The sequence below is a fragment of the Ascidiella aspersa genome, chromosome 2 (assembly GCF_963924565.1).
Source record: "Ascidiella aspersa chromosome 2, kaAscAspe10.2, whole genome shotgun sequence".
NCBI lineage: Eukaryota > Metazoa > Chordata > Ascidiacea > Phlebobranchia > Ascidiidae > Ascidiella > Ascidiella aspersa.
In genome coordinates this window covers 38,168,362-38,240,450 of record NC_139448.1, presented here as the reverse complement: position 1 = coordinate 38,240,450, position 72,089 = coordinate 38,168,362, and the positions used below count along the sequence as shown (strand labels likewise).

Sequence of the window (72,089 nt, the reverse complement as noted above, 5' to 3'; positions counted from 1 at the left end):
GTGGATGATAAGATATAAAAATGTCTCAAGCAAGGTGGATCCAGGATTTAGTTTGTGAGGAGGGAAGGGTCGTAAAAACGTGGCGTATTTTCAGATTATAACGAAAAAAACTCGTTTAACTCGATCATATGTTCAGTACGATAAAACGCAATAATGTTTTGCGTTTACTTGGTTAAAATAGGCAAAAAAAATGCAGTTTGGAAGAGTCCTTGACCGCGTGTCAAACCCTTTAGATCCGCCCTTAGTGTTAGGTCATAAAAAAATAAATAATAAAACGCGATAAATATTAGCGCTTAACTAGTAGGAGAGGACAAAAGTCAAATATTTTAAAACGGTCTTGTTCATATCGTATATCCGCAAGGGTGCAATAGTACATTTTCTAGATACATTTAGCGCTATGTTATGGAGTGCGATAGCATCCACGCTACTTCGGCCACAGAAAAAAGGGCTAAAATGTTTCTCTAAGGGGACTAAACGTAATATAAAGATGTAATTTTGCATAGGGCTCGTATTTGTGCAAAAGTTGTCGAAAGTGGTTCGACATGTCGCTATGTCTAACATTAAAATAGGCGGCACCTACAATACAATATTATATAAAATGACAAAAGCACTACCTTAAAATAGCATTTTTTTTTCAATATATTGCGCATTTTTAAGACCTTGTCTTCAACTAAGTTTGCAAAGTACTTGTTAAAGGCAACGTTTGAAAAAACTTGTTTAAGCGTTAAAACCTAATTAGCTTAAATTTAAGCAATGTATTTATACATCAACATGTAAATATCACCTTTCAATGGTCTCATTATCCGCTGAATTGTGGCCATCACAGTAGGATCAAACCCATAAATGGCAATTTCTCGCAGATTCCGAGGTTGGCTTTTCTCAAATCTGTCAATAGCCGTTCTAATGCATCCAGCCACCTCTTGTACTTGTAAGCCAATGTTGCCTGTTTAAAGCACTGTTCAGTTAGCAATATCTGGTTTCGGCATATTTTAGTTATACGATGATTTTAATTAGTCCAAAAACATCTACGTTGTGTATTTTTCCTTCGTAACTTACGGAACAATATTCTGTGCCTTTTTCCTTTCTGTCTTGTGTGCTATGCGTTAGTTTATATCGTCGGACTAGAATAGACGGGCGGCCTATGAGTGGTAATAAACCGGGACTGGTAAATTAGTGTTGGGTCAATGCAACCTCTAATAAGAATCAGATATTAAGGAGTCTCAAGGACCTTATCCCCCCTAACATTAGGATCATCCTAAACCCACTACACCTCCTCTAATCATTTATATTCTCACCTGTTCCAACTGGAGGCATTGCAAGCGACCTAACTCCAATTTGACCAGCTTTATGAAACAACTCCAACAACGCATTTTCAATTAAATTTACATCTTTGGGCACGTTTAGATGAAAGATGTACTTGTACGGCAAAGTACCAGCTTTGGTGATACGAAGATTTTTTGAGCTGTACAGTGGGTTGTTGTCACAATCATTTGCAATAGTTTGACCACCTTGAGCCACAAGCAGGCTGCCCACTTCACCTGACAAAGTTGGAAAACGTATTATTCGTTAAATAATACTATAGGTTAACACAAGTATTTAAACTCTTTTATTCACCTGTTTACCTAAAAAAGTTGTAAATTAAAGTTATAGTATCGGTATCGGATAAAAATATACTTGTGATATAACTATCCTGTAGTTTTTTAGAAGTCTGTTGATTTGCCAAATACCTACAGTCACACATACGGCACCGGCAACGGACATTTCCTCCGCGGCAACCCAGCCAAGCCCTATGACTGAAACTGTAAGTTTAAAACGCTAACCAAATTAAATATGTGATAAAGCACTGTATTTAAGTACTGTTCTGCTACACCTACAGATGGAGGCTGACATTCTGTTCACATTGAGACAGGATTTGGGGCATCGCAACGAAAAAGCAGCAAAATTTATAAGTTTGAACATATGCAGACTAAAATAGTTAGCTTTGTTGTTGTGTGATAACTTGACTGTTGTGTTTTTGTCGCAGACATAACGGATCACAGACTATTGCCAAAAATACACAGACAGGGGAGGATTCAGGTTTTTTTGGAAGGGGGCAATTTTTTTAAATAAAAATATGCCATAGTGTGACGTCTCAAAAAAGTTGCCTTTAAGAGTTAGTGTTGTTTGTTTGCAAGTAAAATTGCTTTTGGTACACACTTCCACCCACCTGACATGTCAAATTGGGAAGTCGAGTTGACTATTGCGTCACACATTGATGACGTAATACTCCCCTGTACCACTATGACATCAATGTGAGGATGATGTGCTTGGTTACTCTGTACAGGAATATTGATGAAATCATCGCATTTTATAAAAACAACTTATGTGCAGCAAAAACAACAGTTCAACCGAAAAGAAAAAAAATTAAAAAACAAATCACTAAAAAACAACAGGCAAGAAATAAACCACACCGTTTTGTTTTCCGTGTTCATCTATTTTCATAAACCAATCAATCAAGCAATTATACAACCATTAAAATTATGCCACTGCTAAACCATCCTGAATACATAATTATATAACTATGCATTATTTACTAATACAGCCACTGTTTATAAATTACGCGTTGGGTGGCATTGGTGATTAGTGTTTTGTCGTGTGGCATTGGTGCAGTAGTTTGAAGCTGGCCTGCATTGTTGCTGTAGTTTGGTCGGCGGCTACCAGCTGTTGGGATGCAAAACAGCTTTAGATAGCAAGTAACAAAATATACACCCTTAGTAAGTATTGTTCGACTACATAATTAAAGCTGTTCCAAAACCTAAGTTTCTTTTTATTAAGGTTTTGCTTTACATTCACTCTGGTTAAAAAACGTCAATGGGTCATCTTTACATAACCTTGTAAACATCAGAAACGGTAAAATAATTTTAAAATGATGTAGTAAGAATATCAAAGCCCATACTGAAGTAGGAAGCATTTTGAACGTTTCGAATCTACCTTTATTCATGTTCAAAATCAGATGTTGGAAAGATGTTCAGAATTAACAAAGATTTATTCGAAGCTCTCTCAAAATGCAACCTCTTTCGTTATGGGCTTTGATATTCTAAATACGCCTAACCACAACCTCCAACCATTATGCTCAAGATTTAAAATGAAAAATTAACTTTATAAGGAATTGTTATAAATTGTTAGTTGCCTGATATAAGTGGTTCGTCGTCGTCCTCTTCCAAGTCGCAATCCAGGAAGATTGCCAACACGTCAACAGCATAACAGATCAAGGCAAACGTGCAAAACATCTGGGTGATAATGCAGGTGTTGTGAACGAGATAAGTACACTAAACGATTTGCGATTGGCATCTTAAACAGTGCGCAACCGCAACCACTGTAGAGCTGTGGTTCTTAAACTAAATTGCGTGAGAAAGTTTAAACCTTGTAATTCATTGACTGGCAAATTGTTTTTTTCCGGCATATTTTTCTTATAGAGTTTTAGTGTATTAATTAATCATCTTGATTTTTGGGTTTAGTTTTAAAATAATGTTGGGTCAGCTATTATTTCAAGGAATCAAGAGAGATCTCTAGGTAAAAAAGTTTGAGAACCGTTGATGAAGTAGAACATGACAACTAACCATGATTTCCACTAAACACCAAGAGACAAAAAAAAGTTGCTAGAAGATTAATATTTAATCCAAGGTTCAGTTAATATTAATACATTTTACCACTGCCCACCACAATACTCTTAAACCCATATGCAGGGTAAACCTGGGGCACACCAAAATATACATGGGGTGCACGACAAATTAGTCGAAACAATTGCTCTTAATTAAACTATTCGAATAAAAAATGGCTGAAAAGACTTTTTTACAAAGGTATTTAAGTTTAAATGAAAAATAGCTCTAATAAAATAGTTTATGCAATAGTGATTATAAATGGATACAACTGTTTTTGTGAAAACTCCTTTTCAGTTGTTAGTTATGTATAATTAAAACTTTGTTCTACAAGTGGCTTGTCAAAAGATAACCACGTAATGTTTATGGATGGTATAAGGTGCTTAATGGGTTTGTAACTACCAGGTTTGATATTCCTAATGTACAGTGGTAATAATAATGTTGCAATACCTGCAAATGCTTTTTATTGTACAAATCAATTCAAATTCTTTGTGGCAACTCTGTCATGCCGTGTTGCATCTGATTGGGCTTTTATGTTTACTTTGAACAACATCTATTGTGACGTCAGTATTGCATATTGTTTTTGTGGAAAGTCCAAACAATGCCACGCTTACAAATAAATGGGCTTGTGCATTTCTTCATTTAAATCCGACTGTTCTAGTCATTCAAGTTTTATAATCCATAAAAATTAGCCTCCATTATTTTTTGGCCCAAAGTTTAAATTTCTAACAGGCAACCTGTTGTACATATAGCGCTAGTGTTATGCAAAGGCTTTTTCAGTTGTATGCGAGCAAATTTCTGGTCACGAAATATTATTGCATTTGCAGGTATCTCCGCCTAAAAAATATTAACCTCCGTAAAACCTTTCGAGCTTTTTGACTTATTGTCCAATTAGGCAGACACAGTTCTCTAACGCCATATAAATGTAGTTTCTCACAATGCTTCCTACGTTTGGTGAAACTTTATTTCAGGGCCTTGCCTCTTCATGTATTACCGCGACAATCAATTCAAATTAGACGAGGTATTTCGGGAAAGTTCGAAAAATATATTTGATAAATATACTTTATGTAGATATTGCGTACGGTCATATTACCGGTATCAAATTTTCGACAGCCAACATGTAAAATACACCTCCGGGTTGTGTAACATTCTTTTAAACCGAAAGCGTTGCAGAACACGTATTCAAACAAATCGGCAGTATTTGAGAATTGTATCAACACACAATTGAATGCTAATAATGCGAAGCGCATGAAATTATTGTTGTTTAAATTGGTAAAACTTTAAATGGCATTATGATATTTTGGAAATAAATTGGTGACTTCACTACATTTAGGCGAAACGCTTTTTATTAAATTTTAGATGGTCAGGTACTATAGTCCTTGGCCTTTCAAGAAAGACTGTGGATATTCTCATGCACGTAAACAGTGCAATAACTTGATAAGTTTGTCTGAAATTGCATTTTGTAGACCAGGTTTTCAAGAAAATGTAGTAAGAAAAAAATAGTTTGGAATCATAATAATTTTGTCGTTTATCTAGGTCTAGCAAAAGTTGGTAAAAATTGTATCATGAAAAGATTTGTTCTACCTACTTGTTTTTAGCAAGGGTTCTTAAACTGGGCTCCATGAACCCCTTGGGGGTCCGCGAACTAGTTTAAGGGGGTCCATAAAGGCCTACTTAAATATTAGTGTATATTTAAGAAGTAATCAATTTTTTAAAGAAAACAGTTTTTTGAACGGTTTTGCACTGAATGCATTTAGACTCCATTTCACTTATATTTATATCACTTTTTTGGACTGAATTTGCAGCTTCATGTAGTCTATTTGTACTGTGAAGTCAATTTTATGACGTTATTTTGAATTTTTTTTGCCTACTGTGGTCCACGTCAGGAAAATAATAGGGTTCCGCGGTAAAAAATGTTTGAGAACCCCTGTGTTAGAGCGAGAAGCGTGATTTAATTTCTATGTTTTATTAATGTATTTTTTTTCTAGTTTCGCAAAATGTTGCCCGCCAAAAGCACATGGTTTTAACTTTAAGTTCCTAAACTGTAAATTGGTTATTTCTGTACTAGTCAGTTGCACTAATTTTACTCGAATTTAACTTAGAATTTGTAGGAAGTCATTAGTATTACGGGCGCTGGTCTAGAATCCTACTACATTTTTTTTACAGCAGTGAAGCGAGTTGTGAAAAATTTAAATTGCAAGAAAGAAAAGAAATAAATGGGGTCCTTCGTTTTCATACGTAGAACGTAACGTAAAAAATAAAAATCTACAAATACCGCATACCACAACGCAAATTATTTGGGTTCTCAAACGCTAACCTAAAAATATGCAATGCGGTATGCGGATTTGTAGATTTTTTTGCGTTATTTTCTACGTATCAAAACAAACAAACGCCGAAGTAAATATGGGAAAATAAATAAAATAATAATACTTGACCAACCCGAACCCAAACGCTAACCCGCACCTTAACCCAAACGATATGCGTTGAGCAATTAGTTGTGTGGTAGGATTCTAGATGATGCCCTATTACGGGGAACGCCGTGTTACGTACTGTTTGTTTAGTCATTTGGTGATAAACTTAAAGTGAAACTAAAATTTAGCTGTGCGTGTTTATATCCAAGATAATCCTGAATCCCTAACAAGTTGGTCAGAACATTTCTGGTAAATATATTTTCTTGTCGGCTAAGATAAACGCAAAATGCCATTTAATTAAGCGTAGTTTTGGCTTATGCTAAATTGTGAATATCCATATAAATATTGATACAAGATGGAAGTGCTTGTTCGCCATAGCCGTGTATGACGTCATAATCGCATTTCGTTATGTTGATTTTCGTACTGTTTAACAGAGGACCGTCACCGTTCTAAGACTCGTGCCCTGTGTGACAACTATAGGCAGTGTTGGCACAAGAGGACGGGGACGCGTTCCAACTAAACACCCATGCAACGACTGATGCAGGCCAGGATGCATAAGCCGCTTAATTGCAGCCACCATCGTCACACTATACTATTAAAGTTACATTGACACTTAAAACACGTAAAGCATGCCATGGCACGGGCTTAAAAACGTTCCTCAAAATGGGTTACAACGAACTAGAAAATGACGTACGATTTACGCAAAGTTTTTAATTTACATATAGTTAAAGTTGTCAACATATAGTTTTTGGAAATCATATCAATCCTTGATGAAGGGGGGCAACTAAAATAGAAGTTACTCTTCGGCTAAGTTTAACTGGTTCCTAACGCGCAAAACAAAGGAAAACTATTTTAGTTTACTTACGGCACAGCTTATAAATATACCATGGCGGCTCAATGGTGAAACGTTTGTAAACTTGGATGCCATAACAGCTGAGATCACCATACTGATGAAATACATCAAGGCGAATACCACTGGGTATAGCTAACAAAATTACAAAATCATTAGCAACAAGTTTAGATTGATTTTTTATATAACAGACAATTAAATATATATACTACTAGAATTTTCTTTCGAATAACAGAATCTGCCTGAATCCGAATGGTGAAAAACTAACGATTCTGGTTGCGCAACAATTACTAACATTAAACTATAAGTCATTATACTTATGATGCATTTAGTAGCGAAATATTGTTATCTTATAACATCAAATTCCAAACAAACTGATTTTCGGTTTACTAAGTTCTGCACTTGGTTTATTCTTCAAGTCGGGAAGTAATCAGTATGTTTGAGTGTGCAATGAAAGTGTGGCCGTGTTTAAAGAGTACAACATTAGCCGCCATTATGTGACAAAACATGCAAGATTTGGCAGTACTTATTCCGGCCCGCCAAGTACTTCATTTTCCCATATCTGGCCCGCCAACCGGGAAGTTGCCCGCCCCTGCTATAGGGTGATATCAAGACTGATCCGGTGGCAAAAAAGATAAAATTATCCAAAAAGATTAAAAGTGAAGCTAACGCAAAATAAATTATGGCTCAGTACCATGTTTGTCACGGAATTTGCATATCTCTATCTCTACTATTTTGTTTAATTGACCCTTTGTATAATTGGTATCAGACCGGTCAGCTGCACGCTTTGCCCAGCATATTATGTAACGGTTTAAGAATAAAATGTTAAGTATCACACATACTGTAGTAGGCCTAACCTACGGTTTAAACAGCGAGAATTGTTCATATAAGCTGTGGTTCTTAACTTTTCAAAACTTGCGGACGCGCGACCAGCCCCAATATGTTGCAGCTAAATTAGAAATCTTGAGAAAGCAATTCTATGCTAAGAAAAGGTGTTGAGCTACTTACGAGTTTTAAATGATCATCCCTGATGCCAAAACTGGCATCCATGAGACCAGCAATGCAGCAGGCCGATGCTGTAAAGATAACCACGCCCATTGACTTTGTGCCTTGGGCCTTCCAATAAGTGCTCGATAGACACAATATGAATATAAGAAAGCTTAAAACCTTAACAATAGACAGCAATAACATTAACCTCATAAAACCAATAACTTAAATGCAAAAAAAAGACATACTGTTCCAAGTTAATTTATGTAAATTTTATACTGATTAAATATCATCTTATTTAATTACTAATAAAAATCGTTTAACTTTTTTTAAATAATAAGTGTTGTATCCAAAATAAAAAAATAACTTACAAATTTAAACGCTTTATACTTCATTTTTTTGCTTTGTTAGACGTTGTATAGATGCTTATTGTGTCAGCTTGGAAGAAATAAATTCCAAAGAACTTTTAACATGCAAATTTCCGATCCAAAAACACCAGATTACCGGTACTTGAAACAATAAAAACTTGAAACTTGTACCAAAGGTTCTAAAAGTTATCTAGAACAAGCCTGAATTTATCGAACAAATTTCCATGTTCAAAACAAATGGCATGAAGTTAAATATTAAGCTGTTGGCAGGGGCGGACCAGGATTGTTGTTTGGGGGAGGGCCTTATAAAAAATCCAAAGGATTATTTCATAAAGTTACGTAAAAACGTAACGCCACAAGTTACGTTATGAATTTACACCAAAACGTGACGTATTTTTTAATTCAAAAATACTGAAAACACTACAATCGCAAACGCCAATGCTGTTATTAAACATCAATGATTGATTACTCCTCATGTTGTTTTAGTCTTTCCAGACCTTTTGTGCAAACAAAAGCCCTATTCAGTTTTCAGGAACTAAAACGAAACGACTGACAACTTTGTTAGCTTCAACATAAATCTCTAGTTAGTCAAAAATGTCAAACACATAAAGCCCAGGTGCGATAAATAGATTGCGTCACATCTACTTGTTAAGTGGTTCACTGTTATATCAATTCTCTAAAAGCTAAAACAATGCACATCAGCTCTGCTATTTGACACAAATGACAACTTGAATCGTTTCACACACGAAGGTTGATATCTGAAAGGGCTTCTGCAATAAGACCGAAATTAGAGTAACATCAACGTCAGAATGAAACACTGTTCGGAATAAAACCAAATTTAGACCAATATTATTAAATCCTTCTAAGGTTTAATTCGGTACAAGAACCCACCTCGTCTGAATAAGACCTAAACGGCATAAGGTTTAAAAATCCTTTTTTACCTAAGCCCAAACCCCACTGCTATCTTCACCAGTAAAAAAATTAAAACCAACTCAAATTTCAACCACACCCTTTGACCTCACCTTCAGCTTATTTTATTTGCGTGTAAAATGTTTTGCATTTTTGTTATGTTAAAAAGCAAGCACCGTGTAAAAACAACAGTTAAACTTAAAACGAATATATCTATTACGGAGTGTTGCTCTTCCAGCAGTATATATAATAGATCGACGTTTCGAATATATCTACTCTGCTAGTTCCTGCTTAATGTAACAGCCTTCCAATAACACAGACACCACACTTCCGTTGCGCCACTTTAAAGAGATTCTTTGTTCCTTGAGAGTGTTTTTCAGTAGCCATTTTGTTTACTTAGAAGAACTCCTTCGGAGAATTTACGCAGTGTTTGACCATAAAGTTACGCACTGTGTTAAATAGCGATTTAGAGGTAGACGCTTCGAATATCTCGGCTGCACATTAAAAGTTTGTTGATTTGTTAAGTATGGGGGTTCGGACTCGGACTAGGGATTCAGGAATCGACGAAGTGGGTTGATTTCGCTGGAGTTGAAATCGACACTTGGAACTCTAGTAAGACTGCTCTAGACTACTCGAGTCCCGCGTCCGACATGCGCATGCGCAGTACCAAATTGCCAAACCAAACAGTTAAAATCGTTAAGGTGGAATAGCATGGGGTGGCATATTTTCCAACGACGTATTGTGAGTGATGAGTTATTATGACACCCCTAAAATTAGATTGCTGTTTATTAATCCTAGGTTAGTTACGTAAGTGAGGAAAATACATGACGTAGAATCGAAGCCGGGCTCTAGACTCGATCGCACATTAGGCCGGAGTCACAATAACAGCTCGGGCAAGTATAAAAAAAATAGCCTACAAAAGCATAAATCATGCAAACGAAAAACATTTTTGAACTTTTGATGTATAAAAAAATAAACCTGGATCCAATCTCATTTATCAATGTCAATGTTGCTAAACATTTGGATATTGTGGAAGTTAATTATAAATCACAAGGTAAGCGGGGTAAACGCTTGCATCTTTAAACACAACAAACATAGATGGGTTTATAGTGTTGTCTACAACACTGTCAAAAGGGGAGCCATTTGCTTGCAACGGGGCAACTTTCATAGATGGATTGCCCTGGCAATATTCTCCCGTTATAACTTCAGCCAGAAACATATGCTTCGGGTTTCCTGATGCATAAGCGTCGGAATATTTTGCAGTTGTAGCAAAGTACACACCTTTTCCATACATAGTACCTTGAAAAAACAATATAAATGTAATAAATGACCTAAATCTATATTATCATATTATAAATATATAATTATAAAAACAAAAAGTGTATAATATACATTATAATAAGTTGTAGTAGTTTAATTTTACAACAAAATTTATTTGCGTTTACCGTTAGTTTACTTAACCTACCGTTAATGCCAGCATGACTTCTATCAAAGTTGTTATTACAAATGCTGTCACACACTTGAGCGTCGGTGCCATGGAATAATTCCCTTGTTATTATTGATCTACGTCCAACCAAAACATCAGTGATCTTCTTTTTTTGTGAGTGAAACTGTTTGTAGAGTGTTGGGTTTTGGATGCGTTCAATCTGAATGTCGCATAGTTAAAATAGATGCGTTAGTAATAATTTCCATTCAACCTTACACATTTTAGCATCTTAATTTTTGCATTTAAAACAACTTGATTGCTGTACGTTGTGTTGTGTGTTATTTTTAGTTTAGACGTTGCTCATAATCGGAGGAGTTTGCCAATTTTAATAGTATACCGTTTAATTTTTTACAATCAGAAAGTGACTTGCTTTAGTTGTGACTTGACAAGAACTACACTTATTTTCCTTTTGACCTAATTGAAACTTTTTGGTTTAGAATAATGTATGCACCTTAGAAACATTTCTTTGTAGAGTTAGATTGAAGAGTGCCAGAACACGTTGATATTCCTGTGAATTTTGTGAAAGAGCAACTCTTTTACAAAGTTGTCTTCCCATAGCAGACCAGTGGGTTGGTAGAACTGAAACTGACACGTCAGAAAATTAAGTAATGTTGGTGACAGGTTATATTCAATACCCTTTGGTATTATTACAATTAAACACGAGTAGCATTTACAGAAAGGGTGGAATCCATTTTTTATGGGGACTTATATAAATTGAAAAGTTGCCTCTAAATTACTTCTTTCAGTTGAGTAACTTTAACAAATGCTCACGGCGCCAACCCTAGGTTATAAGTCTAGTAAAAAAAATGTAAAAACGCGAGACGAATTTTTATGGTTTATCTGGTTAACTTAGATAAAAATTCGGAAAGTTTAAAGCAGGGGTGGGCAAACTACAGCCCGTGGGCCGCATGCGGCTTGCCAGTGTAAATCATCCAGGCCGCCAGCTCTTTCACAAACCGGGTTTGAGGCCATTACTCGTATTATTTGGCTATTTCGACAAACAAATATATATATTTAATAATGCGAAAATATTTCGATTTTGCGCAAATATCGTGTTCATATATCTAGTGTGTTGCGTTATGAGAAAATCTTTTTAAGCTAAAACTACACATTTTAACAACATAATTGTCAGTTGAAGCTAAACGGCCCGCAGAGGCCTTTCTTGGCTTGATTCAAGCCCGCCACTGAGAAAAGATTTCAAACCCTGGTTTAAAGCAGCGGTGTTTAACCTGCGGCCGTCGATAAAAAAATAAGAAAAAATACCGTTAATGTGTATTTCATTAAGCATGTTATTTAAGACTGATACATAAAGAATTCAGTGTAGAAGATGTGTAACAATCTGAATGGAGATGTCACATAAAGATAAAATAAGAATTGATGATACATATTCAACGGCTGAACAGGCATGTGTTATGCGAGTTGTGAGTGAAATTGTGGCAAAACTATGGGGCAGGTTGAGCGGTACTTATAGGTAGTTTTGTTTAAACGAATAAGATTGTGTGAAGGTTTCTAAACTGTTATTGACCAAATGGGGAGAAAATACATTGAGGATTAAATGTCCAGACACAAAAAAAAATCTGTATTTACTTAATAGGCCAAAAACCAAAAAGTTTGAATCATAAACCACAGGCAGTAAGACATGGTACCCCAGACCAACGAACTTGGTACCACCCTGGAACTTCATGCGCGCCGTTTCGACGACCAGCCGCTCAGCTGCGTTACGTGTCACACTGAAAAACCGAATTATTAAACCCAATAAAAGCATTTTTTTTCGCTTTGCGCGATAAGACGATATTTTAGTTCTATATTTTTGACCGAAATCATTTGAAAACAACAAGTATATGTTTAAGAATAATTGTCCTTTGAATATGACTTAATTTTCTGACATCATCTCTAAAATTACTGGCGGCCGTGAGATCGTTAAAGAAGGTTTGCCACCCCTGGTTTAAAATACCGTGGTTTAAGCAATAAACAGCTATACATCAACTATATAAATATTACCATTAGATTGTCTCAAAATCTTCTGTTTAAATGTGGCCACCATCGTAGGATTAAACACATAAATGGCAATCTTTCGCAGATTCTGAGGTTGGGTTTTCTCAAATTTGTCAATAGCCGTTCTAATGCATCCAGCCACGTCTTGCACTTGTAAGCCAATGTTGCCTGTTTAAAACACTGTTCAGTTAACCATAACTTGCAACGTAATATTTTATTTTTCCTAAGATGATTTGTTTATAGGTCCTTACAACGTAAAACAGCTTTAGCATGAAAAAATAGATCCCGAAATATCTTGAAGCGATAAAAGTTGGCTCTATCAAAAATACGATCTTATTGATTTGATAAAGTTAAAGACTTAAAACACGAAACCCTCTATTAAGCCTTATCGTCATATTAGAGTCTCGCTTGCAATTCCATACAAACGGTGTGCCATATTTATGAAACAAAAAACTTTGGCCAATCATTTATATGTTTACCTGTTCCAACTGGAGGCATTGCAAGCGACATTACTCCACGTTTGTCAGCTTCATCAAGCAATTCCAGCAACGCATTTTCAAGTGAATTTACATTTCTGGACACGTTGATATGAAATATGAAGTTGTACGACAAAGTACCAGCTTTGGTGATACGAAGATTGTTTGAGCTGTACAATGGGTTGTTGGCGCAATCATTTGCAATACTTTGCCCACCTTGGGCCACAAGCAGATTTCCAACTTGACCTAAGAAAAACATTCTATGTCATATCAAACAACAAACCAGGACTGCGGAGTTGGTTACAAATAATCCAAATCCGACTCAGGCCAAAATTTGCGGTAAAAAGTTTAGTTACCTCTAGTTGGTTGTGGTAAAAAGTTTAGTTACCTCTAGTTGGTTGTGGTAAAAAGTTTAGTGACCTCTAGTTGGTTGTGGTAAAAAGTTTAGTGACCTTTAGTTAGTAGTCCATTATTTTTCTATTTTTACCTTTTTAGGTAGAAATCACTGTATAGCATAGTAAATCATGGCCGAAATAAATTTGGTAGCGGATTGGCACCGATACCAGTCTAGTATCAGACATGTACCGATACTACCACATCAAAATTTTAAATGCCGTCACAAAATGTGTATTAGGTTGACGTCACAAAAAAACTGCCATTACGAGTTGATTTTATGTATGCAAGCGAAAATGCCTTCGGCACTACTGAACCCACCTGTCATGTCGAAATGGGAAGTCGAATTGACTATTGCGTCACACGCTGATAACGTAATGCTCCCCTGTACCACTGTGACGCCAATGTGAGGTTGACGTGCTTGGTTAGTCTGTACAGAAATATCTACGGAATTATTATCGCATTGATTGTCAAAACAACTTTCCTTTATAACGTGCTTAAAATGTATTGTATATGCTTAGTAATTATTAGGAATGAGATATCTGTGAGAAACTAGACTTGTCCAAGTTAAAAGAATAATATTGTTATTAATTTAGGCATGCATTTTGTAAACATTTGTTATTAGAACAAACCTAAATCTACAAAGACACAAAATGCGGTAACAGCCTGAATGGGATTCTTATTCTTTTTGTTTGTATTTTGTAAACAAAGTTAAAATAATAATAACACCATTACATATTTCGCCCATTCTATATTTTGCTAAAGTTGTTTTAGATCATTTTTAATTTTTTTTTTTTAGATCTAGATTTGTTGATATATCAAATGCCCCACAATCAATTATGGAGTCTGAGATATGGAATTCCGATTCCGTATGCCCTTTAGGAAACGTTCAATTTGTAGCTGTAAATGTACAGTTGCAATATTTTGCTCAACTTCCGATTGGAGGTAGCAATAGTAAATGATATACTCGGTCGAGTCTCAAGTAGACTACTCAAGTCAGACTCGGCGAACCCTTAAAAAAATTACTTATTCCAAACGTTTCAGGCGTTAGGAGGTTTAGTATAAATGCTAAACCCCCTAACATGTTGATACATGTGAATAGTATAGTTTACATGCTGCTTGAGAACAAGTATTTGCATGTTTGCATAACACGATTTTTGAGCTTAATCGTTGGAGTTTGTGAATGCAGGCAGAGACATATTTATTCGTTGTATGAGTGTTAATCTGAAAATGGGATTTAAGTGTCAATGCATCAATCAATTAAGTCATTTTATAAATAAAGTTATGGATCTGCTTTCTTTAACTTTAAACCTTCTTGTAGCCTTTATATAGGCATTACAGTTTACTAGGTTAATTTATTTACACATAATAGTTTAACTTACACTATTAGATGGCCTTGCGTTTTGTGTAGGTTGGCTTGAATTGCTGCTGTAGTTTGGATTATTGTGACCGCTTCCACCTGCTGAATTAAAATATATTTGAGATAACAACACTGTAGGGACTTGCAGTGCAATATTTGATATTTTTAAGTATTGTTCAACTATGGTTGTACGAAACTGTCCATGGTTTGTGCAAAACTGACTAATTACGTAAGTATCATCAAGGGCCACCTCAGCAAAGGCAAGAAAACATCACAAACAACTTTGTTTGTTTTGCCATGCGTATAGAAGATGCAGGAATTATTGTTTGGGTTTCACTTGGGCATCGTATACATGTATTCATTAAAAACAGTGGTTCCCAACATTTTTTTTTTGCACTATATTATATTTTCCGATACTAAGTTTTTGGTAGTGGTGCCAATACCGATCCAAAATTATAGAGTTATCACCTACACGGTTACTATTTAAGCTTTTCAGATGCACTTCAGTTTAACCTATAAATGCTGCGTGAATTTTAAATAGTTAGTGTTCAATTAGTGTTGGATTTGCGTGATAAAAATACAAAGCCCAACCCACCCTGGTTTATAAGTGATATATGTTTATTTCACTTTTTAATAATAAAATAAAACCGAAAAAAATATGGTTTAATCGTATTTTATTAAGAGTGGTGATTTCAGTGTTTAACATCTTGATCTAAAGTTCTATTTAATGTTTTTCTTATTTTATTTGCAACTTTTTAAGGTTAATTTTTGCCAAAATTGTTTTTTAGTTACAAACCAATAAATTAGTAAAATATAGAATGGGCGAAATATGTGATGGTGTTATTATTATTTTACCTTTGTTTACAAAATGCAAACAAAAAGAATAAGAATCCCATTCAGGCTGTTACCGCATTTTGTGTCTTTGTAGATTTAGGTTTGTTCTAATAACAAATGTTTACAAAATGCATGCCTAAATTAATAACAATATTATTCGTTTAACTTGGACAAGTCTAATTTCTCACAGATATCTCATTCCTAATAATTACTAAGCATATACAATACATTTTAAGCACGTTATAAAGGAAAGTTGTTTTGACAATCAATGCGATATTAATTCCGTAGATATTTGTGTACAGACTAACCAAGCACGTCAACCTCACATTGACGTCACAGTGGTACAGGGGAGCATTACGTCATCAGCGTGTGACGCAATAGTCAACTCGACTTCCCATTTCGACATGACAGGTGGGTTCAGTAGTGCCGAAGGTATTTTCGCTTGCATACATAAAATCAACTCGTAATGGCAGTTTTTTTGTGACGTCAACCTAATACACATTTTGTGACGGCATTTAAAATTTTGATGTGGTAGTATCGGTACATGTCCGATACTAGACTGGTATCGGTGCCAATCCGCTACCAAATTTATTTCGGCCATGATTTACCATACTATACAGTGATTTCTATTTAAAAAGGTAAAAATAGAAAAATAATGGACTACTAACTAAAGGTCACTAAACTTTTTACCACAACCAACTAGAGGTCACTAAACTTTTTACTGCAAATTTTGGCCTGAGTCGGATTTGGATTTTTTGTAACCGACTCCGCAGTCCTGGTTTGTTGTTTGATATGACATAAAATGTTTTTCTTAGGTCAAGTTGGAAAGCTGCTTGTGGCCCAAGGTGGTCAAAGTATTGCAAATGATTGTGAAAGCAACCCACTGTACAGCTCAAACAATCTTCGCATCACCAAAGCTGGTACTCTACCGTACAACTTCATATTTCATCTAAACGTGCCCAAAGATGTAAATTCACTTGAAAATGCGTTGCTGGAATTGCTTGATGAAGCTGACAAACATGGAGTAAGGTCGCTTGCAATGCCCCCAGTTGGAACAGGTAAACATATAAATGATTGGCCAAAGTTTTTTGTTTCATAAATATGGCACAACGTTTGTATGGAATTGCAAGCGAGACTCTAATGTGACGATATGGCCATGCCCCCCCCCCCAAACTAAAAAATATGTACATTTTTTTTACTTCCCTAGGTAGTATGGCCTGTTTTCGCCAAAATAAGACATATTTTTAAGCTTTGTTGTGGTGTACGAGCTTATGGCGCCATATAATGAATATTAAAAAAAAATGGTAAAATTCGTTTCGCGCACTCGCGCAAAGCGGCGTTTTTCAGATTTGCAGAGACGGCTTAAGTGACCGTACGCTGACCTCGACTATATAATAACTAACTTAAATCCAAGTACAATTAAAAGCTTTTTTGTTGTTAATGCAAATCTGTATCAGAACCAGCCTGCCAATATACTTCGTCCGACCCGCCGCCTCTTTGACATTACACACGAGTCCATTTTAAATACTTTTTGAATTACACACGAGTCCATTTTAAATACTTTTTGAATTACACACGAGTCTGTGAAAAGCTGCCAAGTGCGTCGCGGACAAACGAAAAACGTTTTCAAACATAATCGACAAATATTTTTTAAACATTTTTTTAAATGTAACAAAAACATGAAATTTAAAAGAAATACCGGTATACCAAAAAAATCGCGCTCGCTTCGCTCGCCAGGTCTGCCCCAAATGGTTAACAAACACTAAAATAGATTAACTATAAAATTTATCGCGTTTTCTCAAAGTAGTTTTATTACACTGTTTTAATAGTAGTAGGGGGATGGCGACGTGTGGACTCCAATTTTAAACCAAGTATACGTTTTTTTAGCGAATTTGCGCCAAGACTTTACTGCCTCCTTAAAGTAATTATAAACACGTTTTTAAAGTGCAAAAAAATCCGAGGCCCACCTGATTCACAATTGTTATAAAGTTGTAATAACACAAAATCTCATTTAACATATGTTGTGCGGCCCGCAGAGACCTTTCTGAGTTTGGTTTTAGCCCGCGACTACTACACAAAGGTTGCCGACCCTTGTGTAAGGATTTGAATAACCTATCCAATGTTAGGATTAACTCTGCATAGAGTGTTGCTCATTTCAGCAACCTTATTTGGCAAAAACCAACTACAGTACCTTAAAAATTGAGAGAAGTGTCATGAAAGAACCACAGCTGACCGCAGCAGACAACGCTATGGTTTTATTGCGACGTGGGGCCTCGGCGCTTTTTCGGTGGCATGTGCGGTTGCTCTCGCCTTTTCGGGAAAAAGCAAGATGTGCAGACAATAGGCATGGTGGCGTCTTTCTGCGATATTCTTCATAACGGGTCAAACTAGGAAACCGGCCCACTGTAGAGGCTAACCTTATTACTTTTTCGTGCCTTCAAAAGGTCTGTTTTTCGCGTTATTTTACAGGAGTTAGTTTATTCGGCCAGCCGATGTTATTTTTACCTGAATTATGACGTCGGCTTGAGAACTTGTGGGTCTGTGGGACCAAAAGCTAGCCAGCACACTAGCTAAACGAAGAAATTTCAAAGGCAAAAAAAACATATTTCACCTTATTTTTTTAGAAAAAAAATTTTACCACAACAATAAGAATGATCTATATTTACAAAATAAAAATTAAAACATTAAAAATTAAAAAAAATATTAATATTCAAAATTAATATTCGCAATAATTTTTAATAAAAATTATAGTCCTTACTAGGAAATTTTATAATCCTTACTAGGAATTTTCATATAATCCTTACTAGGAATTTTCATATAATCCTTACTAGGAATTTTCATATAATCCTTACTAGGAATTTTCATATAATCCTTACTAGGAATTTTCATATAATCCTTACTAGGAATTTTCATATAATCCTTACTAGGAATTTTTGATATTCTATTCCGGTACCGCTATTCAATATTACCAATACCCCGTATTTTGTTCATAAAGTATCGCGATACTATCCAATACCAAATGACGTCATTACTATTCTCAATCAAGCAAATTAATCAAATTGAACAAGCAAATTATTTTTCTTTAACTGATTAATATATTAACATATCTCTAAGAAATTTGCATTAAATTGTGGACACCTCTGAAAAGGGCAACTTTTTAGTTTTATGACGCACTTGTAAATTTTAAAAACATGTCAATCTAACTTTGTTACAAAAGGGAACAGTTAAAATGAAAACGCTAAACGCGTTACTGAGGTATAAGTAAGATGAAGTAATACTATCAGCAACAATATTACCTATACGACATAAACTGTTGAAGGTATTTTTATTACTGTTTCTAAAGTTAGGTTAGAATCGATAGATCGTTGTCATAGTTTAACCGTCTGCTAAATATTTTGAACTTTTAGTAACAATTTTTCAACTTTTTACGAGCTTGTAGCAAATCTTTCGCTACAAAAAGAACGTAACACTTTTCTTTCTAAAATTGAAACGTACAAAACGTGTTTGGGTTATTACTTGCCTCAGAGTTATAAAAATGTGAACTTTTCAGAAGTTACTATTTAAGAAGGTTTTATTGAATTGCAAACCCTTATATTAATTTGGTATAAGATCGATAGTACCTATACAAAATAAATTGCTGCACTAATTTGGAATTACTGTTCTAAAAGTTAAAATAGTTCAAACTTTTAGTAACAACTTTGCCTATTTGTTAGAAACTTGTTTGCGCAGCGGTATTCGCCGCGATGTATGTTGTCAGTATGGTGATCTCAGCTGTTATGGCGTCCACGTTTGCAAACGTTCCACCGTTAAGTCGCTATAATCTACTCATCAGCACTGCTGTAAGTAAATTAAAATCTTTTTCAAGCACTACAATTAGGTCTATAGGTTAAACCTCTAATAACTTCGATTAATGCTAGCAATTTGCAGTGTTGGTAATTTCAAAACAAATTAGGTTCCAATAAAATATACCAAGGTCAAGTTCCAGTCAAGTCATAATGAAAGCAAGTCAACTTTAGGTCATGTCATTGACATGAAAGTAAAAAGTTAAACTATCAAAATTGGTAAAATTTTAGAAGTAGCAATTAAACTAAACAATAACACAAACGCAATGTACAACAATCAAATTGTTTAAAATGCGAAACTTAAGATATATTTTAATGAAAAATGCTTTATTTAATCTCTATTTTAAGATAGTTAAAAAAATGACCAAGTCCATGTCAAGTCATTTCACTAAAACTACTTAAGTCAAGTTAATTCATAAAAAAGTGACTTAAGTGCACATAAGTCAAGTTAATGACTTAACAATAGTTTGGAAAAACCACATTACACCAAAATCAGTAGCGTATTACGATGATAATGCAACAGGCAGTGGTGTACTGTTTGTTCTTGCATGCAATACAAATAAGCCTGCGTATACTGTGCTTATAAATGTATCTGAGTGTACCTGACATACAATTATTTATGATATAAATCCACCAGTGTACCGCGAGACTATGCTAATTAACCTTTCCAGGGGTTTATTACTTGCAACTATTTTAAGGTAATTATAAGTACCAGAGGTCCAGAGGCGTATCCGGGGTATTTTGCGCCCGGGGGCAAGCAAAAAATTTGCGCCTCCATGTTTAATCACATTTTCTATTACATTAGCATAATACACCTTACTTTATACGGAAAAACAATTCAAATTTTAATAGAACGTTGTATTTAAAGAAGAAGCAGCCGCATTTTGGCATTTGTAAGCCCCATTCGGCGCTCCTGTACCTTGACGCCCGGGGACATACGTACCTCACTTAAATGTACCTAATTTAAGTCATTGACACTAATATTTAAAACTTTTAATTACACATTTAGAAATATTCAAATCAAAAGTCACATTTCGAACCATTTTTGAACAAACTTAACTACTATGCGATTAGCGCGTTCAAGCTATACAACAATGGGGTTTCCAACCTTTATACCAAACCCCCCCAAAAAAAACTAAAGATAGTTAATCATACGCTTTATCATCGCCAAGGTTCGCAATGTATGTAATAAAGTTGGCTGGTGTTGATAAAAAAATTGAACAAACAAAGTACTAAATAAATATGTTGGAATGGTGTTTAGAATTCCCCAATAGCCACTGATATCAACAAGTGTAACATTTTTATGACTTCATCAGCTTAAGATGTTTTAGGATGGCCCTAAAACCGCAAAGTTAAAAAATAATGTGATTTGTCAACTTTATTTCGCGTTGCTCTGTCAATCTTCACACCCCTAGTGCGGTTCAGCTCGCAGTTGAAGAACCCCTGTTGTAAATTTGTTTTACTCAGGTGATTTCCATTTGTACCTCGCTTCTTTTTGCTTATGATGTGTTTGCAATTGTCACAAAAAAGTACTCTCAACATCACAATACAACAGGTAACTGACAGCAGTGTTGTAAATAAATAAGTTTAAAATTAGTTTCGGTTCAAGTCATTAGTTTGCCAAGTCAAGTTTTAGGCAACTACATTATTAGAGCAAATGGACCACAAGCCAAGATAAAAATTGGTATTCTCGTTTGATTATTTTATTAGCAATAACTTAAGAGGGAAAAAAACAAGAAACAATTATAGCAATGTAATCGGTAACGTGCAAATATTGGAAAACATAGCTCAAACTTATAACAAAATGTTAATCAAAAACTTTTACTTCAAACCATAGTCTTTGACTAACAGACTTTTTAAGTCAAGTCATTTGTCCCGAAAAATTAAGTCAAGTCATTATACCAAAACACTTGAGTCAACGCAAGTAATTTTACTGAATCGAATTAGTCAAGACAAGTCATTTTTCTCAAATGACTTAGTCAATACAAGTGTTAAAAACAGTGACTTAAGTCAATTCGCCAAGTCATTGACTTAAGTTGCTACCAAACCAACTAACGTATAAAAGTTTACAACAAAAGGTCGGGCTTATATTTCAAATTATTAATTTTCTGTATTTTAAGACAGCCTAACCCGTTTCGGTAAACTAAGGAACCACAGACCTACCTTAAAACTGTTATTTTAAAGTAGTGGTCCCCACGGGGTTAAAAAAAGGTTGTAGGGGCTTGTGCGAAAGTTGGAAAATTAACAGAGATTTTTTAATATAAGACAACACTTCTCTGAAGGAACTTTTAAGTACGTAAATTTGATTTTGTATTGTCATTACAGTAAGGCATTTAAAGTTACATTGTGACCTTATAACATAATTTGCTAAATTATTGGGTATTATCAGGCTTTAAAACAGTATGGGTCTGTAAGCTTATATAAAAAATCCGAATATAAAAAATGTTGGGAACCACTGCTTTTAATGAATACATCTATACGGTGCCCAAGTGAAACCCGAACAATAATTCCTGCATCTTCTATACGCATGGCAAAACAAACAAAGTTGTTTGTGATGTTTTCTTGGCTTTACTGAGGTGGCCCGTTGAAGTTTCTTGGGAAATTTATTGTTCAGCCCAAATAAACCTGGGTTTAAGGATAGTTTCATACAACCATAGTTGAACAATATTTCACCAAATATTGTACTGCAAGTCTCTACTGTGTTGTTATCTCAACCTTATTTTAATTTAGTAGATGGAAGAGGGCAGAATAATCCAAATTTCAGCACCAATTCAAACCAACCTACATCCAATACAGGCCCATCTAATAGTGTAAGTAAAACAACTCTACATCAAGTTTAAGAAATTTAACTTCGTAGGCTGTAATAGAACATATATATATTCCATAACTTTATTTTCAAAATGACTTGATCGATTAGTGTATCAAAATTTAAATCGCATTTTCATATGAACACTCATACAACGATCAAATGTGTTTTATTCAAATAAGAAAATGTTTACAGAATACATGACCAAATTAATAGCATTATTATTCTTTCAACTTGGACAAGTCTAGTTTCTCACAGATATTTCATTCCTAATAATTACTAAGCATTTATGAGCACGTTTTACAGGAAAGTTGCTTTGACAATCAATGCGATAATAATTCCATACATTCACTGCACTATATTATAAAAGTTGGTGTGGAAAATAATTTTCATGTTGTCTCGCATGTTTCTTGTTTTATAGTTTGTTTTACATTATAGCTTGGCAGTGTTGTTGGCATGAAGGCGCTGTGTAATGTTTCACCTTTTCTTGGTGTGAACAACCTAACGCTGTGTGAACTTAGACTCCCTACAAATTGCATTTTCTACAAAATATATCTAGTTAAATATAATTTTCTATTCAACTTTGCAATATGGCTATTATCATCAGTAACATTTATCCAAATTTTAAAACAAGATTAGGGTAATGTGTTTCCAAAGTGTTTTGTGCAAACTTTTTCTTTGATTGCAGGTGCCGCCGGCGATATGAAATAATATGGAGCCAATGGGGGGACTAGTATAAAAAGGGTTGGGAAACCATGGGCTATACAGTCGAACTCGGGACTTCGGGAGTTAACGAGATCGCACATTTGACCTGGGTCGGGCTCGGGTTACTTTAAACCGACTCCGTAGTCCTGGTTTATGTTTGATATGACAATTACGAACACTGATTTAAATGTTCTCAGGTGAAATTGGAAAGCTGCTTGTTGCCCAAGGTGGTAAAAGTATTGCAAATGATTGCGCCAACAACCCACTGTACAGATCAAACAATCTTCGTCTTACCAATGCTGGTACTTTGCCGTGCAACTTCATATTTCATCTCAACGTGCCTAAAACAGTTAATCGACTTGAACAGGCGTTGTTGGAGATGTTTGATGAAGCCAACAAACGTGGAGTTAGGTCCATTGCAATGCCTCCAGTTGGAACAGGTAAACATATAAACGATTGGCCAGGATTTTTTGTTTTACAAATATGGCACCCCGTTTGTATGGAATTGTAAGAGAGAAAAGGGTTTCGTGTTGTATGTCTTTAATTTTACCAAATAAGACAAAGCCAACTTTTATAGCCGAAGGCCAGTGGTCGGCAAACGTTTTTTGTCGCAGCCCAAAGCACTCTTTTCACACCTATTGAAGGTCCCCACTAGCTAAAACCACTACGAAAACAGTGGCGGATTCTAGGTATTTGTTTTTTAGGTGAAACATTGCACGGCGCCATAATGACAAAAAAAAAATGCTAGGCTATAATGTAAAACATATAATAAAACGAAAAATTTTGGTTCGCAAAAAATATGGTTCGACAGGCTCTCAGGACCACATTTGGCACGTGGGTCTGAACCACGCCGAGACAATGTAAAAATTATTAGCCACACGAACTTTTAAAACAAAGTGCAATCACTTGGCCCACAACTACAAGATAACACTAAGTTATTCACTAGTGACTCGCGGCCTACTAAAAATGCCCACATTTGGGCCGCGGCCCACAGTTTGCCGACCACTGCTGTAGGCTATCAAAATCATCTGAGGAAAATTAAAATATACCGAAGCAAGTTATGGTTAACTGAACAGTGGTTAAAACAGGCAGGATTGAATTACAAGTACAAGACGTGTCTGGATGCATTAGAACGGCTATAGACAGATTTGAGAAAACCCTACCTCAGAATCTGCGAAAGATTGCCATTTATGTGTTTGATCCTACGATGATGGCCACATTAAAAAAGAAGATTTTGAGACCATCAAACGGTAATATTTATATCGTTGATGTATAGCTGGGTATTGCTTAAACCACGGTCTTTTGAAAGTTCCTATTTTTTTATCAACCTTAACCAGAAAAAACAGAAGATTTATCTCGCATTTTCTATAGGTTTTACCAAAATGTTATATGTAAGGTGACGCCATGTGGCAACTTTTTAATTTCTATACGTCCCCACAAACAAAGTGGATCCTATACCCTGTCTGTAAATGCCACTCGTTGTTGAATCTAATTATTACCAAATTATTTGTAACTAATACCAAAGGGTATTTAACGTAATCTTTCCCCAACATTATTTACTTTTCTGACGTGTTTCAGTTCTACCAACCAACTGGTCTGCTATGGGAGGACAACTTTGTAAAAGAGTTGCTCTTTCACCAAATTCACAGGAATACAAACGTGTTCTGGCACTCTTCAAGTTAACTCTACGAAGAAATGTTTCTAAGGTACAGATATTATTCTAAACCAGTCATTTTGAAAAGGCCAGGGTAAATCAATTGTACAATTAGTCTGGTTTCAGTCAAGTCATATGTTAGCTCCAAGCTAATTTCTGGTCATCTCAATTAAACGTTAAACTATTATGTGTTTAAAGATACAAGCGTCTACCCAGCTTACCTTGTGATTTACAATTGATTCCGGCAATATCTACCCATTTTTCACCGCAACAATGTACCTTTCTAGTTTAGACAGCTTTATGCGTTCCACATATAGTTTACATTTCTCCGTTTTGTTTCGAGCTATTTCCTCGTTTTTATTTTAAACCATGCTCTAGTTTCCTTATGGAAATTTTTTAGATGCTAGGTGCCGTTTTAATTACCCTATTGAGAAAACGCTTTTCATAATTTATTTATCATCGTATAAAACACAAACAATATGACGGTTTTGTGTACAACATTTTAATTAAATTTTATGCAAGTTTGACCAAAGGACCAAGTGATTTTATTAAAAAGGCCTAACTGACAAAAATATGATTAGTGATATGGTTAACATAGAGTGCAAAAACCAATACTTAAATAGCAATATTAATTTTAAAAATTATATAAATAGTACAGCGCGTACACCGGCTGCCTGTTTTGTTCAATTAATTGCGGGCTAGGAAGGGTTGCAATAAAAATTAGGTCTAGTATTTTCTTGTAGTCGGCAAAAATCAGTTTGGAACCCATTGCCTCTTTAATGCCATATTGTTAACTAATAATAAATTAGTAATACTAGTGTTCGCTTGAAACGTAAACCAAAATTGCAGCGATGTAAATTGTGCTTGAAATTAGCTTAATTTCTGTTGTTTTCTGGTGATACTAGAAGCAAGACTAGCCCAATCTACCACAACAGTTGTATCAGCAGTTCTATGTAAGTTGTTGTAACTTTAAACTTTGCCTGGTAAGCCGGGATTTAACCGTCGGGGAATCCCCTTCAGGCGCTTGTGCACAACACGTTTTTTTTCGAATGAGCCAGCAGCTATGGCAGTGGTTCTCTAACTGTTTTGCTGTGACGCCTTTAGAAAAGGATTATTGGAGTTGCGATTTAAAAAAATAAAATTCAACAGACGAAAATTAATCGCTGTGTTTTTTGTCAACAAAGATTTTAAATAAACATTTTTCGGTGGATAATAATAGCATATTTGCAAACATTTTGTTGTCGCAATTGACTTACAAAGCGGGATTATTGTGCAAAATTCAAATGACGCAGCAATGCGTCGCTAAACACAGTTTAAAAACCTCTGGGTTATTTCACCATATTCGTTATTAGGGTGGATCCAGGGGGAAATGTGGCCATGGACTCATCCTGTTCTTTTGGTTTACGTAAAACGTAGGAAATTTATGTATTTCTCGTGGGACAATCTTTTGTGCGATTGCTTGACAATAGTGCAACATAAAAAAACCCGGTTTGTTTCGCGCGTAAGTTTAGAACTTTCAAAAGGTTCCGCTAGTGTCAGGCGCTGGGTTGAGCTTTTCGCGTTTGTCAGACGCTAGCTTGAGCTTTTCACCTGTGTCAGACGCTGGCTTGAGCTTTTCACCTGTGTCAGACGCTGGGTTGAGTGACAATGGCAAGCGCGATTAGGTTCCTTTTTGCGTTTCGTCCAATTGTCACTGAAGCAATGTTTTAGTTTAGTTAGTGTTAATTGTGTTTTCTTGATTAACCTGAGTAGTTGTGCGGTGTTCCGGGGGCCTAAACGTTTGGCCACAACAACTTTAGAGCATTGTAGGAACGGATAGGGTCGTTACTTAGCAGTAGATGCAATAAAAAGCTTAAGCGGGGAGGTTTGCGGCAGTAAAAATACAAAAAGGTTGTAAATCAGCATTGTAGCAATTATCCTATTGTAGCAATTAACAAAACGGAGTAGGCTATAGCGAAAATAATATTTATCGTGGTAAAACTTGAAACGAAATAAGTTTAACGTTACCAGATGTGATGTAGGCTACTTTTCCATCAGGCTCCTAGGTAATGATTTACACTTTTAAGTTTATCATGAAAATTAAATGGAAGCACATTTGGCTAGTAACTATTCACGGATAAAACTGATACTTTATACAGCTATTTCATAAACACAGTCACTTTCTATGTCAGGCCTGCACAACCTTTTATTCCTTGCAGTTACAATGTTTTGGCGAACTACATTATCTGTTACTGCAGATTAAAGTCATATAAATCAACATAACTAAATGCTGATAGCTGATATTAATACTTATTCAGGTTTTAAACGACTGTTTGGAGTAATATTTTTGAATTTATATAAGTTTGTGTATGAAAGGGAAATGCCTCGAAATCCAATATATTTTGATGTTAAATGGTTTGGTGATATTAGGCTACCGCTATAAATACTACAAATTTGATAGCATGTGTGTTTTATAAAGGTTAATAAATCCACTTTTAGCAAAATTAGCTGACGTGTATAAAGTCATTGAACGCATGAAAGAAGTTTTACGACAAATTAAAGCCAAATACGCTGAAATATCCAAAATAAGAACTTAATCGCCTGAACAAGACATAAACCTGTCAGAACAAGTCCTACATTTATCGAAATAACGCCTAAAAGGCCAAAATACCATCTAACTGTATAGAGAGGGTATGGGACGATCGGGGGCCATGGGTCTGGTATCGGACGGTTTTCTGTCTGCGTTTGGGCGCCCTAGTTTGACCGGCATCGTTAGGGCCGCGCTGTTTTGGCATCGAATTTTTGGCCCTGTTTATGGTTATTGGTGGGTAATGGTTGGGGTGAAATATTGGGTTAGGGTTAAAATTATTTGGGGAGTTGATGATGTAGTTAGGGGTGGAGTTTTAGGTTAGGCAAAAATGTTGTGTAGGGCTAATTGTGGCCATTTAGGCACTATTTAGGACTTTTGGGACTTATTCCGATTTAGACGGTAGCCTACTAATACCACTAGGTACCATGAGGTATTAGTGCCATTTTGGTCTTATTCCGAACTGTGTTTTCACACGTTGATGTTGTTCTTATTTCGATCTTTAGGCTGGAGTTCATATTAAAATCAGGGAGTCGCACTGCAACCGAACCGGAAAAACCTGAACTGTTTTTCGTAATATTTTAAGGATCCGTTCCGAAACTGAACCAAATAAATTGAAAGAACCTAAAGCTGAACCGAACCTGTAAACAAAGCAGTTCACTCCAGCATGACGTCGCTACTTATATTTTACAAAGTCAAGTTACGCCATTTTCAAAATTTTATGAAAAAAACATGAATGTTAATTTAATCAAACGTTGATTTTTGATTTTTTAGATATTTTAATATGAGTTGCTGTTTTTTCGAAATTCGCGTAACGTAGATTAAATGACTTGATATTCAAAGATTATTCTTTACATTTAGTGACCCACATTCACATTTAGTGACCCACAACTAAATATTGTATCCGAAACCCGAACTGAACCTGAACCGGAAAAGTCAAACGGTTTGACTCCCTGAATAAAAATAACCCACCAAATATGCTTGCATGAATGCTGTAATTTATTTATCTTGTCTGTAGGATGCCGTAGGGAAAAGGCAGGGAAATTTATAACTGTGTAAAATTTGTCTTGTTTGGTAAACGCCTGGGGGATATATTTTCGATATTTTTGACGTACTGTGCTTCGTGTGTACAACAGTTAAAGTTGTCATTCGTGTTAAATATGCAGAGTCGATGTGTATTGTTTTAGTTTCTTTAATACTGATATAACAGTGAACCACTTGAAATGCTAGAAGATATAAGGAAATCTATTTGTGTTTATATCTTTTGTGGGGTAAGCATTCTTCTTACGTTTTGTAGACCTATAAGACAACCTTTATTATTTTTAAAAAGTTACAAAAATACAAGAAAAAAACAACCAACTTATTTTTACCAGCCTAAACTAAAAAAAAAATACTTAATCGTTACAAAAAAACGTTTTCTTAAATCGACTAGCAACGCATGGTTCTGTAAATTTAGTCTGAAAACAAGTTTTTGCTTTTATAAGGTTAATATAATTGTTGTTTATTGTTAAGGTTTTAAGCCTAGCTGCATTTATCGTGAGTCTTTGGAGCAATTTTTTGGAGTTGGAAGGTACGGGGTCTATATGGGCGGTTGTCGTCACATCAGTGTTCTACTTCGTTGTTTTCTTCTTCTATTTGTGCATTGCCATTTGTTGTGCTTGCTCGTGCTGTGAAAGCGAATGTTGTTGGAAGTTCGTAAGTAGCTTGAGACCTAAGTATAATGTCATTTAGTATAAAGGGTTATCCCTATATTAATGCTGTATAAGATCGATGGTACCGATGCGAGATAAATTGCTGCGCAAATTAGTAATAATTGTATTTAAACATAGGATACAGTCAACTGGTCGTAGCTATAGTTAAATTGTCTGCAAAACAAATATTTTAGCTTTTAGTAACAATTTTGCAATTTTGTTAGGAAATTTGTTTTGCAGCGCTATGCGCCGTAAACTATTTCGTCAATATGGTGATTTCAGCTATTGTGGCGAGCAAGTTTGCAAACGTTCAACCGTTGAGTAGTTATCATCAACTCATCAGCTGTGCTGTAAGTAAACTAAACTAATTTCCAAGAAGCACAATTAGTTTTTCAGGTTAAACGTCGTTTTCAGTATTATAAACAAGTCATTTGAAATGAAATTCACTCCTAGTAAAATAGAGCAAGTCAAGTCCCGGTCCAAGTCAAGACCTTATGAGAGCAAGTTCACTTCAAGTTATTTCATTGACATTAAAGTAACATGTTAAGCTAATAAAATTGGCAAACTTGCGGAATAGAAGTAAAAGTTCAACTAAAAAGTAACACAAACGCAATATTCAACAATTAAATTATTTAACGTACAGAACTAGAATTAGATTTTAATGAAAAATATTTATGTAATCCCAAGATAGTTGACAAAATGACGTTAATTAAGTCAAAGTCAAGTCATTTTGTCTAACAGTCTTAAGTCAAGTATAGCCATTATAAAAAGTCACTTAAGCGCAATTAAGTTCGGTCAATGACTAAAGTACAACACTGGCAATTTGTTAAATCTATGCCACACAGTTTAACGTAAGAAATCTAAACAAATAGAGTAGTACGGTAATAATGCAGCAGGTAGTTGCGCGTTGTCTTGGTCTTGCACGCAATACAAATAAGCTTGGGTATACAGTCCTTACAAATTTATCTGACTGTCTATAATTTTGTAACATAAATTTTGTCGTGTATTTCTACATTTTAAATACCTGGCATGGAATTATGTATGATTCATCCAGCAGTGTGCTGCGAGACCATGTAAATTTTCCGCGGTGCTCGTCCGATAATATCGGATCGGAGCCGATACCCGATACCAAGTGGTAGTATCGGTACTCGTCCGATAATATCGGATCGGAGCCGATACCCGATACCAAGTGGTAGTATCGGCACTCGTCCGATAATATCGGATCGGAGCCGATACCCGATGCCAAGTGGAAGTATCGGTACTCGTCCGATAATATCGGATCGGAGCCGATACCCGATGCCAAGTGGTAGTATCGGTACTCGTCCGATAATATCGGATCGGAGCCGATACCCGATGCCAAGTGGAAGTATCGGTACTCGTCCGATAATATCGGATCGGAGCCGATACCCGATGCCAAGTGGAAGTATCGGTACTCGTCCAAAAATATCGGATCGGAGCCGATACCCGATGCTAAGTGATAGTATCGGTACCCGTCCGATAATATCGGATCGGAGCCGATACCCGATGCTAAGTGATAGTATCGGTACTCGTCCGATAATATCGGATCGGAGCCGATACCCGATGCTAAGTGATAGTATCGGTACCCGTCCGATAATATCGGATCGGAGCCGATACCCGATGCTAAGTGATAGTATCGGTACTCGTCCGATAATATCGGATCGGAGCCGATACCCGATGCTAAGTGATAGTATCGGTACCCGTCCGATAATATCGGATCGGAGCCGATACCCGATGCTAAGTGATAGTATCGGTACCCGTCCGATAATATCGGATCGGAGCCGATACCCGATGCCAAATGGAAGTATCGGTACTCGTCCGATAATATCGGATCGGAGCCGATACCCGATGCTAAGTGATAGTATCGGTACCCGTCCGATAATATCGGATCGGAGCCGATACCCGATGCCAAGTGGTAGTATCGGTACTCGTCCGATAATATCGGATCGGAGCCGATACCCGATGCTAAGTGATAGTATCGGTACCCGTCCGATAATATCGGATCGGAGCCGATACCCGATGCCAAGTGATAGTATCGGTACCCGTCCGATAATATCGGATCGGAGCCGATTCCCGATGCCAAGTGGAAGTATCGGTACTCGTCCGATAATATCGGATCGCAGCCGATTCCCGATGCCAAGTGGAAGTATCGGTACTCGTCCGATAATATCGGATCGGAGCCGATACCCGATGCCAAGTGGTAGTATCGGTACTCGTCCAAAAATATCGGATCGGAGCCGATACCCGATGCTAAGTGGTAGTATCGGTACTCGTCCAAAAATATCGGATCGGAGCCGATACCCGATGCTAAGTGATAGTATCGGTACCCGTCCGATAATATCGGATCGGAGCCGATACCCGATGCTAAGTGATAGTATCGGTACCCGTCCGATAATATCGGATCGGAGCCGATACCCGATGCTAAGTGATAGTATCGGTACCCGTCCGATAATATCGGATCGGAGCCGATACCCGATGCTAAGTGATAGTATCGGTACCCGTCCGATAATATCGGATCGGAGCCGATACCCGATGCCAAGTGGAAGTATCGGTACTCGTCCGATAATATCGGATCGGAGCCGATACCCGATACCAAGTGGTAGTATCGGTACCCGTCCGATAATATCGGATCGGAGCCGATACCCGATGCTAAGTGATAGTATCGGTACTCGTCCGATAATATCGGATCGGAGCCGATACCCGATGCTAAGTGGTAGTATCGGTACTCGTCCGATAATATCGGATCGGAGCCGATACCCGATACCAAGTGGTAGTATCGGTACCCGTCCGATAATATCGGATCGGAGCCGATACCCGATGCTAAGTGATAGTATCGGTACCCGTCCGATAATATCGGATCGGAGCCGATACCCGATGCTAAGTGGTAGTATCGGTACTCGTCCGATAATATCGGATCGGAGCCGATACCCGATACCAAGTGGTAGTATCGGTACCCGTCCGATAATATCGGATCGGAGCCGATACCCGATGCTAAGTGATAGTATCGGTACCCGTCCGATAATATCGGATCGGAGCCGATACCCGATGCCAAGTGGAAGTATCGGTACTCGTCCGATAATATCGGATCGGAGCCGATACCCGATGCTAAGTGATAGTATCGGTACCCGTCCGATAATATCGGATCGGAGCCGATACCCGATGCCAAGTGGTAGTATCGGTACTCGTCCGATAATATCGGATCGGAGCCGATACCCGATGCTAAGTGATAGTATCGGTACCCGTCCGATAATATCGGATCGGAGCCGATACCCGATGCTAAGTGATAGTATCGGTACCCGTCCGATAATATCGGATCGGAGCCGATACCCGATGCCAAGTGGAAGTATCGGTACTCGTCCGATAATATCGGATCGGAGCCGATACCCGATGCTAAGTGATAGTATCGGTACCCGTCCGATAATATCGGATCGGAGCCGATACCCGATGCCAAGTGGTAGTATCGGTACTCGTCCGATAATATCGGATCGGAGCCGATACCCGATGCTAAGTGATAGTATCGGTACTCGTCCGATAATATCGGATCGGAGCCGATACCCGATGCTAAGTGATAGTATCGGTACCCGTCCGATAATATCGGATCGGAGCCGATACCCGATGCTAAGTGGAAGTATCGGTACCCGTCCGATAATATCGGATCGGAGCCGATTCCCGATGCCAAGTGGAAGTATCGGTACTCGTCCGATAATATCGGATCGGAGCCGATACCCGATGCTAAGTGATAGTATCGGTACCCGTCCGATAATATCGGATCGGAGCCGATACCCGATGCTAAGTGATAGTATCGGTACCCGTCCGATAATATCGGATCGGAGCCGATACCCGATGCCAAGTGGTAGTATCGGTTCTCGTCCGATAATATCGGATCGCAGCCGATACCCGATACCAAGTGGTAGTATCGGTACCCGTCCGATAATATCGGATCGGAGCCGATACCCGATGCCAAGTGGAAGTATCGGTACTCGTCCGATAATATCGGATCGGAGCCGATACCCGATGCCAAGTGGTAGTATCGGTACTCGTCCGATAATATCGGATCGGAGCCGATACCCGATGCCAAGTGGTAGTATCGGTACTCGTCCGATAATATCGGATCGGAGCCGATACCCGATGCCAAGTGGTAGTATCGGTACTCGTCCGATAATATCGGATCGGAGCCGATACCCGATGCTAAGTGATAGTATCGGTACCCGTCCGATAATATCGGATCGCAGCCGATACCCGATACCAAGTGGTAGTATCGGTACCCGTCCGATAATATCGGATCGGAGCCGATACCCGATGCCAAGTGGAAGTATCGGTACTCGTCCGATAATATCGGATCGGAGCCGATACCCGATGCCAAGTGGTAGTATCGGTACTCGTCCGATAATATCGGATCGGAGCCGATACCCGATGCCAAGTGGTAGTATCGGTACTCGTCCGATAATATCGGATCGCAGCCGATACCCGATACCAAGTGGTAGTATCGCTACTCGTCCGATAATATCGGATCGGAGTCGATACCCGATACCAAGTGGTAGTATCGGTACTCGTCCGATAATATCGGATCGGAGCCGATACCCGATGCCAAGTGGTAGTATCGGTACTCGTCCGATAATATCGGATCGCAGCCGATACCCGATACCAAGTGGTAGTATCGCTACTCGTCCGATAATATCGGATCGGAGCCGATACCCGATGCCAAGTGGTAGTATCGGTACTCGTCCGATAATATCGGATCGGAGCCGATACCCGATGCCAAGTGGAAGTATCGGTACTCGTCCGATAATATCGAATCGCTATCCCTTAATCCGAATGTAACTTTACTTAACATTTAAAACTTTAAAATATATATTTAAAACAGGTTCCTCTGGCAATATATATTACTTTCCAGAGGAACCTGTTTTAAATATACTATGCCTGGTAGCAACAGCATATTTATTTAAAATATATGTCGAAATATTTTTAAACAAACCTAACTACTATGTGATTAGCGCGTTCGAACTATACAACAATGGTTTGCAGCCTTTACACCAAACCAAAAAAGGGTATTTTAACTGGTTGGTGTTGGGAAAGAAAATTAAACAAACAAAGTACAAAATAAATTCGCATAATTCCCCAATAGCCACTGATATCAAAAGGCGTAACATTTTCATGACTTTATTAGCTTAAGATGTTTTATAATGGCCCTAAACCGCAAAGTTAAAAGATAATGCGAAGCGTCAACTATATTTCGCGTTGCTGTGTAAATCTTTACATCCTTACGGCGGTTCACCCCGCAATTTTAGGACCTATGTTGTAAATTAGTTATTCCCTATTTTTCTCAGGTGATTTCCATTTGTATCACGATCTTTCTTGCCATTTACGTGTTTGCAATTGCCAAGGAAAAGGGCTATCAATGTCCACGACCACGTATACCAGGTAACTGGCAGCAGTGTTGTAAATTAGTAAGTTTAAAATTAGTTTTAGTTCAAGTCATTCGTTTCCCAAGTCAAGTTTAAGGCAACTACATTATTAGAGCAATTGATTTACAAGCCATATCACTAATATAAATATATACCAATAAAAAATGGTAATATTGTTTGATTTTTTTATGCGAAATAACTTCAGTAAAAAACAAAACAAAAGCAATTATAGCAATGCAACCGGTAACGTGCAAATATTGGGATAAATATTTCAAACTTATAACAAAATATTGAATAAAAAAAAAAAAATTCAAACCCTAGTCTGTGACTAAAATATTTAAGTTGAGGCAAGTCATTTTACTGAATCGAATTAGTCAAGTCAAGTCATTTTTCTAAAATGACTTAGTGAAGACAAGTCTTGAAAACAGTGAGTTAAGTCAAGTCGCCAAGTCAATGACTTAAGTTATTACCAAACCAACTAACATATAAAAGTTACAAAAAGGTTGGGTTTGTATTTCAAACTATTAATTTTCTGCTTTTTAAGACATTCCAACCCGTTTCGTTTAACTTCGAACCTACCTTAAAACTGTTATTTTAAAGTAATGGTCCCCACGGGGTTCAAAAAAGGTTGTAGGGGTTTCTGCGAGTGCTGGAAAATTAACAGAGCCTTTTAATAAGATAACACTTCTCTGAAGCAACTTTACCTACGTAATTTTTAGTTTTTATTGTCATTTGACTACAATGATGCATTTAAAGTTACATTGTAACTATAACATTGTTATTTGTTAAATTATTGGTTATTATTAGTCCTGAAAACAATAGGGGCCTGTTAGCCTGACAATGTTTTAAAAGCGTGGTCTGTGATTGTAAAAAGGTTCTGAACCATTGTTTTAACTGAATACATTTATATGGTGTAAAATAAACCCAAACGATAATTCCTGCATCGTCCATGTCCTGAGCAAAATCGGGAAGGTTTATGTGAACACAATATTGTAAGGAATGTCCCGCCATCTCCATGGCAAAATTAACAAATTTGTTTGAGATGTTTTCTTTTGTGCTAAAATGACCCGTAGGAGTTTGTTAGGGAAGTTGTTGTTCAGTATAATAAACCTGCGTGTTAAACAGTTTCATACAACAATAGTCGAACTTAAAATATTGTTCTGCAAACACAGTAGGGACTTGCAGTACAATATTTAAATTTCAACCATAGTTGAACAATACTTTACCAAATAGTCTATTTAAAAATAGTGTACCACGAGTCTTACTGTCTTGTTATCTCAACCTGATTTTCTCCAACAGGTGGCGTTCGAGTTTTTCCAAACTTCCGCAGCAAGGCAAACCTATCTTATCGTGTAAGTTAAAACTCATCAAGTGTAAGCAATTAATCTCGTAGTCTATTATAACATATATAGTTAAGTGGGTTTAAATAGAGCAGATCCATAACTTTATTTTTAAAATGACTTGATCGGTCGGTGCATAAAAACTTTAATCGCATTTTCAGATGAAAACTCATTCAACGATTAAATATGATTTTGCTTGCTTAGTTATAATATTTATATTACAAGTAGCCAGGGCTGCGGACTCATACACGCAGCAAGTTTCAAAACCAGTAAGGCCTCAAATTGTAATTAGTAAAGGTAAAATAGCATAGGGTGCAACATTTTCCAACCACGCATTGTTGGTGGTTGAGGTGTATGACAGTCCTATAGGTAGATCGATATATATCCACCCTTGGTTAAGTAAAGGGGTGTAATACAGGGCTTTAAAGTGGGATCCGTACCCACGACTCGACTTTGTGGGAGTCGGACTCGGTTTGCTTTAAACTGACTTCACAGCCGTTCAAGTAACACTACACTTTTATAAGGGATATTGTTTATTTATTTGCTTCATCCATACTTCTGTATGGGCTTTGATATTCATTCTACTTCTAACTACAACCTCCAACCATTGTCTTAAGATTTATTTGAAACGTTCAAAATGCTTCTGTAATGGCTTTGAAATTCTTACTATACGTCTAACTACAACTTTCAACCATCATGCTCCAAAATCGTGTAATACAATCATACTTTCTGATTTTCTGATGTCTGCCTTAGCACTATATATACACTAACCATCAGTGACTTCTCTCTAAGTTGAAAATGAATAAAGAGTTATTCGAAACGTCCAAAATGATACCTACTTCTGTATGGGCTTTGATATTCTTATTACAATCATACAAATGCATATTTATCAGTTTGTTAGCTATACTAATGATATACACAACCCTGCTGAGAAGTTTGACATGTCTATTCAAAACTCGTTGTCGCCAAACCCCGTCATTACAACGTCACAAACGTAAAAATTAAGCAAAAGTGCGTCAACACAAATAAATTGGAAATTTAGTGTGGGAATTGTATCAAAGTCAATTGTCCGACTCTCTATGACACATAGCTTTTCGGGAAGGAATTTTTTGGCAAAAGTATTATCGATAAAGCCAGGTTGCGCTCGCCGTATTGTCCAATTTTTAAATACGTAAAGGGTTTGCACTAAATTAGAAAAATTCGTTTATAAAGATTACATTTTTAATGTTTTTTAAAAATACATTAGAAAGGTTCCATCTTGTCTTGCCGTTAAATGTTTCAAAACGTTTTTTGTCCGAAGCATTATAGAAGGTATACATCATAGAATTCTCAAATTTTCAGACATGACGTAAAGTGGTATGTAGGTGTGCACAAGAGGTTTAAGAGTCTTCACCCCTAGGGGCTTTTGGCTGGGGGACAAAAACCTAAAATATTGTGACGTCATCGTTTAAGCTTTCTGTAGCTATCGACTCCCATCTAGCGGTAGAAAAACTTTATTACAGAATGTGGTTATAGTGGCTTGCTTTGTTCAGTTCGTGGAGCGACGAAGCGACTGGACGCCTGATGCGCTTTATTGTCCCGCGGTGAACTTTCATTGTGCGATGTGGCTCGTCTGAGTAATTCATAAGCAAAAGTGTACTATACCATAGGCATTAGGCTTAAGAGATGATTATATTAGCTTTTTAAACATGTTAGCTATCCAAAATTTAATAATATGGCCGTATACATTATCTACAAAAGTTTATTTATCAAATACATGTTTCAAACATCACCAAAATATCTCGCTGAATTTAAATTTATTGTCGGAGCAAAATAATGAAGAGACAAGGCCGTGCACTAAAGTTTCACCCAACGTAGAACGCTAGGAGCATTGCTAGAAGCTAACGAAAAGTTTTTAGGAGAAAAGTGACTATTTGCCACTCTGGGAATGGGATGTTTGTTTTCAGGCAGCAAAAATGAAATTACTTATAAGGTAAATATTTTGATAAAATGAATATTTTTGACGCAAAATAGTTCTAAAATTAATTTTGCATATAGTCTTTGCCAAACTTATCTAAATGAAAATAAATCTCTTGGCAAACTACTCCTTTCGTATCTGAGCCATAAGTTAAGTGGGGAAGTTTTCGGCCCATTACTGTTTTTGCTTGCAGAAACAAGTTAAGGACACACCAAAGAGATTTGTTAAAGTCTCTTTGGGACACAGTATGGAGCATGCAGCGTATATACCTACTAACACTTTAAACAAAACGAATATGTACTAAAGTAAAATAAACACTAAGCCCTTAAAATATGTCCTCCTATAAAATATACAATAACCGTATTCCCGTCTAGTTTATTATTATTTTCGTATTTGTGCAAATTACGGCCATATTGTAAAAAAAATGATATTGTTCCGCACTTGGCAAGGTTTTGTACGATATTTGTTGTTTGACCAAGTGTAGTATATTAAGAATTTCCATTTCAAGCACTTGCGATGATCTCTGTATCCATAGCCTGTAAATTTTAATCAAATGCATCTCTATGTAGTTACCTTAAGCTGTTTTCACAATCAATGCGATGATAATTCCATCTTCATTTCTGTACAGAACGACCAAGCACATCCAACTCACATTAGAATCACAGTTGGGAGTATTACGTCATCAGCGGGTGCGTAGAACATGTCAGGTGCCTCAATGTCTTTGAGTGCCTGGTTCATAAAGGAGATGTGAACATATTACAAAGCATAATTCCTTTTTATATATGAATATCCGTGTTCGACAAGTTGGTAAGAGTAGCAATACTTAGGGATGACATACAACTATACTTTATTTAATAAATTTTTTTTAAATATACATAAGAAACTACTTTAATAGTCTCGTATGGTTGCTTTCATGTCTATATTTGTACAACACTTCATGATATCCGATAATAACGGATAAGAGCCGATACCTGATTCAGGTTGAAACATGTTTTACGAGAGAGTAAGTGTCGTAGTCATACTTTCAATTAACATTCCGCTCAGTAAACCAAGTTTAAAATTGGCGACAACACTAAGCCCACGGATTTAGCTATACACTTATATTTCATTTCACTGTACCTTGACGAACATTTCTAATAGCTTAGTTCTTTTGCCTCAACCAATTCTTTTTATTTATTTTATCCTCACCCATTGACCTAAATATTAGTTTTGAAATGTTATTTTAGGTCTTCCACCCGCCAGGGAAAGCATGGAAGGACAACTTTGGAAACGAGTAAAGCTTCTAAAAACCTCTCAGGAATACCAACATGTTCTGGCACTCTTCAATAACACTCTTCGAAAAAATGTTTTAAAGGTTTGTTTAAAGATATTAATGTTTACTCCACTCCTATATTATTGCTATTTTAACCTCCTTAAAAATGATTGTCAGATTGAACGCATCCAGAACCCAAAACTCTACGAAAAATTTGAAGAACAAAAGAAGATGGTTACTGATGCTTTGGCTGGACGTAGACCAAATATAACAAGAGAATTATTCCATGGAACTGATGCTGATAATTGTGACAGCATTTGTAGCCAAGGCTTCAAAAAAGGTTTTTCCGGCATTCATGGTAGGTGAAATAAAAAGTTAACATCTGAAAAACTACTTACTAAAAAAAGTTAAGTGTTTTAATGTGAATTCTAGCTGCTAGGCAACAGTATTTAATACGCTAAAATTTGTTAAATATTTACAGTATTCTTAAAAGAATATTTCAATCCCACTTATAACAAAACATATTACAGTAGCTCTACGTATAAAATGCTCGATGGAGTCTTTTATATCCATCTCTTCAGGTACTGTGTATGAAGGGTGTGTATGATTTATTGTTTAAGGTACTGTGTATGGAAAAGGTGTGTACTTTGCTACAACTGCAAATTATTCCGACGCTTATGCATCAGGAAATCCCAAGCATATGTTTCTCGCCAAAGTTATAACTGGAGAATATTGTCAGGGCAAACCTTCTTTGGATGTTGCCCCCATGCAACCAAATAGGTCCCCTTTTGACAGTGTTGTAGACAACATTACAAACCCATCTATATTTGTTGTGTTTAAAGATACAAGGGTTTACCCAGCTTACCTTGTAACTTACAATTAATTCTGGCTATATATACAACAATGTGTCCTCTTTTTTTTCCTTCTTGCCCCTCCAGCACGTCATTTAATTACTCACAAAGTCTATAAAAGTTTCCAGACGCGAAAACTTAACGACGCGAAATAAATAAAATCAGATACTTTTTTATTCAAACATAGCAAAAATTAAAAAGTAAATTTTTACTCATTATTATTTACACAAACCTAGATTAAAAATAATTTAGTACTAGTACGTAGCCTAAATAAAACTATTGTGAGCATATTTATCGCACTTTTAGCTTAAATAAAACTTTTTTTGTAGTTTAAGTTACACGTAGCTTCAATAAAACTAATTTAGTCATTTTTGTATTCGTACGTACGTAGTGTAAATAAAAATCATTTGGCATTATTTGTTTGTATGTAGCTTATTTGGTACTGAAAAAAAATATCAAACAGTTAATATTTTTTTTTAAATCTTTCTGTTGATCGTTTAAATTCGCGTGCGCTTCTGGCTTACGTATCATAGTACACTGAAAGCCATCACAGACTCACCGAATGTCGATCAATGATGCAAGCAGGGCAGGCTAGAAAAACAACTAGCCAGCAGTGAGGTTCGAACTCACGACGTCGGCCAAACATGAACCGCCACTCCACCACACAGATTCGGTAGTAAGGTAAGTCGAGAAATAACCATAGCACCGTTGCCTGCTGCATTAAATTCTTAAAACTAGTCTGTGGTGAGGTTCGAACTCAAGATCTCGGTCATACGCTGGACAGTCGCTCTACCAACCGAGGTACAATCCCCAGTAAAAATGCTGATACTTTGTTAAAGTTTAAATCCATTTATCTACTACAGTGGAGATAAAAACAAACTCGACCGTTACCCGGATGCTAAATGATCCGACGAGGGGTTAGATTTAGGCTTTCAGATAAGATATTGTTTATTTTTTATAACATTATTCTCTTGTAATCCTTTAAATCAGTGTTTCTTAATCAGGTGAATGGTTCATCCCAGGGTAAATAAAATTTTTGCAGGGGTGAATAAGGGTGAACTGTCAGCAATAGATGATAGCTCTGCAGTAAATCGACTACTGAACTGTTTTTTGGGGGGGTTCTTTTTGCTTATTGTAATAGTGAAGTTGGTTTGTAATGAGTGTTTAAGTACAAAACTTTGGTGACTGCGTTTTTGTGCTTCTGGACTCGAGAAATTGTAGAGCAAAAGTGCCCTTTTCATGAAAAATGATATATTGCTTTCACAACGTTAAATATTATGCGCCGGAAATCATAAAGCGACGGAAATCACAAAAAATTCGTAAAATGACAAGGTTGACATTTGTTAAAACATTTTTGGTACCATTTAAAGCTAATCTAAGGGCGTGGCCGCAAAAGCGCGTTCATAACATTTTTTTATAAAGCAAAGCAGTTTTGTTCAACTCGACTTTTTTGAACTTTTAAATTAGACTAGATTTGGCGTTAAACTTAAGTTGTATAAAAGTTAATATTATAAAGCTTTTCAGGTTTTTGAATTTCTACTATTAGAATGTCTGCGTTCTTAAACACTGAAAAATGAACGAAAGTCCTAAATAGAATTACGTTCTATCGAATCTTACTATTCGCCTGTATTACCGAAAACTATAGTTTCTACTGAAATATGACTTTTGGTAAAGTAAAGATTTCAGCAAAATCAAAATTTGGTTAGAATTGAAATAAGATCACGTATAAACTTATCATATAAGGTTAGAATTAGAATTATCTGCAGTGCTCCAAAGCCTTGATTTCAACCCGAGTCATTTGCCCAAAAACTTGAGTCAAGTCAAGTAATTTGAAAACAGTGACTTGAGTGCACTCAAGGTAAGTCATTAACTTAAGTCATTACAACACGGCTAGCCAGATGTCTGATGTTGTCTAGGAGTAAAAGACATTCCAGATTGACCATTCTTTTTTTACTCCCCTATGGTTTTCGTGAAAGCCTACCGCGAACCAAAGATTACTCTGTGAATTTCGTTATAAAGAAAAATCCGAAACTCAACTTATACATCAAGGGGTAATTTTGCATGAATCGGATACTACTAATGGAATGACTTGGCGCAGTTTATGCGAATGGCTTAATAAGGTTTCATTGGACCGCGGTTAAGAGACCAATTAGCAGGCCGTCGTTTCTTTAGATTTCTTAAATAGTGATCATCCAATTTCCGATCACAAAATTCGCATTTGGGCCTCACCTGTTTTTTATAATCCAGTAATCAACATCGTTTATAGTTCCGTATCCAACAACCAGCACAGCATGCCAGCCTATCCCGGGACCGGTTGAGTCGTACACATCTGCAAATTATTTGACAATGGAATTTTAATAGGGTTGCCTTACTGCACTTGTTTCTTTTATGAAAACATTGGATTAATTTTCCTATTTTCTAGACGTCGTTTTTTTGTCTTGCTCTTTATTTCAGTTAGTAATGTGTCGCTGTGCGATATTCATGGTGAAAAGTTTAATCATGGTTAAGTTGCTTTAAAGCTTAAGCAATCTTTCTGTAGGTTTTTATTAGGAGTGTACGTTGCTTGACATTTGATTGAACAAAAAATTTCGCGATTCGATCCGATAACTATTACTATGCTCATACAAGAAAAAAGTTGAACTTACAAAGTTTAAATTTTTTTCTGGCTAAATTTTGCCTGAAATGTTAAACGTTTAATTTTATCCCAGGTAGTTAACTTGCTGTTTTTTAATATTTTTCCTTTAACAATAGAAATCGTGGGCCGAAACGTTTAAATCCTACTGTTGTGTGGGATTTGATAATTAAACTTTGTCAAATTTCAGTAAACTTTATTGAAAAACCTGTATCGTTGTCGATATAGCGGAAATCTTTGGGGACATGAAGTAGAACCGTTGCTGGGCCTTGCTTGGCAATTGTCAACTTTAATGAAGCTTCCCCTACAATCACCCACCATTTTTGCACTTTTATGGCTGTCTTTTTCTTTTTACAGTCTCCTTGCTGAAACGAAAGTTAGTAAATTTTTATAGTTTCTAAAAATATCGCAACTATAAGGATCTTAAAACTGTTTATTTATTAAAGCAGATAAAACATATAATTATTTCTTAAAATTTTTCAGAAATATATATTACGCCTATAAGGCATCGTCAGTTTCTGTACAAAACACAAACATGTAAAAATGCCAATTTTAGTAATTAAAAAGTAAAATACATGAAATAAATGGTAGGATTGCGTGGTCTAAAATCATAAAACACCTGCCGATGTCAGATGCAAAAGCAGCAACTAGCGAACGGCATCAAACGACAACGTGAAAAAACGGAAAGAAAGAGAAAAGCGCGCAACTGATAAGTATAAGGATGTTCGATAATATCGCACCAGGGCCAATACCCGCTGAAAAGTAAAGATATCCGACAGTATTCCAAGTCAATGACTTGACTTAAGTCACTTTTTTTAAAAGACTTGATTTTACTTAAGGCTTTTGGACAAAAAAATTACTCTGGCTATTAAGTAATATAATAAAGTTATTTGAGAAAAATACTGTCCCAACTATAAAACACAGCTGCATGACTTTAACCTTTTGAAATCATTTGTAGAAACAAAAGTTGGACAAAAGGCCATATATACTGTTTTAAAGCTAAATATTTAGAGATTTATTGTCGACGTTATTCAGCTAAGTCCTAAAAGAAGGCGACTTGTATAGGTTGCCGAAGAGCTGTTTTTTAATTAATATTAAGCGTGAGAATAATAATTTATATAGCCACTTGTGTTTGGTGGATGTTTTAGTAACTTTTAAATGTTTATCTATATAAATTGTACCTCTCCCATATAAGGGTATTCCTCATCAGTAGCTAAACCGTTCTTTTGAGCGTAAATAAAGCATCTGGAAACCATGCCTTTTTCACAACCGTGATTGGGAGAACAATCCACAAGTTGCTGGGCGCTCAGGCTCACAAGCTTACCATTAGTCTTTTTATTTTGTGCTTCAAGAACACCGACCTGAAACGATACGAATCATTGATTATTGATTATTTCCTATTCCTGCCATTTGTAACGAGCCTTGGTGGAGCATGGATAAGTTGAAAGCATTAATAATTTCGAAGACCTGAAACGATATTATGTATTTCGTTGACTATCCTGGGAGAAAAACGATGCTATTCGGTAAACCAGAGGTTCCCAACGTGGGCGGTACCGCCCCCTTGTTGGCGTTGGCGAGTTACAAGGTTTTGGGTCTGTTTCTAATTTGGGGGGCGCTGAATGCACGTTACATGAAAGTACTTATGGCAAAATTAATTAAGAAGTTCACATAAAAATAGTAACAAACAGGACTGTAGGTAACTTTTAACCTTAAATGGCAACTTTCGTACTGCGAACTTGTAGTAGTTTTCGGACCATTGTTACGTAATAATTGACTTTCTTATGTAAAGTTGTTGGTTGTTGTTGCGTTTCACAGTTTTATACGCGGCAAAATATTTGTATATTTAAAGCAGTGGCCGCCAAGTTACGGCCCGCCACCTCTTTGAAAACTAGACACGAGTCCATTTTAAATACTTTTTGACTATTTTAACTTAGTACGGGCAAAAATTTTTCGCGCTTCGCGCGAATGATCTTTCTGCGTCCAGTGTGTTTACGTTGTCATGCTGTCTTTGGAATAGATTAGCGTTTTTTTTACCGGTGCAGACAAACGGAAAACGTATTCAAAAATATTAGACATATATTTTAACATTTTTTTATTTTTTTTTTAGCAATGTAATGAATACTAGCACGAAATTTAAAATAAATGTTAGTATACCCAAAAAAGATTGCGCTCGCTTCGCTCGCCAGGTGCGCCAGGGCTTAAAGAGCTTAACAAACACTGAATTACACTATCTATTAAGGTTATCATGTTAAAGTAGCTTTATTACACTTTTCATTAGGAGTGGTGGATGAAAAAAATCGGAGGTCCGCCTGATTCACAGTTGTTCTAACATTCCAATAACACAATTCTTAGTTAACATTTTGTGCGGCCCACAGAGACCTTTATGAGTTTGATTAGTGCCCGTGACAAGAAAAGGTTGCCGACCCCTGATTTAAAGTATTGGTGCAAAAATTTGAATTTTGGGTAATGACATCCTGGTGAATTAATGTATCTATAAAACTAGTGTAAAAAAAGTTTGGGAAACACTGCGGTAAACGTTTCGGATTTTTTTTTAATTTTTTGTTAAGTCTGTTTTGTTGAACATTTTCCATGTGACCATATCCAACACCCTCGTGAAGCTTTATAAGTCACTCATTCTGATAAATACCAATATTATGTGTAATGTGTAAATATTCATCTTGTTCGCAAAGCGTTATTCTAAATTGTCTTATCAATTTTTTCGCGCTATGCCTTACACTTTGGCACATCCTTAAATATATTCAAACAGTAATTACATTTGCGCAATAGTTCGATCGGAAACTGAAAGTTTCGAATGGTTTTACTGAAAATAAATTCTTCTGGTATGTATTCGTTTACCCAGGTTCCGGCTAACTATCCAGGTGAACGTTTTATATCCAGCTCCATACAGATAGGGGTAAAAGATAACAACTGGTTTGTTCGTCGTCGCTCTGATTGCTTTTTTTTATTTTGAACGTTATTTTAGCATTTTTATCCCCGTCGTTTTATTTTGTATGTTACATTCCTTGATGAATGCATCCTGGATAGGTAGCCGAAACGTGGGTAAACGAATAAATACCACAAGACCTGTGTGGATGTTCACGTCAAGCAAAGACCGCCCTGCGTTTCAGATATCTAGAAAAGGTTAAAACTCACCGCAGCAAAGGCATAACAGCTTCCACACTTTCCTTGGTTCTTCACTGATGTAACCCAACCCTTTATTCTATAGTCGACAAACTGTGGTATTTCCACATCGGTTGTTGGTAAAATATCCTCAGTTGGAGATGCACTAGAGTCAGCTACAGCCTCACCAGGTGAACTCATTAGTGGCGGACCCTAAAATAGACAGCAAGTGTCAGTTTTGTAAACAAGTCGTTTTGGTGTGACTTAAGTCCAAGTAAAGTCTTTTGCAAAAATAACAACTCAAGTACCAGTCCAAGTCAGTACGAGAGCAAGTCAATTTCAAGTCATGTCATTGACATAAAAATAAGTTTTAGTGGGTTTACAGAGAAAATACCTCTACAGCGAACTGGTTTATCCCAAGTTGATAGGAAACCAGACCCTGGTCGTACTTTAGGTTGTGAGCTGTCACTTCAGCAAGAGTTGCTTCCCACACTCGCTTCTTCTCTGCATCTTCTGCTTCCGAGTAGCTCTTTCCTGTTTAGGCAAAAAACTGATGGACATTTACGGCAAACAAATGGCCTAAAGTCGTATACAACATTTTACAGCAACTGGATGTATTGTTTAGACCAGTGGTTTTCAAAGGGAGCCACTTGGCTTACATTGGGGGGAATTGTAAATTTTGGGGAGGGAATTTGTTCCAGGAAGGAATTGGTAAGGAAAAGTTGATGAAAATGGATCACTTTTTATTATTTGATATTCAACACAAATAACTATAACTGCACAAAGTTTAAATGAGAATGTTACTATAAAGACTAACAGTAGCCTATATGTGAAGATAATATGCTGCTTTAACTTTGTTAACCTACGTCATAAAATACTCTATTTGGTTTACAATATCTATTGTTTTTCGTCACAGTAAGCAAAGTTCACTAGCATCAGTGTCAAAAGTTTGAACTTTGTCGTTTAGCTTTTGCCATTGTATGAACTGCCGTATCGAACACAAATAAATACGCTAGCAAACCGTTTCGAGCAGCAACTTACTGAGTTTTAGCGCAATACTTAAAAATCATTCAGAGAGCAAAAACAAAATGACTAAAAACTAGTAAAACTACATCAATAAGTATAGAAACGTAATAAAAACTACATCGTTTATGACGTACAAGTGCATGACAATTAAAGGTGTGGCATGCCTGTGATCGACTTTTGTGAAACTGCTCATAAATGCTAAAAAACAAATTATTAACAGTAAAATATTTATTTTTTTTATTAAGTAAAACAATCCTTTGCACTTCAAGAAGTCAATGTACACTAATTGTTCACGTAGGTTTCACAGCTGGAACGTCACAATTAAACAATGCCTCAAATCATACTGTAGTTTTGCGAGAGAATTTACGAAAGAAAAAGGCACGCATAATGCAGTACATAGAACTTTTTTAACCTGAAGAGAGGCACGGCTTGGCGCTGCCCCACTTCGCGTATTTCAATGATTTAACCGCGTGAACGCTTGATATGAATAACACAACAGAAATAGAAGAAACAAATAAAGCACGCTTTAGGTATATAAACGTAAAATTTGCGGGAGAGGGAGTAAGACTGCAGCAATTCATACAAATTAAATATTTTGCTTTGCCAGATGTTGGCAGGTGATGCAGTGCTTCCCCTGCCTCCCCGTCCCTGGTTAACACTCCGTCAGTTGCTGCTCGAAACGGTTTACTAGCTTGTTTATTTGTTTTCGGTACGCAGTTCATACAATGGCAAAAGCTAAACAAAACAATTTAAACTTTTTGCCTTCCCCCAAAAAAATTTCTGCTGAATCATATCCTGGTTACCTGGACAATAAGTTTTAGTTTAATATTTGGTAGACTTAGTCTTAGCAGTACTAAAGGAATAGTTTAGTGTAGGTCCAGTAATTTTAAATTCTGCAAAATACCAAAGCAAATGCTGGAAAGCGAGGATTTAGTGCCATTACAGATATTTTTCATTTGCAAACGCGGAGATCTCCAGTCAAAACTGAAATGCTTTTCTCCTCAATTTTCATTGTTTTTGTTTTTTAAACAAAAAGAATAAAAACATGATAACACTTTGTAAATACGTTATGTAAATTTCTTCCGGTAAAATTGTTCTTTGCATTTTTGTATTGTTTTTTATTGTACCTGTCTTTTGTAATGTTTACTGTTATCTCTGAAATAAATCATAAAAACAGACCTTGCACATCATATACATATACTGTGGGATTTTGGCAATATTCCTTTTTTGATTTTTTGGGAAGGAATTAACGGTCTTTGAGTTTTAAGGGGAGAACATGAAAAATAACTTTGAGAACCACTTGCTTAGACGCTAGAGCACAATGGATGAAGGCTGTCATTAGACGTAGAATGAATATCAAAACCCATGCAGACTGGGGATTACAGTTAGCCGTCGAAATAATACTAAAGCCAAAACAGAAGTAGGAAGTATTGTATGAAGGTTACGATTAACTCTTAAGATACGTGCTTGAGATTTTAGTTAGACGTAGTAAGAATATAAAAGCCCTTACAGAAGTAGGCTGTGTAGCATTTGGTAAACATTTCGAATAAACATCAAAATAATGGATTGCGTTTATAGCAGAAATTTAGCGTTATCTTTGGCGCTACAGATCACACTGTAGTATACACGGATTCCTTGGGCTGTAATAATTTTCTTTTTCAAAACCTATTTTTAAAAATAGTTCGAGTGCAAGGGGAAACTATTTTACATTTGCAAATTGCAGACAAAACATATTTTTTTTGGTGGACGTGACCTGGTTCCCTTTTGGATACTAACCGAAAAAAAGTTCAATTGTTTTTTATCGCGCTAAAGGGTTCTATTATGTCCAGGAAACGCCTGGGTGCCGTTTCGAATACTTGGCTTTCTTACTGGACACACTCTTAAATTTGATAAACTTTTTGCTACTGTGGTCGTTTATGTGGAGGCAATAATCGTCTACACCAGGGGTCGGAGTGAAACATTCATGTTGGGTATAATGTGTGACACAATTGGGTATAATGTGTGATTAAGGGGTCATACTGGTTAACGACAACGGCACACATAATTTGAAGGTATTGAGTCTATACATTGTATATATGAATGTCACATCTGCTAAAATATGGGATGTTGATCCCCTGGTATTTGGTACTATTGTTGTGTTTCGACAAGTTCCGACCAGTCTTGTGTCAGTATACCAGAGCGACGGTCCCAGTTTGACCGGAGGTCATGAGTTCGAACCCCTAGTTGTTTTTCTAGCTAGGCCTTGTTTGCACGAAAATAGTGAAGTTTTTAAACTTTTTTCTAAGGGGATCCCTAAAATATGTTTGGGTTTGCGTGGACCAGAGGTTTAGTATGGCGATTAAGCGTTCATGTGTGGAGCATTATGTATTATCTGCCATATATGCTAACTTGCTCCGCTCATCTTTGGTTTGAAACTGGTTGTTCGTTTATCAACTAATACAATGCTACCAACTTAGCATATTGTGGTTGGCTCGCGAGTAAGACACGCAACCTGAGTTATTGGAGTCTAAACGAAAGCGTCAAATAAATAATTATAAGTTTCGTCTAAATCTAACTCGAGCCCCACTCACATCTTTGAACAAGTCGACTTAAAAACCTACTACTTTTAATTCGACATATGTAAAACTGAAATGGAGTCCAGATCAAATAAGGGCCAAAAGTGTAACTTGACTAGAGTCTAAAACACTGTCTCACAAAAAAATTAACAAGAAGGCGCCGAAGAGTTGTTCTTTAATTAAATTGTTTTATTTGAAAAACTCTTCCCAATTTTCAAATTATACAGCAAGGTATCAATTATGTGTTTATTTCCCCCATAAAAATAGTTCACGTACCCCAAATGGGTGGGCTACAACTCTCACCAAACTGTTGTTTCCATGATTCCCAGGTTTGATTCCCTGTGTCCTCTCTGGATTGTCCTGCTTTACTCATTTCAAATAGTACAAACCAACTAATTATACTTGATACAATTAACAGGATCGAATGGCAAAAAAAGGTTGAAGTGTTTTTCCAATTGAAATTGCCAATTGAAAGAATCGTTAGTTGATTTATAGCTATTTAATTTCCAATGGCCAGTCTCTATTATACGGTCAGAAAACTAAGTGTTTTCAATCGTTAATGTTGTTTGATTTTACTATAGTTTGCTTAACAGGACTTTTTAGAACTTTTAAATTAGACTAGATTTGGGGTTTAACTTAAGTTTTATAGTATAGTTTAATTTATAAAGGTTTTCAGGTTTTTGAATTTCTACTATTAGAATGTCTGCGATTTCAGCAAAATCAAAATTTGGTTAGAATTGAAATAAGATCACGTATAAACTTATCATATTAGGTTAGAATGAGAATTATCTGCAGTTTGTTTTTACCATTTGAGTTATACAACTAGAACTACGTAAACATCTGCTTAGGGTCTCTCTACAAACCGCCACCGACGTTTATGGACGTATATGCGTGTTTGGATTCTTCACTTACACATGAGCCACATATTGCGCCACAAAATTTTGATGGCCCTTATGCACGCCGCTCTTATAAACACATGACAGCTCTGTATACTGGAAATTTAACACTAGAATTACCGATATGGTCATTTTAAATGTTTTTGATTTTTAATCGTTTATATATCCGCTTAGGTAACTGTTAAAATATTAAAACTTACTGACTTTTCCTAATTCTAGGTCCCTTTTTTGCATGTTAATCTTACGTTTTTGACAATAACCACAGTATGAGTTAGGAAGCGATTTACTTTAAATTACCACAAATTCTAATTCCTTCACGATTACAGTCGCCTTAAACGATAGCCTTTGTTGAGCTAATATTTTGAAACAACCATGGGGCAATCGCTTCAGTAGCTGGTAACAGTTCTAGTTCATAATTTTGGCCAACAATTCGTAACAAAATTCAATGGTTGACAGAAGCAGAAAGCGGAAGTAATTCCACACGAACGTGAACTGTCAACGAGGCCAAATTGCAAAAATGTCTTGAGTATGCTGTGTCCTAGGTTATGTGTACAAGATGTGCGACTACAATGCAATTCGTACATATGGCCTATGAAACATTTCCCGAGCATGATATTATAATGGATTCTATAAGCGCATTAATCCCTTACCTACTAAAATTCAAATTTTCCAATAGTGGAAAGAAACTTCTAGCATGAAAACAAAGCAAAATTATTCTGCATTGTGTTCTTTATAGGAAAAACGCTTATTTTGACTGCTCGCGGTAATTGTAGTGTTCAATCTCGGTATGACTTTTATAATACTTGCCGTTTTACCACTATAGTCCTCTATCAAAGTTGTCTTTGCAAATGCTGTCAAAATTTTTAGCTTCAGTGCCATGAAGGATCTGTCTTGTCACCGGCACACTTGAAGCTGAACTTAGTTTGTTTTCAATTTTAAGCTTTTGGGCAAGAAATTGTTTTGAAATGCGCTTAATCTAAAGGTTTTTAAAAATATCATTTAAATTAATGTATTTTGGGAAAGACGTATTAATACTTCAACATGATAAAAAGTAAAACAATAAAAGGTTTACAAGAATAAATGTCCAATGTAGTTAATGACCTTAATGACATAATTTAAAAAAACGTAAATTCAAAAAAAAAAAAAAAAAAAAAAACGTTAGATCGCTTAATCTTTTAGACTTTTTTTAACATTGACATTTCTACCGTTTCTCTACTATATAAATGAGAAAGTTTGTCGGCCGGTCGGCAGCGCATGTTCGCCGCTCGGTCGCTGACATAAACAAGAGAAGAGACAGACAGAACGAGCTACGGGCGAGAGGGTAAAAGAGAAAGAAAGTCATGTGCTCCCAGACAGAAAACAATTTGTCTCTTTGTATGGGAGAAAGTCTCGCATCTCAAGCGAACGCCGTCGCAAAACGGTCACGAGCAAGCAATTGTTATTCTCAAAGTGGTTCTTCACGTATGACTCAGTTTGATGCCGGCATTATTTGCTTGAATATTACGCAAGTCTAAACAATTGCTGTTAAAACAAATTTTACGTTTGTTAGAAATTTATAAATTTAAATTAGGTATATTGCCTTAATGAAAATTGATTTCGATGTTTCCATATTAAGATTTTTATGTTTAAAAACTTCTTGAATTATGTTACCGCGCAAAATTTAGGTAGAGTTCACTTACGTTGGACATAGTATATTTCCTTGCGTTGTAATTTTTGAATCATCGGCTATAAAGAGAGATATGCGCACACTGACACGTTATACCGCGCAAAATTTAGGTAGAATTCGCAAAATTTTGCATTTAAAGTGTAGTCGAAGCAAGAATGAACTTTTTCCAAGCTTTAGATTACCTGTCTTACCATTTAGTGGGAACAACTAAAGTATATATTGGAATTTAAAAAACTTAACTTGTAAGTTGCTAAATAACAGGATGCATAGGTGTATAAGGCAGTAGCCACCTTACCTAAAATCCCAATTTGTAAATGTATATACATTTCCAGTTTCCTTTTTTATTGAAAATGGCCTGACTTGGGCTTAATTTATTTTTAAAATACTTGATTAGGACTTGAGTCATATTAAAATGACTTGTTACAACAGGGGTGATTATCCACTTGGTAGGCGTTCATGTAGCGCGTGAATGATTTTTCAAACACTAAGTGCACTTTTTTAATTTTTATTTTCGAAATAGACCTATACAACAACTTATTGGAAAATTAGTCAAATTTACTAACATATCTACAGCTTATTGCACAATTAGTCAAACTTACTAAAAATGGTCAAATGTGCCATAATCAGTTCGATTTTTTACGCGTGTCGCGTAGTATATATGATATATGTAATAGCTCACTTATCAAAGTTTCAATTTTTTCTGTTTTAAAGGCAAACAAACAACATTTTTTTAAGTATTTTAAAGCTTAAATATTAAAAATCACCTATCGAACTATAATTATGTTGATTTATATCGCTTAATCGGTAGTAACAGACCATGTGCTTCGCAAAAATATTAGGCAAAACCATGCAGGCCTAACATAGAAAATGACTGTGTTTAACTGTTGTATTGCCCAATACCTAGCAACATTAGTTTAAAAAGTTATCTTAAACACACATATCAAACATCAGTTTTATCCGCGAATAGTCACTAGCCAACTGTGCTTTCATTTAATTTTAATGCTGACCTGTAAACATTGCCTCACTTTTATTTGATGGTTTATATTTCGACAGCCGTAAGATATGCGCCTTATTATTAAAGAATAGAGGAACAATGCAATATTTATGTACAACTATAAAGAATATAATCATAACTACAGATAAAAGTTTATTGTTTGGAGGGCATACCGGTATTTTTCATGAATCGCTTGAATTTTTTTATAACGTGGGCTTCATAGTTACATATTTTAAAATTACTGTGGGTCAATGAGCTAAGTCGAGGAAGAAAGTAAAATAATGTATGTTTTATATTTTAAAATATTTGTCTTACTTATACGCGGCGCACCTGGCAGCCTTCCATATACCAAATATTTTTAACAATGATCCAAATCATAAAAAGACAAACATACGACTTCCTTTGCTTCAATCTAAAAACAAAAAATACAACATTTTTCCCGCAAAATGTCCAGATATTTCAAACAATGTTTTCCCTCAGGCCAAAGATTGGGGAATTCCCCGTCGCCAGACCAGCGTGAACCTTGCGGTCCGAGTGTTTGTTTGGTTTGTTGACGGTTGAGTAAGTATCTCGGCTGCTTCCAGCAACATCAACATCATTCACTCCTCCGTACAAAGGATTCAAACCTTCCTCCTTCACATCTGACAAATAGAAAATAAAGCTTACATTGCTTCCTATTGTCCTATACATGGTCAACACCAAAACAGGCAAATATGTCCCTTTGAAGTTCATTTATAAAACACTAGGTTTTCAAATATTTATGTCAAGTTAGCCAGGGGGTAGAGCTTTCCTTTGAACATACAATGATACTTTCTGTCTTTCAGCTGCAATCTTAGGTCGGAATCATCAAAATTTCCCTCAATTTTGATTGACACTTTCCCACATTTGCCTGGAGACTTTTGTTCAGTTTTGGGTTTAAAGTCCATCTTTTTTAAACTGCTAGCTTTGTAAACTTAAATTTATGTTGCTGCTGCACGCATAAATCAAGCAAACAATTATTTTCGCAATTTTGGTTATGTTAAAAAGCAAGCACATTGTAAAAACAACAGTTAAACTTAAAGCTTCAAAATCCGCTTAAAACGAATATAGCTACTCTGCTAGTTCCTGTTTAAGCCTAGCAATGAACCTAAACAACCTTCCAATGACACTGGTACAGTAGGTACGTTGCACCACTTTACAGAGATTCGTTGTTCCCTACGAGTATTTAACAGTAGCTATTTTGTTTACTCAGATTAGAAGAACCCGTTTGGAGAATTGCCGCAGTGTTTGGCCATAAAGTTACAGCGCCAGGACATTATAAAGCGGAAATTAAACGTATCTACCTCAGTGACTACTAAAAACAATAACCAAATGTGTATATATATATATATATCTTTAAATTTGTTTTTGCCTACGTTTAATGTCGTCAAAATAATAATGCGTAGTGCAGGGGATTTAATAAAGAATTGCAAACAAGTATACTTTCATGATTTTTTTTGCAATAAAACGCCTATAAAACTTACATTTCCACGACTACACTGTTAAATTTATCGCGGCCCGCCGAGACCTTACACACTTTGTTTTTGCCGCTACTGACAAAAGGTTGCCGACTCCTGCTATAAAGTTACAGCGTAGGGACGATGCTTTAGTTAATCATTGACAGGCATTATGCGAGACGACCTTAATAAAATCAGGCATGGACAACTAACTGAAGTGCAATAGTCAAATTTCTCATCAATTAAGTTCTCTCCGGCTCAAGAAATAACTTTCCTTCCAAATACAGAAATTTTCTGCGTTTAACTTCAGCTGAAAACACAGGATGAGACCCCCCCCCTGCGTCCACCCTGATGACAAATAACGTGAAATAACCCATTGGTTTTAGGTTTTTAAACTGTGCTTAGCGGCGCCCTGCTTCGTCCTTTGATTTTGCAAGAACTTCGCACAATTATACCGCTTCGTACCTCAATTGCGGTAATAATATGTTTGCAAATATGCTATAATTATATCCAAAAAATGTGTATTAGAAATATTTGCTGTCAATAAAATACAGAAATGAATTTTGATTTTTTGTTAGAACAAATAAAAAACAAACAAATATAAAGCTTTTATCGCTTGGTGCGTCACAACAAACCTTTTCCAAAAACGTCTAAACAACAAAAGCTTGAGAACCACTGCCATACCTACATGGTTTGTCGAAAAGAGCACCTTAAGGGGATTCCTCACCGGGTAACTCCCGGCTGGTCAGCCTTTAAAGTTACAGCAACTTACATGGAACTTCTGATATAACTGTTGTGGCAGATTGGGCCCTGGTTCCCCAACACAATGTAAACCAAGCTAATTTTAAGCACAATTTACATCGCTGCAATTAGCGTTTACGTTTTAAGCGAACACTAGTAATACTAATCTATAATTAGTTAACAACATGGCATTGAAGAGGCAGTGTGCTCCAAACTGGAATTTGCAAGAAAATATCAGCCCTAATTTTCATTGCAACCCGTTCTAAACCGATATTGATTGAACAAACAGACAGCCGGTGTACTCACTGTATATTTATATGTTGTTTAAAATTAATATTGCTATTTAAGTATTTGTTTTTGCACTCTATCTTAAAGTAAACCAAAGTGCTAATCATATTATTTGTCAGTTAGGACTTTTTAATAAAATCACTTTGCGCGTTTGTCAAACTTGCAAAAAATGCAATTGAAATGTTGGAGACAAAACCTTTATATTGTTTGTGTTTGATACGATAAGGATTAATTATTAAAAAAAGTTTACTAATAGGCTTATTAAAAACGACACTTCGCCTCTAAAAAATTCCCATAAGGAAATTAAAGCATGATTTAAAATAAAGACAGGGAAATAGCTTTAAAGAAAACGCAGAAATTTAAACTATATGTGGAACGCATAAAGCTGTCTGAACTCGAATCAGGTACATTACATTATTACACAAATGGGTAGATATTGTCGGAATCAATTGTAAATCACAAGGTAAGCGGGGTAAACGCTTGTATCTTTAAACACAACAAACATAGTTGGGTTTATAATGTTATCTACAACGCTGTCATAAGGCAAGGCATTATTTTGCGTTGGGGCAACATTCATAGATGAATCGCCCTCACAATATTCTCCCGTTATAACTTCGGCCAGAAACATATGCCTGGGATTTCCTAAAGCGAATTGATCCGAATAGTTGGCAGTTGTAGCGAAGTACACACCTTTTCCATACCAAGTACCTTGATTTTTTGGAAAAATAAATCAAAAAAGTAATTACCTCTTGTGTTTTTAAATGTCTAATTATAATAAAAAAATGGATGTTATATTCGTAATGAAATTATTTTAATGTTACAAACAAACAAATATTCTTTTGACCTACCATTAACGCCGGAATGACCTTTATCGAAGCCTTGGTAACAAATGCTGTCACATTTATCAGCATCAGTTCCATGGAATAATTTTCTTGATATAATTTGTCTACGTCCAGCCAAAACATCAGTAATCTTTTTCTTTTGGGCTTGAAATTGTTTGTAGAGTGTTGGGTTCTGGATACGTTCAATCTAGAGGTCACATAATGCATTAGTATTAGTTGCCATTCAACTTTACACATTTTAACATTTTATCTAAACCTTGGAAACATTTATTTGAAGAGTTTTATTGAAGAGTGTCAGAACATGTTGGTATTCCTTTGAATTTGGTGGAAGATACACTCGTTTCCAAAGTTGTCCTTCCATGCTCTCCCAGTGGGACGGAAGACCTAAAAAACATCCAAAAACTAAATTGTAAATCAAATGTGGATGATATGATATAAAAATGTCTCAAGCAGGGTGGATCCAGGATTTAGTTTGTGAGGAGGGAAGGGTCGTAAAAACGTGACGTATTTTCAGATTATAACGAAAAAAACTCGTTTAACTCGATCATACGTTCAGTACGATAAAACGCAATAATGTTTTGCGTTTACTTTGTTAAAATAGGCAAAAAAATGCAGTTTGGAAGAGTCCTTGACCGCGTGTCAAACCCTTTAGATCCGCCCTTAGTGTTAGGTCATCAAAAAATAAATAATAAAACGCGATAAATATTAGCGCTTAACTAGTAGGAGGACAAAAGTCAGATATTTTAAAACGGTTTTGTTCATATCGTATATACGCAAGGGCGCAATAGTACATTTTTTAGATACATTTAGCGCTATCTTATGGAGTGCGATAGCATCCACGCTACTTCGGCCACAGAAAAAAGGGCTAAAATATTTCTCAAAGGGGACTAAACGTAATGTAAAGATATAATTTTGCATAGGGCTCGTATTTGGGCGGCACCTACAATACAATATTATATAAAATGACAAAAGCACTACCTTAAAATAGCATTTTTTTCAATATATTACGCATTTTTAAGGCCTTGTCTTCAACTAAGTTTGCAAAGTACTTGTTAAAGGCAACGTTTGAAAAAACTTGTTTAAGCGTTAAAACCTAATTAGCGTAAATTTAAGCAATGTATTTATACATCAAAATGTAAATATCACCTTTCAATGGTCTCATTATCCGCTGAATTGTGGCCATCACAGTAGGATCAAACCCATAAATGGCAATTTCTCGCAGATTTCGAGGTTGGCTTTTCTCAAATCTGTCAATAGCCGTTCTAATGCATCCAGCCACCTCTTGTACTTGTAAGCCAATGTTGCCTGTTTAAAGCACTGTTCAGTTAGCAATATCTGGTTTCGGCATATTTTATTTATACGATGATTTTAATTAGTCCAAAAACATCTACGTTGTGTATTTTTTCCTTCGTCACTTACGGAACAATATTCTTCGCTTTTTTCCTTCCTATACCCTTGGTGCTATGCGTTAGTTTATATCGTCGGACTAGAATAGACGGGCGGCCTATGAGTGGTAATAAACCGGGACTGGTAAATTAGTGTTGGGTCAATGTTAGCAACCTCTAACAAGAATCAGATATTAAGGAGTCTCAAGGACCTTATCCCCCCTAACATTAAGATAATCCTAAACCCACTACACCTCCTCTAATCATTTATATTCTCACCTGTTCCAACTGGAGGCATTGCAAGCGACCTAACTCCAATTTGATCAGCTTTATCAAACAACTCCAACAACGCATTTTCAAGTAAATTTACATCTTTGGGCACGTTTAGATGAAAGATGTACTTGTACGGCAAAGTACCAGCATTGGTAATACGAAGATTTTTTGAGCTGTACAGTGGGTTGTTGGCGCAATCATTTGCAATACTTTGACCACCTTGAGCCACAAGCAGGCTGCCCACTTCACCTGACAAAGTTGGAAAACGTATTATTCGTTAAATAATACTAGGTTAACACAAGTATTTAAACTCTTTTATTCACCTGTTTACCTAAAAAAAGTAAATTAAAGTTATAGTGTTATAGCTCTATTCACCTTTTTTTAATTAGATTAATAAATTGCTGTGTAAGACTAAAAGCCCAAAGATCACCAATCTATCGGATAAAAATATACTTGTGATATAACTATCCTGTAGTTTTTTAGAAGTCTGTTGATTTTTTTGCATGCCAAATACCTACAGTCACACATACGGCACCGGCAACGGACATTTCCTCCGCGGCAACCCAGCCAAGCCCTATGACTGAAACTGTAGGTTTAAAACGCTAACCAAATTAAATATGTGATAAAGCACTGTATTTAAGTACTGTTCTGCTACACCTACAGATGGAGGCTGACATTCCGTTCACATTGAGACAGGATTTGGGGCATCGCAACGAAAAAGCAGTAAAATTTATAAGTTTGAACATATGCAGACTAAAATAGTTAGCTTTGTTGTTGTGTGATAACTTGACTGTTGTGTTTTTGTCGCAGACATAACGGATCACAGACTATTGCCAAAAATACACAGACAGGGGAGGATTCAGGTTTTTTTGGAAGGGGGCAATTTTTTTAAATAAAAATATGCCATAGTGTGACGTCTCAAAAATGTTGCCTTTAAGAGTTAGTGTTGTTTGTTTGCAAGTGAAATTGCTTTTGGTACACACTTCCACCCACCTGACATGTCAAATTGGGAAGTCGAGTTGACTATTGCGTCACACATTGATGACGTAATACTCCCCTGTACCACTATGACATCAATGTGAGGATGATGTGCTTGGTTACTCTGTACAGGAATATTGATGAAATCATCGCATTTTATAAAAACAACTTATGTGCAGCAAAAACAACAGTTTAACCGAAAAGAAAAAAAATTAAAAAACAAATCACTAAAAAACAACAGGCAAGAAATAAACCACACCGTTTTGTTTTCCGTGTTCATCTATTTTCATAAACCAATCAATCAAGCAATTATACAACCATTAAAATTATGCCACTGCTAAACCATCCTGAATACATACTTATATAACTATGCATTATTTACTAATACAGCCACTGTTTATAAATTACGCATTGGGTAGCATTGGTGATTAGTGTTGTGTCGTGTGGCATTGGTGCAGTAGTTTGAAGCTGGCCTGTATTGTTGCTGTAGTTTGGTCGGCGGCTACCAGCTGTTGGGATGCAAAACAGCTTTAGATAGCAAGTAACAAAATATACACTCTTAGTAAGTATTGTTCAACTACATAATTAAAGCTGTTCCAAAACCGAAGTTTCTTTTATTAAGGTTTTGCTTTACATTCACTCTGGTTAAAAAACGTCAATGGGTCATCTTTACATAACCTTGTAAACATCAGAAACGGTAAAATAATTTTAAAATGATGTAGTAAGAATATCAAAGCCCATACTGAAGTAGGAAGCATTTTGAACGTTTCGAATCTACCTTTATTCATGTTCAAAATCAGATGTTGGAAAGATGTTCAAAATTAATAAAGATTTATTCGAAGCTCTCTCAAAATGCAACCTCTTTCGTTATGGGCTTTCATATTCTAAATACGTCTAACCACAACCTCCAACCATTATGCTCAAAATTTGTAAAAAAAATTAACTTTATAAGGAACTGTTATAAATTGTTAGTTGCCTGATATAAGTGGTTCGTCGTCGTCCTCTTCGAAGTCGCAATCCAGGAAGATTGCCAACACGTCAACAGCATAACAGATCAAGGCAAACGTGCAAAACATCTGGGTGATAATGCAGGTGTTGTGAACGAGATAAGTACACTAAACGATTTGCGATTGGCATCTTAAACAGTGCGCAACCGCAACCACTGTAGAGCTGTGGTTCTTAAACTAAATTGCGTGAGAAAGTTTAAACCTTGTAATTCATTGACTGGCAAATTGTTTTTTCCGGCATATTTCCCTTATAGAGTTTTAGTGTATTAATTAATCATCTTGATTTTTAGGTTTAGTTTTAAAAAAATGCTGGGGCGGCTATTATTTCAAGGAATCAAGAGAGATCTCTAGGTAAAAAAGTTTAAGAACCGTTGATGAAGTAGAACATGACAACTAACCATGATTTCCACTAAACTCGAAGAGACAAGTGTCCTCGTTCTAGACTAGAGAAAACGTAAAGAAAAAGTTGCTAGAAGATTAATCTTTAATCCAAGGTTCAGCTATTATTAATACATTTCACCACTGTCCACCACAATGCTCTTAAACCCATATGCAGGGTAAACCTGGGGCACACCAAATTATACATGGGGTGCACGACAAATTAGTCGAAACAATTGCTGTTAATTAAACTATTCGAATAAAAATGGCTGAAAAGGCTTTTTTACAACGGTATTTATGTTTAAATGAAAAATAGCTCTAATAAAATAGTTTATGCAATAGTGATTATAAATGGATACAACTGTTTTTGTGAAAACTCCTTTTCAGTTGTTAGTTATGTATAATTAAAACTTTGTTCTACAAGTGGCTTGTCAAAAGATAACCACGTAATGTTTATGGATGGTATAAGGTGCTTAAGGGGTTTGTAACTACCAGGTTTGATATTCCTAATGTACAGTGGTAATAATAAGGTTGCAATACCTGCAAATGCTTTTTATTATACAAATCAATTCAAATTCTTTGTGGCAACCCTGTCATGCCGTGTTGCATCTGATTGGGCTTTTATGTTTACTTAAAACAACATCTATTGTGACGTCAGTATTGCATATTGTTTTTGTGGAAAGTCCAAACAATGCCACGCTTACAAATAAATGGGCTTGTGCATTTCTTTATTTAAATCCGACTGTTCCAGTCATTCAAGTTTTATAATCCATAAAAATCAGTCTCCATTCTTTTTTGGCCCAAAGTTTAAATTTCTAACAGGCAACCTGTTGTACATATAGCGCTAGTGTTATGCAAAGGCTTTTTCAGTTGTATGCGAGCAAATTTCTGGTCACGAAGGATTATTGCATTTGCAGGTATCTCCGCCTAAAAAATATTAACCTCCGTAAAAACTTTCGAGCTTTTCGACTTATTGTCCAATTAGGCAGACGAAGTTCTCTAACGCCATATAAATGTAGCTTCTCGCAATGCTTCCTACGTTAGGTGAAACTTTGCTACAGGGCCTTGGCTCTTCATATATTACCGCGACAATCAATTCAAATTAGACGAGGTATTTCGGGAAAGTTCGAAAAAAATATTTGATAAATATACTTTATGTAGACATTGCGTACGGTCATATTACCGGTATTAAATTTTCGACAGCCAACATGTAAAATACACCTCCGGGTTGTGTAACATTCTTTTAAACCGAAAGCGTTGCAGAACACGTATTCAAACAAATCGGCAGTATTTGAGCATTGTATCAACACACAATTGAACGCTAATAATGCGAAGCGCATGAAATTATTGTTGTTTAAATTGGTAAAACTTTAAATGGCATTATGATATTTTGGAAATCAATTTGTGACTTCACTACATTTAGGCGAAACGCTTTTTATTAAATTTTTAGATGGTCAGGTACTATAGTCCTTGGCCTTGCAAGAAAGACTGTGGATATTCTCATGCACGTAAACAGTGCAATAACTTGATAAGTTTGTCTGAAATTGCATTTTGTAGACCAGGTTTTCAAGAAAATGTAGTACGAAAAAAATAGTTGGGAATCATATAAATTTTGTCGTTTATCTAGGTCTAGCAAAGTTGGTAAAAATTGTATCATAAAAAGATTGGTTCTACCTACTTGTTTTTAGCAAGGGTTCTTAAACTGGGCTCCATGAACCCCTTGGGGGTCCGCGAACTAGTTTAAGGGGGTCCATAAAGGCCTACTTAAATATTAGTGTATATTTAAGAAGTAATCAATTTTTTAAAGAAAACAGTTTTTTGAACGGTTTTGCACTGAATGCATTTAGACTCCATTTCATTTATATTTATATCACTTTTTTGGACCGAATTTGCAGCTTCATGTAGTCTATTTGTACTGTGAAGTCAATTTTATGACGTTATTTTGAATTTTTTTTGCCTACTGTGGTCCACGTCAGGACAAAAATAGGGGTCCGCGGTAAAAAATGTTTGAGAACCCCTGTGTTAGAGCGAGAAGCGTGATTTAATTTCTATGTTTTATTAATGTATTTCTTTCCTTTCTAGTTTCGCAAAATGTTGCTCGCCAAAAGCACATGGTTTTAACTTTAAGTTCCTAACTGTAAATTGGCTATTTCTGTACCAGTCAGTTGCACTAATTTTACTCGAATTTAACTTAGAATTTGTAGGAAGTCATTAGTATTACGGGCGCTGGTCTAGAATCCTACTACATTTTTTTTACAGCAGCGAAGCGAGTTGTGAAAAATTTAAATTGCAAGAAAGAAAAGAAATAAAGGGGGTCCTTCGTTTTCATACGTAGAACGTAACGTAAAAAATAAAAATCTACAAATACCGCATACCACAACGCAAATTATTTGGGTTAGGTTGCGGGTTAGCGTTAGAGTTTGGAATAATGCTTGACCCACCCAAACTCAAACGCTAACCTAAAAATATGCGATGCGGTATGCGGATTTGTAGATTTTTTGCGTTATTTTTTACGTATCAAAACAAACAAACGCCGAAGTAAATATGGGAAAATAAATAAAATAATAATACTTGACCAACCCGAACCCAAACGCTAACCCGCACCTTAACCCAAACGATATGCGCAATTAGTTGTGTGGTAGGATTTTAAACGATGCCGTGTTACGAGGAACGCCGTGTTACGCATTGTTTGTTTAGTCATTTGGTGATAAACTTAAAGTGAAACTAAAATTTCGCTGTACGTGTTTATATCCAAGGTAATCCTGAATCCCTAACAAGTTGGTCAGAACATTTCTGGTAAATATATTTTCTTGTCGGCTAAGATAAACGCAAAATGTCATTTAATTAAGCGTAGTTTTGGCTTATGCTAAATTATGAATATCCATCTAAATATTGATACAAGATGGAAGTGCTTGTTCGCCATAGCCGTGCCCTGTGTGACAACTATAGGCAGTGTAGACACAAGAGGACGGGGACGCGTTCCAACTAAACACCCATGCAAAGACTGATGCAGGCCAGGATGCATAAGCCGCTTAATTGCAGCCACCATCGTCACACTATACTATTAAAGTTACATTGACATTTAAAAGACGTAAAGCATGCCATGGCACGGGCTTAAAAACGTTCCTCAAAATGGGTTACAACGAACTAGAAAATGACGTACGATTTACGCAAAGTTTTTAATTTACATATAGTTAAAGTTGTCAACATATAGTTTTTGGAAATCACATCAATCCTTGATGAAGGGGGCAACTAAAATAGAAGTTACTCTTCGGCTAAGTTTAACTGGTTCCTAACGCGCAAAACAAAGGAAAATTATTTTAGTTTACTTACGGCACAGCTGATAAATATACCATGGCGGCTCAATGGTGAAACGTTTGTAAACTTGGCTGCCATAACAGCTGAGATCACCATACTGATGAAATACATCAAGGCGAATACAGCTGGGTATAGCTAACAAAATTACAAAATCATTAGCAACAAGTTTAGATTGATTTTTTATATAACAGACAATTAAATATATATACTACTAGAATTTTCTTTCGAATAACAGAATCTGCCTGAATCCGAATGGTGAAAAACTAACGATTCTGGTTGCACATCAATTATTAACATTAAACTATAAGTCATTATACTTATGATGCATTTAGTAGCGAAATATTGTTATCTTATAACATCAAATTCCAAACAAACTGATTTTTGGTTTACTAAGTTCTGCATTTGGTTTATTCTTCAAGTCGGGAAGTAATCAGTATGTTTAATGTGCAATGAAAGTGTGGCTGTGTTTAAAGGGTACAACATTAGCCGCCATTATGTGACAAAACATGCAAGATTTGGCAGTACTTTATCCGGCCCGCCAAGTACTTTATTTTCCCATATCTGGCCCGCCAACCGAGAAGTTGCCCGCCCCTGCTATAGGGTGATATCAAGACTGATCTGGTGGCAAAAAAAATAAAAATTATCCAAAAAGATTAAAAGTGAAGCTAGCGCAAAATAAAATTATGCTCAGTACCATGTTTGTCACGGAATTTGCATATCTCTATCTCTACTATTTTGTTAATTTGACCCTTTGTATAATTGGCATCAGACCGGTCAGCTGCACGCTTTGCCCAGCATATTATGTAACGGTTTAAGAATAAAATGTTAAGTATCACACATACTGTAGTAGGCATAACCTACGGTTTAAACAGCGAGAATTGTTCATATAAGCTGTGGTTCTTAACTTTTCAAAACTTGCGGACGCGCGACCAGCCCCAATATGTTGCAGCTAAATTAGAAATCTTAAGAAAGCAATTCTATGCTAAGAAAAGGTGTTGAGCTACTTACGAGTTTTAAATGATCATCCCTGATGCCAAAACAGGCATCCATGAGAACAGCAATGCAACAGGCCGCTGCTGTAAAGACAACCACGCCCATTGACTTTGTGCCTTGGGCCTTCCAATAAGTGCTCGATAGACATAATATGAATATAAGAAAGCTTAAAACCTTAACAATAAACAGCAGTTACATTAACCTCATAAAACCAATACCTTAAATGCAAAAAAAAAACATGCTGTTCCAAGTTAATTTATGTAAATTTTATACCGATTAAATATCATCTTATTTAATTACTAATAAGTCAATCGTTTAACTTTTTTTAAATAAGAAGTGTTGTATCCAAAATTAAAAAAATAACTTACAAATTTAAACGCTTTATACTTCATTTTTTTGCTTCGTTAGACGTTGTATAGATGCTTATTGTGTCAGCTTGGAAGAAATAAATTCCAAATAACTTTTAACATGCAAATTTCCGATCCAAAAACACCAGATTACCGGTACTTGAAACAATAAAAACTTGAAACTTGTACCAAAGGTTCTAAAAGTGATCTAGAACAAGCCTGAATTTAACGAACAAATTTCCATGTTCAAAACAAATGGCATGAAGTTAAATATTAAGCTGTTGGCAGGGGCGGACCAGGATTGTTGTTTGGGGGAGGGCCTTATAAAAAATCCAAAGGATTATTTCATAAAGTTACGTAAAAACGTAACGCCACAAGTTACGTTATGAATTTACACCAAAACGTGACGTATTTTTTAATTCAAAAATACTGAAAACACTACAATCGCAAACGCCAATGCTGTTATTCAACATCAATGATTGATTACTCCAGTCTTTCCAGACCTTTTGTGCAAACAAAAGCCCTATTCAGTTTTCAGGAACTAAAACGAAACGACTGACAACTTTGTTAGCTTCAACATAAATCTCTAGTTAGTCAAAAATGTCAAACACATAAAGCCCAGGTGCGATAAATAGATTGCATCACATCTACTTGTTAAGTGGTTCACTGTTATATCAATTCTCTAAAAGCTAAAACAATGCACATCAGCTCTGCATATTTGACACAAATGACAACTTGAATCGTTTCACTCACGAAGGTTGACATCTGAAAGGGCTTCTGCAATAAGACCGAAATTAGAATAACATCAACGTCAGAATGAAACACTGTTCGGAATAAAACCAAATTTAGACCAATATTATTAAATCCTTCTAAGGTTTAATTCGGTACAAGAACCCACCTCGTCTGAATAAGACCTAAACGGCATAAGGTTTAAAATCCTTTTTTACCTAAGCCCAAACCCCACTGCTATCTTCACCAGTAAAAAAATGTAAAACCAACTCAAATTTCAACCCCACCTATTACCCTTTGACCTTCAGCTTATTTTATTTGCGTGTAAAATGTTTTGCATTTTTGTTATGTTAAAAAGCAAGCACCGTTTAAAAACAACAGTTCAACTTAAAACGAATATATCTATAACGGAGTGTAGTTCTTCCAGCAGTATATATAATAGATCGACGTTTCGAATATATCTACTCTGCTAGTTCCTGCTTAATGTAACAGCCTTCCAATAACACAGACACCACAGTTCCGTTGCGCCACTTTAAAGAGATTCTTTGTTCCTTGAGAGTGTTTTTCAGTAGCCATTTTGTTTACTTAGAAGAACTCCTTCGAAGAATTTACGCAGTGTTTGACCATAAAGTTACGCACTGTGTTAAATAGCGATTTAGAGGTAGACGCTTCGAATATCTCGGCTGCACATTAAAAGTTTGTTGATTTGTTAAGTATGGGGGCTCGGAGTCGAACTAGGGATTCAGGAATCGACGAAGTGGGTTGATTTCGCTGGAGTTGAAATCGACACTTGGAACTCTAGTAAGACTGCTCTAGACTACTCGAGTCCCGCGTCCGACATGCGCATGCGCAGTACCAAATTGCCAAACCAAACAGTTAAAATCGTTAAGGTGGAATAGCATGGGGTGGCATATTTTCCAACGACGTATTGTGAGTGATGAGTTATTATGACACCCCTAAAATTAGATTGCTGTTTATTGATCCTAGGTTAGTAACGTGAGTGAGGAAAATACAGGACGTAGAATCGAAGCCGGGCTCGAGACTCGATCGCACATTAGGCCGGAGTCACAATAACAACTCGGACAAGTATAAAAAAATAGCCTACAAAAGCATAAATCATGCAAACGAAAAACATTTTTGAACTTTTGATGTATAAAAAAATAAACCTGGATCCAATCTCATTTATCAATGTCAATATTGCTAAACGTTTGGATATTGTGGAAGTTAATTATAAATCACAAGGTAAGCGGGGTAAACGCTTGCATCTTTAAACACAACAAACATAGATGGGTTTATAGTGTTGTCTACAACACTGTCAAAAGGGGAGCCATTTGCTTGCAACGGGGCAACTTTCATAGATGGATTGCCCTGGCAATATTCTCCCGTTATAACTTTGGCGAGAAACATATGCTTCGGGTTTCCTGATGCATAAGCGTTGGAATATTGGGCAGTTGTAGCGAAGTACACACCTTTCCCATACATAGTACCTTGAAAAAACAATATAAATGTAATAAATGACCTAAATCTATATTATCATATTATAAATATATAATTATAAAAACAAAAAGTGTATAATATACATTATAATAAGTTGTAGTAGTTTAATTTTATAAGTTTATTTGCGTTTTACTTTGGTTTACTTAACCTACCGTTAATGCCAGCATGACTTCTATCAAAGTTGTTATTACAAATGCTGTCACACACTTGAGCGTCGGTGCCATGGAATAATTCCCTTGTTATTATTGATCTACGTCCAACCAAAACATCAGTGATCTTCTTTTTTTGTGAGTGAAACTGTTTGTAGAGTGTTGGGTTTTGGATGCGTTCAATCTGTATGTCGCATAGTTAAAATAGATGCGTTAGTAATAATTTCCATTCAACCTTACACATTTTAGCATCTTAATTTTTGCATTTAAAACAACTTGATTGCTGTACGTTGTGTTGTGTGTTATTTTTAGTTTAGACGTTGCTCATAATCGGAGGAGTTTGCCAATTTTAATAGTATACCGTTTAATTTTTTACAATCAGAAAGTGACTTGCTTTAGTTGTGACTTGACAAGAACTACACTTATTTTCCTTTTGACCTAATTGAAACTTTTTGGTTTAGAATAATGTATGCACCTTAGAAACATTTCTTTGTAGAGTTAGATTGAAGAGTGCCAGAACACGTTGATATTCCTGTGAATTTTGTGAAAGAGCAACTCTTTTACAAAGTTGTCTTCCCATAGCAGACCAGTGGGTTGGTAGAACTGAAACTGACACGTCAGAAAATTAAGTAATGTTGGTGACAGGTTATATTCAATACCCTTTGGTATTATTACAATTAAACACGAGTAGCATTTACAGAAAGGGTGGAATCCATTTTTTATGGGGACTTATATAAATTGAAAAGTTGCCTCTAAATTACTTCTTTCAGTTGAGTAACTTTAACAAATGCTCACGGCGCCAACCCTAGGTTATAAGTCTAGTAAAAAAAATGTAAAAACGCGAGACGAATTTTTATGGTTTATCTGGTTAACTTAGATAAAAATTCGGAAAGTTTAAAGCAGGGGTGGGCAAACTACAGCCCGCGGGCCGCATTCGGCTTGCCAGTGTAAATCATCCAGGCCGCCAGCTCTTTCACAAACCGGGTTTGAGGCCATTACTCGTATTATTTGGCTATTTCGACAAACAAATATATATATTTAATAATGCGAAAATATTTCGATTTTGCGCAAATATCGTGTTCATATATCTAGTGTGTTGCGTTATGAGAAAATCTTTTTAAGCTAAAACTACACATTTTAACAACATAATTGTCAGTTGAAGCTAAACGGCCCGCAGAGGCCTTTCTTGGCTTGATTCAAGCCCGCCACTGAGAAAAGATTTCAAACCCTGGTTTAAAGCAGCGGTGTTTAACCTGCAGCCGTCGATAAAAAAATAAGAAAAAATACCGTTAATGTGTATTTCATTAAGCATGTTATTTAAGACTGATACATAAAGAATTCAGTGTAGAAGATGTGTAACAATCTGAATGGAGATGTCACATAAAGATAAAATAAGAATTGATGATACATATTCAACGGCTGAACAGGCATGTGTTATGCGAGTTGTGAGTGAAATTGTGGCAAAACTATGGGGCAGGTTGAGCGGTACTTATAGGTAGTTTTGTTTAAACGAATAAGATTGTGTGAAGGTTTCTAAACTGTTATTGACCAAATGGGGAGAAAATACATTGAGGATTAAATGTCCAGACACAAAAAAAAATCTGTATTTACTTAATAGGCCAAAAACCAAAAAGTTTGAATCATAAACCACAGGCAGTAAGACATGGTACCCCAGACCAACGAACTTGGTACCACCCTGGAACTTCATGCGCGCCGTTTCGACGACCAGCCGCTCAGCTGCGTTACGTGTCACACTGAAAAACCGAATTATTAAACCCAATAAAAGCATTTTTTTTCGCTTTGCGCGATAAGACGATATTTTAGTTCTATATTTTTGACCGAAATCATTTGAAAACAACAAGTATATGTTTAAGAATAATTGTCCTTTGAATATGACTTAATTTTCTGACATCATCTCTAAAATTACTGGCGGCCGTGAGATCGTTAAAGAAGGTTTGCCACCCCTGGTTTAAAATACCGTGGTTTAAGCAATAAACAGCTATACATCAACTATATAAATATTACCATTAGATTGTCTCAAAATCTTCTGTTTAAATGTGGCCACCATCGTAGGATTAAACACATAAATGGCAATCTTTCGCAGATTCTGAGGTTGGGTTTTCTCAAATTTGTCAATAGCCGTTCTAATGCATCCAGCCACGTCTTGCACTTGTAAGCCAATGTTGCCTGTTTAAAACACTGTTCAGTTAACCATAACTTGCAACGTAATATTTTATTTTTCCTAAGATGATTTGTTTATAGGTCCTTACAACGTAAAACAGCTTTAGCATGAAAAAATAGATCCCGAAATATCTTGAAGCGATAAAAGTTGGCTCTATCAAAAATACGATCTTATTGATTTGATAAAGTTAAAGACTTAAAACACGAAACCCTCTATTAAGCCTTATCGTCATATTAGAGTCTCGCTTGCAATTCCATACAAACGGTGTGCCATATTTATGAAACAAAAAACTTTGGCCAATCATTTATATGTTTACCTGTTCCAACTGGAGGCATTGCAAGCGACATTACTCCATGTTTGTCAGCTTCATCAAGCAATTCCAGCAACGCATTTTCAAGTGAATTTACATTTCTGGACACGTTGATATGAAATATGAAGTTGTACGACAAAGTACCAGCTTTGGTGATACGAAGATTGTTTGAGCTGTACAGTGGGTTGTTGGCGCAATCATTTGCAATACTTTGACCACCTTGGGCCACAAGCAGCTTTCCAACTTGACCTAAGAAAAACATTCTATGTCATATCAAACAACAAACCAGGACTGCGGAGTCGGTTACAAATAATCCAAATCCGACTCAGGCCAAAATTTGCGGTAAAAAGTTTAGTGACCTCTAGTTGGTAGTCCATTATTTTTCTATTTTTACCTTTTTAAGTAGAAATCACTGTATAGTATGGTAAATCATGGCCGAAATAAATTTGGTAGCGGATTGGCACCGATACCAGTCTAGTATCGGACATGTACCGATACTACCACATCAAAATTTTAAATGCCGTCACAAAATGTGTATTAGGGTGACGTCACAAAAAACTGCCATTACGAGTTGATTTTATGTATGCAAGCGAAAATGCCTTCGGCACTGCTGAACCCACCTGTCATGTCGAAATGGGAAGTCGAATTGACTATTGCGTAACACGCTGATGACGTAATGCTCCCCTGTTCCACTGTGACGTCAATGTGAGGTTGACGTGCTTGGTTAGTCTGTACACAAATATCTACGGAATTATTATCGCATTGATTGTCAAAACAACTTTCCTTTATAACGTGCTTAAAATGTATTGTATATGCTTAGTAATTATTAGGAATGAGATATCTGTGAGAAATTAGACTTGTCCAAGTTAAAAGAATAATATTGTTATTAATTTAGGCATGCATTTTGTAAACATTTGTTATTAGAACAAACCTAAATCTACAAAGACACAAAATGCGGTAACAGCCTGAATGGGATTCTTATTCTTTTTGTTTGCATTTTGTAAACAAAGGTAAAATAATAATAACACCATCACATATTTCGCCCATTCTATATTTTACTAAAGTTGTTTTAGATAATTTTTAATTTTTTTTTTTAGATCTAGATTTGTTCATATATCAAATGCCCCACAATCAATTATGGAGTCTGAGATATGGAATGCCGATTCCGTATGCCCTTTAGGAAACGTTCAATTTGTAGCTGTAAATGTACAGTTGCAATATTTTGCTCAACTTCCGATTGGAGGTAGCAATAGTAAAAGATATACTCGGTCGAGTCTCAAGTAGACTACTCAAGTCAGACTCGGCGAACCCTTAAAAAAATTACTTATTTCAAACGTTTCAGGCGTTAGGAGGTTTAGTATAAATGCTAAACCCCCTAACAGGTTGATACATGTGAATAGTATAGTTTACATGCTGCTTGAGAACAAGTATTTGCATGTTTGCATAACAGGATTTTTGAGCTTAATCGTTGGAGTTTGTGAATGCAGGCAGAGACATATTTATTCGTTGTATGAGTGTTCATCTGAAAATGTGATTTAAGTGTCAATGCATCAATCAATTAAGTCATTTTATAAATAAAGTTATGGACCTGCTTTCTTTAAATTTAAACCTTCTTGCAGCCTTTATATAGGCATTACAGTTTACTAAGTTAATTTATTTACACATAATAGTTTAACTTACACTATTAGATGGCCTTGCGTTTTGTGTAGGTTGGCTTGAATTGCTGCTGTAGTTTGGATTATTGTGACCGCTTCCACCTGCTGAATTAAAATATATTTGAGATAACAACACTGTAGGGACTTGCAGTGCAATATTTGATATTTTTAAGTATTGTTCAACTATGGTTGTACGAAACTGTCCATGGTTTGTGCAAAACTGACTGAACAATAAATTACCTAAGTATCATCAAGGGCCACCTCAGCAAAGGCAAGAAAACATCACAAACAACTTTGTTTGTTTTGCCATGCGTATAGAAGATGCAGGAATTATTGTTTGGGTTTCACTTGGGCACCGTATAGATGTATTCATTAAAAGCAGTGGTTCCCAACATTTTTTATATTCGGATTTTTTATATAAGCTTACAGACCCATACTGTTTTAAAGCCTGATAATACCCAATAATTTAGCAAATTAGGTTATATAGTCACAATGTAACTTTAAATGCCTTACTGTAATGACAATACAAAATCAAATTATGACTTAAAGTTCCTTCAGAGAAGTGTTGTCTTATATTTAAAAGTCTCTGTTAATTTTCCAGCTCTCACAGAAGCCCCTACATACTTTTTTTAACCCCGTGGGGACCACTACTTTAAAATAACAGTTTTAAGGTAGGTCTGTGGTTCCTTAGTTTACCGAAACGGGTTAGGCTGTCTTAAAAAGCAGAAAATTAATAATTTGAAATATACGCCCAACCTTTTTTGCAAACCTTTAGCCTACACGTTATTTGGTTTGGTAATAACTTAAGGCAATGAATAGGCGACTTGACTTAAGTCATTTTTTTTTAAATACTTGTCTT

The 72,089-nt window shown here is 36.1% G+C and overlaps 2 protein-coding genes across 2 annotated transcripts; one reads left to right on the top strand and one right to left on the bottom strand.

Annotated features, from left to right (window-relative positions):
• Positions 1-10,154: 10,154 nt before the first annotated feature.
• Positions 10,155-14,960, bottom strand: LOC146165630 (protein mono-ADP-ribosyltransferase PARP15-like). Its single transcript, XM_083382804.1, has 7 exons — positions 14,896-14,960; positions 13,835-13,943; positions 13,124-13,366; positions 12,651-12,812; positions 11,101-11,234; positions 10,629-10,809; positions 10,155-10,462 (listed from the first exon to the last, which is right to left on the bottom strand). The coding sequence occupies exons 2-7, from the start codon at positions 13,839-13,841 to the stop codon at positions 10,200-10,202; spliced, it is 990 nt and encodes a 329-aa protein (XP_083238930.1). The 5' UTR covers positions 13,842-13,943; positions 14,896-14,960; the 3' UTR covers positions 10,155-10,199.
• A 1,151-nt stretch (positions 14,961-16,111) lies between these two features.
• Positions 16,112-39,826, top strand: LOC146165629 (protein mono-ADP-ribosyltransferase PARP15-like). The gene is made up of 7 exons (XM_083380989.1): positions 16,112-16,118; positions 16,523-16,765; positions 23,258-23,500; positions 24,639-24,766; positions 29,433-29,471; positions 39,121-39,301; positions 39,564-39,826. Exons 1-7 carry the CDS (start codon positions 16,112-16,114, stop codon positions 39,824-39,826), a joined length of 1,104 nt encoding a protein of 367 aa, XP_083237115.1.
• The last annotated feature ends 32,263 nt before the right edge of the window (positions 39,827-72,089 follow it).

Coding starts and splice junctions, on each gene's coding strand:
- LOC146165630 (XM_083382804.1), bottom strand. Junction 11,235..12,650: donor GATTTTGAGACAATCTAATG/GTAATATTTATA, acceptor CTGACGTGTCAG/TTTCAGTTCTACCAACCCAC. Junction 10,463..10,628: donor AAGTCATGCTGGCATTAACG/GTAGGTTAAGTA, acceptor TGTTTTTTCAAG/GTACTATGTATGGAAAAGGT.
- LOC146165629 (XM_083380989.1), top strand. Junction 23,501..24,638: donor AATGCCTCCAGTTGGAACAG/GTAAACATATAA, acceptor GACGTGTTTCAG/TTCTACCAACCAACTGGTCT. Junction 39,302..39,563: donor AGGTTTTTCCGGCATTCATG/GTAGGTGAAATA, acceptor TTATTGTTTAAG/GTACTGTGTATGGAAAAGGT.